The sequence below is a fragment of the Cervus canadensis genome, chromosome 3 (assembly GCF_019320065.1).
Source record: "Cervus canadensis isolate Bull #8, Minnesota chromosome 3, ASM1932006v1, whole genome shotgun sequence".
Lineage (NCBI taxonomy): Eukaryota > Metazoa > Chordata > Mammalia > Artiodactyla > Cervidae > Cervus > Cervus canadensis.
This window is the reverse complement of record NC_057388.1, coordinates 38,953,620-39,025,708: the sequence shown is the minus strand read 5'-3', so window position 1 is coordinate 39,025,708 and position 72,089 is coordinate 38,953,620.

The following is a 72,089-nucleotide window of genomic DNA, read 5'->3' as shown; positions in this document are numbered from 1 at the left end:
TGAAATTAATACGTTTTAAAATGACAAGTCATGTGTCATAAAAATCCTCTTGAGTTTAACAAATAAAATTTTTTCCTGTTAATAAACTCATGTAATTGTATTTAAAAGGTTAATGGGGAAAATAATCTTACTCTGGGGAGAGAATTGTTAGACTCTTAGAAACCTTTCCTTGGAGCAATAGTGAGTGACCTTTTACTGAAGGTTCTACCAAGATTATTAAAAATGAACCAATTAAAGAAAATGATTATCTTTTGAATTAACCACTGATTATCAGCTAGTTACAGACAATGTCAATTTCAGGAAAATAAATATATAGTAATTTGTTTCAGTGTCTCCTACATTTTTAGAAATGGCCAGAGGCTGTTAATCTATGCAGTGTAGAATGTCTTACATATTCTACTAACTAATTCCTCAAGAGATTGTACTCATTTGAAATAAGGTCACTTCTGAAATGTCATCTCTGAACAAGTAGCCATGGTCAACTCTTACAATTATGATTGCTGAATTTTTTGCCATTTTAGTCATCTGGCAGAAACAAAATTTAAATATTAAAAATCAAAGTAGTTGATGATAGAAATGGAAACAGTATAAAGTAATATAACAACAGTTAGAGTAGTAAGCAATAGTTATACATACAAGTAGTAAAGCAGTATAATATTAATTACAACATGTTTAGTGCCGTCTAGTGACCAGGTTCTTTCATACATAATCTCTTGTTCTCACAATTATCTTGCAAAATAAATAAGATTATCCTAATTATTACAGTAGAAATTGTAAGCTCAAGAGATTTAATAACTTGCCTTTTGTCCCACACTTAGTATGTGACAGAGCTGGAATTTTGACTCAGGTCTCTCTCAACTCTAAATATTTTATTTTTAAAGATTAAAGAGTTTAATGACTATCTGTAAAATTTTAGTATTAATATATGCCTCCTAGAATATTTATAATAATGAGATAAGACAGATACATATAAAGTACTGAGCACAGTGTCTTCCCATAGATAATGTTGAGTAAACATTAGTTACCTTCAGTAGTACTATAATTATGATAATTTTTGATATTTTATTTTGAAGCAATCACCTCCTCAGTTTCCAAATCTATCTCAGTTTATCTTTTGGGCTGCTTATATGGAGGGACATATTACTGATTTTGTGTGAAAATGAAAATTGATAAATAGAAAAAGAATATTGGTAAGTTAATGTTATATGTGTACACTGTTTCATGAGAAGCTTTTATTTTCATGAAATTTATTGAATGTTAATATATCCTTATTGGGTTTCTGTTAAATATGGTTTATAGAGGTTACTTTTTTACCATAAGAGCACATGACATTCAGTCACAGGATGGAAGAGAAAAGAGAAACTACAAAGAGATAGCTCTCATCATTCTAAACTATTATTTTCACATTAGCTTTTGGTTGTTACTGATAATATCTCTTCCACACTTCTTTTTCTCTTAAATTTTCCCCATTTTCTCTCCTTGTTGTGAATTTATCAAATTAACATGTTAAGTGAAGCATAAGATACTTGATGATTCTTGATTCAGCAATAGGGCACAAGAGAAAGTGAAATAAAACTTATTACTTGCAAGTCTTTGAGGAAGTATCAAGCATGCCTTGAAAGATCACACGGGGATATCAAGAAAGAATGTGTACAGAGAGAGAGAGAGAGAGAGAGGAAGAGAGACAGGGCGTCTGTACATGCTTTATTTTAGGGTTGGTGAGTAGAGTGCTTCAGGGTTTCCAGCTAAAGTTGGATTGGTCAATTCAAACTAACAAAGGGGGTTTTGGTAAACACCGTAGAGGTCTTCTCTAAAGTTTTGATAAACCCCTTAGGGGATTTAACTAGGGGGAGCATAAGGGAAAGGTTATGGGAGAAAGGAGAGACTGTTGGTCACAGGCACTGTTGGAATGGTCATATAAGGAACTTACATTTGTTCGTGAATCTTGTTGTTCAGTTGCTAAATTGTGTCCAACTCTGCAATACCACGGCCTGCAGCATTAGGCTTCCCTGCCCTTCACCATCTCCTGGAGTTTGCTCAAACTTGTATCCACTGAGTCGATGATGCCATCTAACCACCTCATCCTCTGTTGCCCCCTTTCTCCTTCTGCCTTCAGTCTTTCTCAGATTTAGAATCTTTTCCAATGAGTTGTTTCTTTGCATCAGTCCTTCTAAGGAATATTCAAGGTTGACTTCCTTTACCATTGACTGGTTTGATCCCCTTGCAGTCCAAAGGACTCTCAAGGGTCCTCTCCAAAACCACAGTTTGAAAGCATCAATTCTTCAGCACTCAGTTTCCTTTATGGTCCAACTCTCACACGACTACTGGAAAAAACATAGCTTTGACTATGGATCTTTGTCAGCAAAGTGATATCTCTGCTTTTTAATACACTACGTTTGTCTTAGCTTTTCTTCCAAGCAGCAAACGTCTTTTAATTTCTTGGCTGCAGTAACCATCACCAGTGATTTTGGAGTCCAAGAAAATAAAGTGTGTCACTGTTTCCATTTTCCCCCATCTATTTATCATAAAGTGATGGGACTAAATACCATGATCTTAGTTTTTTGAATGCTGAGTTTTAAGCCAGTTTTTTCATTCGCTTTTTCACTTTCATCAGGAGACTCTTTAGTTCCTCTTTGCTTTCATTAGGTGGTATTATCTGCTTGTGACTCTACAAACTGCTACTAGGATATGCACTGAGTGAGTGAGTAGTGTCAATTTAATGTCATCACAGGCTTTTTAGCCAAATAAAATGGACAGTGAGGCAACAGAAATACCATGGTAGCAATGTCATGGAGCAGTTTAGTTAAATTCTCCACACTCATACATTACCTATGTTTTTCTACTGGTGCTTTTGTAAATTTACATAAATGGTCTTTGCTTATATAAAATAAATTAAAGTTCTTTAAATAGAGAAGTAAGTGGAAAACTTTGAAATATTCACTAAGATTAATTCACAAAGATTTAAGATCTTTTGAAATCTGTGAGCTCCACAAGTTCATTTAAATGATAATTTAACTTATAATACCTTAATTAACATGAGTCATCAAAGTGAAGCATAATTATGAAAGCAAAATGGAAAAATAAAAGTAAAAATTGTTTAATTGATTTTCTAAGGAAGTCCAGGCTATCTTGTATAACACAAATAGCATCATAATTGTGCTCAAGTTACTTATTATAACACTAACTCTGTTACAATTAACTGCCTCTAACTTAAAGAAAATCATTTAACTTCAACCTCTCATCTGAACCATGAAGTACTTAAATATGCAGTCTCAAAAGTATAAAGAAGTCAAAATATGCAATTCAGAATTATCCAGACACCTGCTATAAGTGCTGAATGAACTGAGATTTTTTTTTATTTCCAAGCATTCCTGTCAAATTACAACAAAGGTCTGCTTTCTTCTGATCTATTGAGGATCCCAGAACTTTTTCACTTGTTAAAAAAAACAAACAAAACAAAACAGTTATCATTACCATCTTTCTAAATTCCATGTATATGTGTTAGTATACTGTATTGTTGGTCTTTATCTTTCTGGCTTACTTCATTCTGTATAATGGGCTCCAGTTTCATCCATCTCATTAGAACTGATTCAAATGAATTCTTTTTAATGGCACCCTATATGCAAAACAGAAAAAGAGACACAGATGTACAGAACAGACTTTTGGACTCTGTGGGAGAGGGCGAGGGTGGGATGTTTCGAGAGAACAGCATCGAAACATGTATATTATCAAGGGTGAAACAGATCACCAGCCCAAGTTGGGTGCATGAGACAAGTGCTTGGGCCTGGTGCACTGGGAAGACCCAGAGGGATCGGGTGGAAAGGGAGGTGGAAGGCGGGGATCGGGATGGGGAATACATGTAAATCCATGGCTGATTCAGGTCAATGTATGGCTAAAACCACTACAATATTGTAAAGTAATTAGCCTCCAACTAATTAAAATAAATGGAAAAAAAACAAAAGAGGTATTACTTGTAATATTTGAAAAACAACTTGATTTCTCAGGTCATTTCTGACACTGAGTTTCTAGAATTTTCTTTTCTCCCAAGTTGAGAGATTAATATTAAAGTACATATTAACTTTGAGAAAGTGTTTTTGGCTTTCAGAATATTAATTTGTTAGGAAAACTAACTTTATGCAGCTGTTTTTGCAAACTAGTTGTGAATATGTGAGGGTCTGAGGGCCGGAAAAAGTTGTGCTATTTAACAATTTTCCTTCATTCATGTAGTCTGTTTTTTCTTGTTTTCTGCTCCTACTATTTGCCAATCAACGCATCAACTCATTCTGACTTACATTTAGGTCACCAGTATCTGGCAGTTGAAAGTAACAGACAAAGAAAAAGTTACATTGAGATATTAACTTTAAAAGGAACAGAAATATATTGCAGTGTTATTGTATGAAATTATGAAATTAATTATAACATTTCATTAATATTTCTTTGGAGTGTGGTTTGATAAGACACTTTTGGATATCCTGAATCATTAATGAAAATTTTTATATCATGTTTAATTGTAAGGTACAATATTGCTAAGGAGGGGAAAATTATGTACTTAATATTTCATAATTTACTGAGTGAATTTAAGAATGTCACTTAAGCATAAAGGGGATTGTAAATTAGATCTCATCATACCCTAACTCTTAAATGTATCATTTCTGGAATAGCTCAGGTTCTGTACAATCCACATGATCTTTTATAACTATATGTGTGTGTGCTAAGTCACTTCGGTTGTGTCTGACTCTTTGCGACCTTATGGACTGTAGAATGTAAAAGGAAGACTACATAATAAAATTAATAAAGTTGTATATCACAATAGTACATTTAATAATTTGGAACTACTATGTATATACTGAATCAAACAAATAGATAATGGATGGTGAGAGCCAGTTTTTTCATTGATGGAGTAGGAGGTCACAGATAAGAAAGAGGAAGTTAGATGTATCCATAATCCATATGGTAATAGATTAATGTTGAAGAGATCAGCATGAACTACTATTTAGATTAATATAGATACAGATGGCTAAATTGGGAAATATTCATAGATATATGTGTATATACATATACAAACACACACACATATTTCCTTGCTTTATCAACTAGGAGAAACTAAAGCAATGATATACTAGTTACAACAATTAGATGTGTTGTTGTTGCTGTTCAGTAGCTAAGTCGTGTCCAGTGCTTTGTGACCCCACGAATTGCAGCACTCCAGGCTACCCTGTCCACTATCTCCTGGAGTTTGCTCAAATCCATGTCCATTGAGTCAGTGATGCTATCTAACCATCTCATCCTCTGCCACCCCCTTCTCCTCCTGCCCTCAATCTTTCTCAGCATCAAGGTCTTTCCCAGTAAGTAATTTTCTTTACATCAGATGGCCAAAGTACTGGAGCTTCAGCTTCAGCATTAGTCCTTCCAATGAGTATTCAGGGTTGATTTCCTTTAGGATTGACTGGTTTGATCTGCTTGCAGTCCAAGGGACTGTCAAGAGTCTTCTCCAGCACCACAATTCAAAAACATCAGTTCTTCAGTGCTCAGTCTTCTTTATGGTCCAACTCTCACATCCATACATGACTGCTGGAAAAACCATAGCTTTGACTATACAGAGCTTTGTTGGTAAAGTGATGTCTCTGCTTTTTAATATGCTGTCTAGGTGTGTCATAGCTTTCCTGCCAAGGAGCAAATATCTTTTATTTCATGGCTCCAGTCACCATACACAGTGTTTTGGAGACTAAGAAAATAAAACTTGTCACTGTTCCCACATTTTTGCCTTTTATTTCCCTTGAACTGAGGGGACCAGATGCCATGATCTTAGTTTTTTGAATGATGAATTTTAAGCCAGCTTTTCACTCTCCTCTTTCACCCTCATCTTTAGTTCCTCTTCAGCACTCAGATATCAGTTTTAATATCATTCTCTAATATAAAGAACAAGGGACCCTTGAAAAATGGCTAATTCTAAGAAGTGGGCCGAGAATATGCATGATGAGCTTCCAGTGTTTTGTAATGTAGTGCCAGAAAGTAAGGTAATTCTCATTTCTCTCCATCTCCACACCACACACACACACACATATACACACACAAATAGAATATATCAAAGGGATTCAAGAGCAAACTGAAAGTTGAAATATCCAAAGTTGAAATAATTTGAGCAACAAAAAAGAAGGTAGTGGTGGGTTAGAGCCTAAAGTGTAAAATAAATATCCATGAGTCCATACTGACACAAATGATTGAAAAAATAATTAAATGATGAGAACAGAAATATCCTCCATGCAGAAGAATTCCAAATAATCTATGTAGCTATTCTGCCCTTAAGAAGTCTGGAGCAAAATTCCCTACTCCTCAAGTTGTGCTGAACAGAATGACTTCTTTCTAAAGATTACTGTATGGAAAGGGGAAAAAGCACAGCTTTACAGTGAAGAAGCTTGACAAAGACTGTCTCAACCAAGAGATCAATCAACATCAACAATGACAAGTCATACTGATAATATATAACTTTGATATGATGTGATGACAGTGTAGTGTCTATAGATTTTATCTCTGTGGTCTTTTACCCCAAATTCCATTCCTTTACTATGCTCAATTAAACATCAGACAAATACCAACTGAGGCACATTCTATAAAACTACCTGACTGATATCCCTTGAAACTCTAAAAGTCATCAAAAACAACAAAAATCTGAGAAACTGCCACATCAAGAGGGACCTAAAGAGATAAGACTACTATTTATGTAGTATTCTGGATGGGATCCAGGAATAGAAAATAGAAAAAAGAAAGATTTCTATTTTCTATTCCAAACCTGGTGGTTCAGACAGTGAAGAATCTGCTGCAAAGTAGGAGAACCAGGTTCTATCTCTGGGTTGGGAAGTTCCCCTGGAGAAGGAAGTGGCTACCCATTCCAGTATTCTTGCCTGGAAAATTCCATGGACTGAGGAGCCTGGCAGGCTACAGTCCATGGGGTGGCAAAGAATTGAACACAACGGAGTGACTAACACACTGGATGGGTCCTGGATTAGAAAATAGAAAATGAAGATTAGGTTAAAAATGAAGGAAATCTGAATAAAATATGGGTTATAATAGGTAATAAAGTCTTACTATTTATGCCTCTGTGTTTTTGTGTGAAGCTATGAACCGTAGACTAAGTATAAAATCCAATGCTATGCTAATAATGAGAAATATGGTGTATATGAGAGGGCGAGAGAGGAAAGGAGAGAGGAAAGAGGGTCTCCTTAATTCTTGTATGCTCGCCAAGGTAGGTTTTTTTTTTCCTTTCGAATTAGATTAGTACCCTGTAAAAGATTCATGGTCTTCCCCAATGACTCAGTGGTAAAGAATCCACCTGCAATACAGGAGATGTGGGTTCAATCCCTGGGTCAGGAAGATTCCCTGGAGGAGGAAATGCAACCCACTCCACTATCCTTGCCTGTAAAATTCCATGGACAGAGGAGCCTGGTAGGCCATAGTCCATGGGGTCCCAAAAGAGTCAGACATGCTGAGCAACTAAACAACAAAGAAGCATACAACTCATGCATTTCAAAATCATAGTAAAATAATGTCTACTCATTATTTGAATTCTTGACTCAATTCCAGTGTTTGGAGGAAGGTGGTGTCCCCATACCACCAACCAATGCTCTGGACACTAGCTGGGTGTCCTACAATAAAACTCAATTCTGACACTATCTACCCAGTGATGGCATCAAATGCCCTAGGTAAATGGCTCAGTCCCGTGAGACTGCCCTCCACTTCAGAGGAAAATTGCAAACACAGGTTGCTTCCTATTCTTCTAATTGACTAGGTATAAATTAGAGGTTCCCATGATCTCCTCCTCGCTGCTGCTAAGTCGCTTCAGTCGTGTCTGACTCTGTGTGACCCCAGAGACGGAAGCCCACCAGGCTCCCCTGTCCCTGGGATTCTCCAGGCAAGAACACTGGAGTGGGTTGCCATTTCCTTCTCCAATGCAGGAAAGTGAAAAGTGAAAGTGAAGTCGCTCAGTTGTGCCTGACTTGTAGCGACCCCATGGACCGCAGCCCACCAGGCTCCTCTGTCCATGGAATTTTCCCGGCAAGAGTACTGGAGTGGGGTGCCATTGCCTTCTCCGGATCTCCTCCTTGGGTTTGATTAATTTGTTAAAGTGACTCACAGAATTCAGGAAACTCATTTACTCACCATATTACTGGTTTAGTACAAAGACTTTTAAAGCATAGAAATAAAGGAAAATTCAAATACTGGATTATTCTTGGGCTTCCCTTTGGGTTAGCTGGTAAAGAAACTGCCTGCCATTCAGGAGATCTGGGTTTGATCCCTGGGTTGGGAAGATCCCCTGGAGAAGGGAAAGGCTGCCCATTCCAGTATTCTGGCCTGGAGAATTTCAGGAGCTGTATAGTCCATGGGGTTGCAAAGAGTTGGACACAACTGAGTGACTTTCAGTTTCACTTCATATACTATATTATCTTTTAGTCTTTCATTTCCAACAGTTATTTATTTTGTGTTTAAATAGTGTAGCCAGTTAGTAGCCTAATTATTTCATTTATTTATTTACTTGCCTATTTACTTTGGTTTTTAAAACTTTTTTTTCTATTATTGCTCATTTATAGAGCAATGCTGTGTGTGTTTGGATATGCATGCACATGCAAAATAGTGCACTGAAATTTCACAGGACCAAAGACATCATTTGAAAAGATATAAATGTCCTATTGCCACTAATTTCCATCTAATCCCTTTCTCTGCCAGCCCTTGCACTGTATATGCTTATGTGCTTAGTCACTCAGCTGTATCTGACTTTTTGCAACCCCATGACTGTAGCATGCCAGGCCCCTCTGTCCATAGGGATTCTCCAGGCAAGATACTGTAGTGAGTTGCCATGCCCTCCTCTAGGGAATCTTCCTAACCCGGGATAAAACACGCCTTGCAAGTGAATTCTTTATTGTCTGAGCCACCTGGGAAACCCCTTGCACTATATATTTTGGGAAATTACTACATTATTTTTAGATTTTAATTACATTGATTCTGCTGTTTCTGCTTGATTTGATGGAGATAATGGTGACAGTGTAATGTTTTAATCTCCTTGAATTTCCACATAAAACAGTTAGGATTGTAAATCCAAAATCCTAGGGAAAGTGTGTACAACAAAACTGAGTGACTGAAAGTTTGAGCAAATAGAAGTAAAGCACCAACATCTGTAAGATGCATGTGGTCGATATATGCATCCAAGTGGAGATCCCGAGAACAGAAGAATCCCAAAATCGTCATCAGGAATTTGGTGACATGAGAACAGATTATAGCGAGAATGGCAGGGAAACTGGTAAGGGGTTTGTAGACTCAAGTTTTCAGGTTGGTTCAAGAGGATTATCAAAAAGTCTAAAACTTCTGGAAGTATTTAAGACTTCTAACTCTTGAACACACCAAAGCTCTGTTCTAGTAGAAAGTTCCATATTATGAAAAAGTGTTGACAGTAGAGTAAGAACCATTCAGAATAAACGGGATAACAGCAGCAATGAAAGAGAATATATAAAGATGAGAGAAGGAAAGTGAAGAGACAGAACTCAGAAAGTAACAAGACATATTTTTATTGCTTCAGTGAAGATTATGGAATCATAGAGCGTTAAAACTATAGAATTATTCAGATGTGCCTCTCTTTCCTAAAAACATAGAAAAAGTTACATAAGAAAATGAAATGGGAAAATATCCTGGTCAAATTTCATACAAATATACAAATTATTTTAAAAGAAAAAGAAAAAAGAGTAACATCTTAGCAGGAAAAGTATAGACGAAAATCTCAAAGATGTAGTGAAGATATTAAGAAAAGAGTAAGTCTATGAAAAGAAGTATAAATTAGAAATTTTTAAGTTACAAGCTAGATTAATAGAAAAACAAACATTTAAACGAAAGGTGACAAGATGAACATAAAATCATTTCAAAGATTAGAAGATGAGACACAAGAATATAGAATCAATATAAATAAAATTTTGAGAAAATTGAAGGAAGAATAAGTATTTTAAAATTCAAAAAGAAAGGATTTGATTGAAAAGATGTGGAAAACATTTAAATATGTAGAATTTATGAAAAGAAGATACTATGCATGAACAATACATACCTGTGGAAGAAAACTAAAGGAATGGAACAGAGCAAGTTTTAAAAACTATAATTCAAGAATATCTTTGATTTTAAAAGAGAGCTTAAGCTTCATATGAAATGGTAAACATATCTATATATCTGGGAAAATCAAGTCAGAGTTTCCAACATAAGATATATAGTCTTTTTATTTATATATTTATTTGTTAGCTATACTGGGTCTTCCTTGCTGCACAGAGAATTTTCTCTATTTGCAGAGGCAGGGGAGGGCAGGGCAGTTGGATAAGTTTGTTCTTCTTAAGGCTCACAGGCTCTAGAGAGCAAGCTCAGTAGTTGTGGCACATGGACTTAGTTGCTCTGCAATATGTGTGTACGATACGCCCAGACCAGGGATCAAACCAGTGTTCCCTCAATCAGCAGGAAATTCTTAACTATTGGACCACCAGAGAAGTCCAAGATATTGGACTTGGGGTGGGGGGTAGGAAGGAGGAAAATCATTTGGCCGTTTAGACAAGAAGACTAATTACAAAGTTAAAAATCAGATTATCATCAACCCCTTTTAAAGCAATACTTTTTGTTAGACAAAATAGAATATAGTAAGAAATTGAGAAAAATAAAATATGTCAAAGATTATAAATTCAACCCAACTAACCTTCAAATATAAAGGCCATAGATGATCTTCTATGACCATGAAATAATTTAGCAAGTATTGTTCCTGAGGCATCTATTAGATTATGAGTTCAAACAACCTAAATGATTGAAAAGCCAACATAAGGACTAGTGCGGATATTGAATATATTAATATTTACCTGAAGATCTCTGATTCAATGATGGTTATAAGAAAATAAGTATTGTATGTAGTGGCTATACATTCTAACAAGGGACATCATACAATTGTTAAGTATTAGGGCAGAAAAAGAAATTATGTGAAAAGTATAATGTTCATTGACTGTCCTTCAGATATTAATTTGGAGTATTATGATATCACTTTAAATCAGATAATGAGAATAGGAAGGCTAAGGAAGTAAAACCAAATGGTTCAGGAGTTCATAAATATTGACACTGGATAATGGATATAACTGTACTATAAATAGTATAGCTTTACTATACTATTATTCCTACATTTGTGTATGTTTGGTGCCTTCTATAGGAACATTTTAAAGCATATTCTGCTTGAGAACATTTCAGTTACTTTATTATAGATATTTCCATTCCATAGGGAGGAGCAATGACTGATCCATTTATGCTTCAATAAGTAGACCTGCTCCATGTAATTTTATTATGTCTTAGATGGCATTTCTTTTTCGTTCAGCCAAGTTACATTGCCCCTTTTGCTTTCACTGTTAATTCATGCATATGACCATAAAGAGATTTTAGATGGCTGTCATTAAAATCCTTTTTTGCTATCACCTCTGCTAAATCCCCACCCATGCACATAAACTTATATTTTTTTAACAAATGACAATTAGATTATCAATTTAGCTGTGGATATCTACCTATCTGTCTATCTATCTATCTATATGTATATTTTAGAAGCAGCTTTAATACTCTAACATGACTCCTGGTAGACTGTTAGACTCTGCTGCATTATTTTCAGGCACTTGGAATTACTATGTAGTATACCTTTCACTTTACTACTGAAAACATGATATTTAGTTTTATTATGGTTCTGTACTAGACTGTGATGATCCCAATTGTGCAGTTGCTAAATCAGTCCTCTGTCAGTTCAGAAATCTTTGTAATTGAAACCACTTTGCCTTTATTTTTTAACATTGCTTCAGTTCTTTTTCATTTTGAAACTGCTCTATTGTATACCACTGTCTAATAGATGACCAGATGGTGCTATTCAAATGCTTCAATTTGTCCTCAAGTCAAACTCCAATGAAAAGAACTTCTGGAAAAAAACATAACTACTGAAAGTTATGTTTTAAAAACTTGCTGTTGGTTACATTTACTTTAAAATATTAATTCTATTTATTTTAAAAGAAATTAGGGGAATGCCTCTTCACTGAATTCATTTTTTTCCTTTAAATTTAAGGTAATATGTAATAATATATCCTTAATCATTAAAGAAAATGATTTGTCATTAATTGTTAATCAAGTTATTTTTGGATTTCATGCTATGCGACTTGTAAATTAAAACATTCATTATAGAATTTAACTTTTTAAATATATCTTCACTGAGTTGAGAAAATTCTACACCCCAAAAATTAGATATAAGAAAGCTGACACCCATGTCAGTCACCATAGTTATGGTGGTAATTTATCCCAGCTCACATCTATGGGCTTATATTCCCTCTATGACTGGGTGACACAAGAGGAAAAATGCTGAATTCGGTTCATGGGTGGGTCAAATGGCAAAAAAAAAAAAAAAAAAAACGAGTCTGCCCCTTTGCTTCAATTCATGATAGAGGATTTCTTGGGGCTGGCTTCAAAATTACATTACCATGGGCTCTGTTGAGGCCTATTTTTTAACTGTAGCACAGTTCAACTTCTTTTCCTACTCACATATCTTTCCCTTAATTCCTTGTGGGTATATTTTTTCTGGAATCATTCTTCAATAAAACAACTTGTATATAGATCTTCAACTTGGAGTCTGTTTCCAGGAAACTACATTATGTATTAATATAATTATGATGTATCAGTTTAAAACAATGTTATTACTACTAGTCCTAGTTTTACACAGGGGACTTCATAGTATACAAGAAGATACTATGATAGTATTCTCCAATTTGTCAAACATTGACCATTGACAGTTTTCACGGTGTATCATGGTAATATTTCATAGTAATGTATATTTAAGTTTGTCTTACCAAATTAGTGTCATATGCTCAGTAGTTCAACTAAGAAATTAAGGGAAACTGCAGAAGATGTTTCTGTGAACTCCAGAGGATAGTATATTTTTTTCATCAGAATAACACCAGAAAACACTGAAGATAATTGCAAAGAACCAAATGGCCATAAATCAGCTGTAAAAATAACATGATATGAAAAAATTGCTTTCTTTGCAGTGGGTTCCCCAAATGTCAAAGAAAATTTGTTTTGTATGCCATTGCATTGACTGCAATTATCTAATATCCAGTCCTTAAGATACTTGACTTTTAACTTTTAAAAAATGATTATATATCCTTCTGTTATCATCGATTAATTCATCTGACACTATAACATGGTAAAATATTCTTCATGATTTAAAGCATTAAGTAGCATAGTAATCTCCAAAATGTAAGTCTTTCTTTAAAATATACTAGACATTGTAGCTAAAAGTGTACTCTGTGCACTAGCATTTTCAGCATCATCTAGTAACTTGCAGAAATGCTGAATCCTATCACCCCCAGGCATTTGACAGTGGAGTCTGAATTTTAGCAAGACTTTCCCAGATGATGATACACATATTAAAATTTGATGAGTATTATACTAGAAAATAATTATTCTAGAGTTCTATCAGTATAAATTTTACAGTTTCATTTGAATGTAATTAGAGATTTCATGATGAGACTCCAAGCTGATCCAATTTGAGTCATCTGGAAAAGCTGCTTATTTCTTGAAAACTTAGTAGAAATAATACCTCAACTCAAAAGTTTTAACTTTTCCCTAAATAAAAAAATAATGTTCTTTTTTTTTCTGCTTTGTACGGTGTACCTCAGATGCTCAGTTGCTCAGTCATATCTGACTAGTTGTGACCCCCATGGACAGCAGCCCTCCAGCCTCCTCTGTCCAAGGAATTTTCCAGGCAAAAGTACTGGAGTGAGTTACCACTTCCTACTCCAGGGGATCTTCCCAACTGAGGAACTGAACCTGTATCTCTGTGTCTCTTGCCTCTTCTGCATTGGCAGGTGGATTCTTTACCACTGAACCACAGTGGGAAGCCCATCTACTTCTGAAAAGTGAAAGTGTTAGTCATTCAGCCATGTCTGACTCTTTGCAACCCCATGTACTATAGCCCACCAGGCTCCCCTGTCCATAGAATTAATTCTCCAGGAAGGAACACTGGAGTGGGTGGCCGTTTCCTACTCCAGGGGATATTCCTGACCCAGGGATTGAACACATGTCTCTTACATATCATGCATTGCAGGCAGTTTCTTTACCATCTGAGCCACCAGGGAAGACTCTATGTTTTTCTTATCACAAAACACAACACAGTTTGAAATTGCTGTCTATCTTCCCTGAGTAGTGGACACCCATTGAATAGTGTCCCATGACTCTTGTCTGGTAACTTCTTTGCATTTTCATCTGCATTTTTGCAGCAGTCACTGCAGATTTATGCCCCTTTCTTTGGCCATAGAGAGTTTGTCCAGTGGTAAGCATCTCATTCAAACAGACTGGAGAGTCTCCTCTCTGGAAATTTTGGAACTTACAGAGAATGTAGATACCTAGACTATCACATACAAGCTGGGGAACTGCTTATGTATACATTTTTCTGCTATGAGATCCTGGAAACATCAGTCAGTTTGCAATAGAAAACTGCAAATGCAATAGATACAAGGAAAAGCAGGATTGAAAAAAATGGAGAAGGATTTTCCATTTCATAATACTAATCTAGGCTTTTGTTGCATTCTAAAGTTGCTACATCCTTGTCCTACAGCCTGTGGAGAATCCCACTTTGTTGACAAAGTTCTCTCTCTCTTTCTTTTTTAATCTTGAGCTAGTTCTAACTGAATTTATATTATTTGCAATCAAAGCAGTGTTTACATACTCTAAAACACTGTAGACTTTACATACTCTAAAACACTGAAAGGAGAATTCTTTTGTGTCTTGCTTGGTGCCCTAATCATAAAAGTTAAAACAGTTTCTGGTGAAAAATAACTCTTAAAAAGTACCTATTAACTATCTGTTTAATGAATACATAATATCTGTCTTATTTACTTTTAATGGTTTTATGTGTGATTTATTTTAATTCTTCCAGTTAATTTTTATACCCTGGAATGACCCTCGATATTATACCTTGTTTTATGTCTCTAACACTTCTATTGTAGTGCACATCCATTGACTGGGCAGTCTAACACCGTTTTTCTATTTTGGTTAATAGGCCTCTGATTCCCCACAGGAAATTCATTTTATCCAGTCTGTGTTGTAATGACCTTGCTCTCTCCCTGTAAATTGGCACTGGACACATTACTCAAGTCTTAGATAATTGGAGTATGCATTCCATGTCGGACATAGCAATAAGTTCAAAAATGAGTTCAGATCTGTGGTTCGGCCCATTAAGTCCTCCCTGATAATTTTGTTGCAGGAACTAGGGGTAAGATTATATTTTTTTTCAGAAAATACAAGTTAAAGGCTGATGCATAGATAATTTTGGTCCAAAATTTGGAGTGATAGAATGCTATGATATCACTAAAGGCCCTGGTTCCTGGTGTGACTCAGACCGGTGTCAGAGTTAATTGTGCCAATTAGTTCCCCTTGGGTCTTAGGATAGATTGCACACAGCTTTGTTATCTAAGGAGTTCTGAAAATTACATGCATACCACACACACACACACACACACACACACACACACACACACATTTCCATCACTAGTTCAACACATATGGCAATATTTCTCAGAGAATAGACATAATATTTTATTAATAAAACTGCTTGGGAAGAGATTAGGTTATAAAAATGTAGCTTTTAGAGCATGATTATGTTTGTATAAAATGACAGGAAGATAACAACTGTTTGAAATTAAGAATTTATTATTTTAAGGAGCATACCTACAGAGGCAGGGATAAGAATGCAATTGTATAAAGGGAAATGAGAGAGTATGAGGCCAGGAAAAGGGGGATACACTCAGCAAAATGGCAAAAGCCTATGAATCTATGAACCTGGGAGAGGAAATCTTCAGTAAGAAATTCCCAGGGCAGTTATGACTTAGGGATTTTAAGAACAATAGCTAAATTTAAATTTTATATTGTATAATAGAAGAAGTTGCACCATGAACTGTTATTATTTCTCCCAACCATCTAAAAGTTACTTGTAAGCAAATAGCAAGGAAAAATTATTGAAAACAATACAGTTTAAAAATAATATATCAAAAATAATAATTTCAGTTCAGTTCAGTTCATTCAGTCATGTCCGACTCTTTGTGACCCCACGGACTGCAGCACACCAGGCTTCCCTGTCCGTTACCAATTCCCAGAGCTTGCTCAAACTCATGTCCATTGAGTTGGTGATGCCATTCAACCATTTCATCCTCTGTCATCCCCAGATCCTCATGCCTTCAATCGTTCCCAGCATCAGGGTCTTTTCAAATGAGTCAGTTCTTTGCATCAGGTGGCCAAAGTATTGGAGCTTCAGCTTCAGCATCAGTCCTTCCAATGAATATTCAGGGCTGATTTCCTTTAGGATTGACTGGTATGATCTCCTTGCAGCCAAAGGGAGTCTCAAGAGTCTTCTCCAACACCACAGTTCAAAAGCATCAATTCTTTGGCACTCAACTTTTTTTATGGTCCAACTCTCATAGCCATACACGACTACTGGGAAAACCATAGCTTTGACTAGATGGACCTTTGTGGGCAAAGGAATGTCTCTGTTTTTTAATATGCTATTTAAGTCTGTCATAGCTTTTCTTCCAAGGAGCAAGTGTCTTTTAATTTCATGACTACAGTCACCATCTGCAGTGATTTCTGAGCCTAAGAAAATAGTCTGTCACTGTTTCCACTGTTTCCCCATCTATTTGCCATGAAGTGATGGGACCAGATGCCATGATCTTAGTTTTCTGAATGTTCAGTTTTAAGCCAGCTTAAATATTGGCAAATTTTAAAAGAAAATATTTATGATTTTAAGATGGAGATGGTCATCTTATGTTCCAAAATAAGCAAGAGATAGGAAACAATATATTTTAAAATTGACATTTGAAAGTAAATTTCTGTAAGATAAATGACATCATAAACAAATTTAAGGAAAAATAGAGCCATGTGGGAAGCCCAACATGTTACAAATAAAACTTGTGGCTCAGTGGGTAAAGAATCTGCCTGCAATGCAGGAGATACGGAAGACCTGGGTTCAATCCCTGGCCTGGGGAGATCCCCTGCAGGAATGCATGGAAATCCACTCCAGTGTTCTTGCCTGAAGAATTCTATGGACAGAGGAGCCTAGTGGGCTACAGTCCATTTACAAAGACTTGGACATGACTGAAGTGACTGAGCATACACAGCACATAGTAAACAAAGGAATTAGACCAGAATGTGCAAATTTTCCTATAGATTAAGTTTTAGAAAAGGCATAGTATTCAAATTGGCAAAGGATGTGAAGAGAAAAATCACAAAGTTTTTTTTTTTTTTTTTAACTAAAGGAAAATGAAAAACAGACTACATTTCCAACAATGGGAAAAGAACAATGGTGGAAGTTAATTCATTCAAGGCCATTATGAAAAGTTTCCTTACTGCCTGGCCAAATTGCCAAAAGTCAATGTACAGAATAATCAATTTGCCAAATTTAATTTTTTTGATTCTAAAGTTTGCAGCAATATGTACTATATGAGACTTTTCAAGCAATTGGATAGTTAACAATTTGTTTTTTCTTGGCAGCATTTTAAGAAATGTCCAATTGTGCTTCATCAACTTGCAACTGCAGCAGCAGGAGTTAGAACACAGTGAGAGAGGATGCTGCCAAGGACCAAAAAAAGTCAGCAAACAAAACAGCCCAGACTGATGATACCAGTGGTCTGGTGAGTAAAGGGCAGAGAGAATAAGTTTGAAGGACACATTTTCAGAATATTACTCAGCTTCTGAAAAATAGAACATTTTTGGATTTTAAGTGTGTCAACTTGAATTTTGCAGAAATCTTTAAAAGATAATAAAAGTAAAAAGTAAATATTGCAAATATTTTATTTGACAAATCAATCAGTTGGTAAAAAGTTTTCAAAGAATTGGCTTTTGGTGGATTCGTTTAACAAAGTATGCCATATAAGAATAATGCATTATGGTTTAAAAGAATGAGGTAGATCACAGTGTGGTATGATGAGTTATTTATTAAGTAAAACTCACATTGAACAAAGTGATACATTTCTGCAGCTAAAAAGAGTTGGGATGTATTTTGTAATCATCATCATCATCATCATCATCATCTGGAGGTCCCTGGCAGAGAGGAGAGACTTTAGTCCCAGGTCTTAAAAGTAAAACTTGTTAATATATTACTCAGATAATTAAAGATGAATTCATTTTTTATTTATACACAACAATAAATTCAATTTATATTTTCTAATCTTCGGGAGTTTTGGCTATGGTGAGGACATAGCCAATGTCTGAGGATTTTGGCTGAGGATGACTGATAAGGTCCCAAACATCCTAAAGCAAGATGTTTGAAATGGGTTAAAGAGAGCATATTACTCAATACTTTATAAAGGCTTGTATCCATGCTAAGTTGCTTCAGCCATGTCCGACTCTGCAACTACAGACCCCTGGACTATAGTCGGCCAGGCTTCTCTGTCCATGGAATTTTCCAGGCAAGAATCCCAGAGTGGATTGCCAAGTTTACTGCCAAGGGATCTTCCTGACCCAGGGACTGAACTTGCATCTCTTATATCTCCTGCATTGAGTGGACTTGTGTGTATGTATAACTGATTCACTTTGCTATATACCTGAAACTAACACAACATTGTAAATCAACTACACTCCAATAAAAATTAAAAAATGAGAGAGAGACAGCATAACAGGGTTTGTGGCCTTTGTCCCATACCCAATACAAGCATAGAGGGTTGAAAAAATTCAAGAGGTATTTAGCAAGACAATGTCTATAAATAAATTTTTTGTCCAAAATGGGAGTGCTATGCACTCTCGCACTCTAGGGAATGAGCAATGGCTTCCTCTACACATAAAATAATACAAGTGAGGGGGCTTTTTGGAACAATCTACTGCCTTGGGAGTGTGATTCTTGATCAAAAAACCTATGAAAGTTTCCCAAGGAGGCTACTGTGATTGGCAGAAAAATGCTCCCTTTCCCAAAAGATGACTATGTGCTAAACTCTGGAAGCTTTTGTGACAAAAGGAACTTTACAAGTAGTTTAAGGATCTTGAATGGAGAGATTATCCTGGAGAAATCACAAGGGTCCTTCTAAAAGAGAGCTGAGAGTGTCAGAGTGAGAGAAGGAGATGTGACAGCAGAAAGAGAGGTAGGAGTGACGTGCTTTAAAAATGGAGGGAGGGGCCACAAGACAAGAAATGCAAGTAGCCCCTAGAGATTAGAAAAGGCAAGGAAATGGATTCTAACATTAGAACCTCCAGAAGATATGCAGCCCTGTTGACTTTTTAATTCAGGAGGCTGGCAACCTGAAGAGAAAGGGAACTCTTGTCCAAAAACCAACTCCCAAAATTCTATTCAGTTTTAAACGGAGAATCATTCGGGAAGGGTTCAGAGTCTTTGTTATCATCTACTGTGTGCAGACTGTCTTCTAATTGGTTGGTGGTGAGGTTTAGGGCAATGTTCCAAGAATTTGGTGTTCAGCCTGAAGTTACCATCCTCCACCTGAATGAGGAGTTTTGTTCCTTCAGAAGAGCTCAAAGGTATTCCTTGAGGAGGAACCAGGACCCTGCTTTATTGCTTCATTATTGTTTCTTGTTGCTCTTTTTTTTTTTTTTTTTTTTAATTTTTTTATTAGTTGGAGGCTAATTACTTCACAACATTTCAGTGGGTTTTGTCATACATTGATATGAATCAGCCATAGATTTACACTTATTCCCCATCCCGATCCCCCCTCCCATCTCCCTCTCCACCCGATTCCTCTGGGTCTTCCCAGTGCACCAGGCCGGAGCACTTGTCTCATGCATCCCACCTGGGCTGGTGATCTGTTTCACCATAGATAGTATACATGGTGTTCTTTTGAAACATCCCACCCTCACCTTCTCCCACAGAGTTCAAATCCCTTGCATTCCTATATACTAACAATGAAAAAACAGAAAGAGAAATTAAGGAAACAATACCATTCACCATTGCAACAAAAAGAATAAAATACTTAGGAGTATATCTACCTAAAGAAACAAAAGACCTATACATAGAAAACTATAAAACACTGATGAAAGAAATCAAAGAGGACACAAACAGATGGAGAAACATACCGTGTTCATGGATTGGAAGAATCAATATTGTCAAAATGGCTATTCTACCCAAAGCAATCTATAGATTCAATGCAATCCCTATCAAGCTACCAACGGTATTTTTCACAGAACTAGACCAAAAAATTTCACAATTTGTATGGAAATACAAAAAACCTCGAATAGCCAAAGTAATCTTGAGAAAGAAGAATGGAACTGGAGGAATCAACCTGCCTGACTTCAGACTCTACTACAAAGCCACAGTCATCAAGACAGTGTGGTACTGGCACAAAGACAGAAATATAGACCAATGGAACAGAATAGAAAGCCCAGAGATAAATCCACGAACCTATGGACACCTTATCTTTGACAAAGGAGGCAAGGATATACAATGGAAACAAGACAACCTCTTTAACAAGTGGTGCTGGGAAAACTGGTCAACCACTTGCAAAAGAATGAAACTAGAACACTTTCTAACACCATTATTGTTTCTTGACTGATCCTCTTTTGTTTCTGCATTCCTTCCCTTCTCTGGTTAGCAATTGTTTGAATCTGTTCTTTGGAATGCAGAGAAGATTAAGGAGGCTGAATGAAGCCCAGTTCTCAGAAACAAACAACAGAGTGCATGGAAAGGATTTGTACCTGGAAGGGGCCCCGCAGAATCCTGCTGAGTTTCAGTCTGAATGTTTGTGTTCCCACCACAAATTCACATGTTAAAAGCTAGTCCCCAAAGTGGTGGTATTTGGAAGTGGGACCTTTAAAGGCACTAAAGTCCTAAATGAGATTAATGCCCTTATAAGAGTATCCCAAGAAAGGTCCCTTGTTCCTCCTGTGGGAGGATACTACAAGTCATCTACAACCCAGAAGAAATTACTCAACTGACCATGCTGGCACTTTGATCTTGGATTTCTAGCATCTTGGACTGTGAGAAATCAATTTCTATTGTTTATAAGCTACCTATTCTATGATACTTTTCTTATAGCCCAAACTGAAAGGAACGAAAAGAAAAAAACAACAACAACAACAACAAGGAGGTGGAGGGAGATCACACTCATTTCCCCACTGCAGGTCCTCTAGTCTGTTTCAGTCTTGATTTTACTGAACTCAGATTTGGCCACCTGCCACTCAAAAGATGCTAACTGAGAGACAAGTATCAGCAGAAAGGAAAGATGCTTTAATCAGGAAAGCCAGTAATCTGCATAGAAGGTGTCCTGAGAGTAGCTCCAAAGATTCTACTCAGCAGTGGTAGTTTTTAAGGTGTTGACTAAAAACATGCACAATGTGAGCATTTCTAGTTAAGTTTTCTTTGGGGCAAAACGAAGATGGCAGCCCAGAAGACAGTGCCTCTGATAGTTCTGAGAGACTGCTCCAAAAAGGTAGTGGGGAGAGGTCAACATATAAGATTTTGATGAAGGGGGAGTTTAATGCAATCAAGCACTTACTTTACAAAAGGTTTTCTGTTAGTCACATGGAGCTGATGTCCCCATGAAGGAATTTAATGCTTTTCTAGATATGAAGAGATGTAAATATTGGGATCATGAAATCAGTTCCTGAAAATATCTAACTATCTAAAGACCTGTTCCCTGGAGCATAGAGTGCCTCACTTGTGTGTGTGTTAGTTGTTCAGTGATGTCTGACTCTTTGTGACCCCATGGACTCTATCTCACCAGGCTCCTCTGTCCATGGAATTTTCCAGGCAAGACTACTAGAGAGGGTTGCCATTCCCTTCTCCAGGAGATCTTCCTGACCCAGGGATTGGACTCAGGTCTCCCGCACTGTGGGCAAATTCTTTACCATCTGAGCCAGCAGGGAAGGCCCTGTGTGCCTCACTGTCCACCATGACTTTCCCTCAGGGGGTGTTAAAGCTCAGCAGCTGCAGCAGGACAGGGTTCAGTCTCCACAGAGACAGATGGCAAACGTGTTGTTGTTTAGTCCCTGGCAAATTCTCTTGGCAAGTGACAATTCACAGTTGTCAGGCAAGTGCCAATCTATAGTTGACAGACAAGTGCCAATTTGTAGATAACAAAAGCAAATAAAAGGAGAGGGAGTGGAAAATCTCAGTGAATCGTCAAGACAGGAAGTTGGGTTCTGCAACATTCTCCATTATGCGCAGACTGACTGACTTTTCTTCAAATGTTATCTTGCCTGCAGGTATGCCTGCAAGATTGTTAATGGGGTTTTGGGGGCTAGAGAGTTAGTTATTCTTTAACTACTTAATTCTTCATTCTTGCTTCTTTTTTGTCAAGGAAAATAATCACCAGGTTAGGCAATACATGGTGTACCTTCAGGAAAGCCTAAATCAAGAGTTAGTTTAAATTACCAAATGATCTCTTTAAAGAGATTCTTTCAAGGTTAAAGTGGGATACAAATGGGTAAGCAGGAAAGAGGAAAAAGAGCTGCTTTCATTGAGTTGAGGAAAAGCAGAAAATTTTAGTTTTTCTGGCTATAATGTCTAGTTCATTCAATATAATGTTACGTATACACACATACAGTTTGTTGGAGAATGAATTAGGAGGTAAGGGATAAAAGATTTTCACATTTTACTTTATAGAAGTAATTATTTTCAAATTAATTTAAATCTATATTCTATTTTTAAATTATAGTATTTAAAGAATTATCTATTTAGATGTAGATACTGGTGACATGAAAAAAAAAGTGCTCTGTTTTTCATTTCAGTCACCATGGAGCAGATAAACCCACATGCCTTTATGAGGTGAGATATGACAGAGATCAATAATTAGTGTAAGCAGGAAATGAGTTATTTGTTTTTTTTAAATGGTTGAATTCCTAATATTCCATAGTAATTGTCAGGCGAGTGTATACTCCTCGGTTTTGTCTTGTCTTAACAAAGATTTGGAGTGACAGTAATGAAGTAGAAATTTCTAGGCAGTCAGAGTAGAACTCTGAGACTTTGGTCTTTTTTTTTTTTTTCTTTCAATAAACATTTCATTCCATTAAAGCTATATCCTTTGTTCCAGTTTCGTGACTTTCAGAGGAATGCATCTTTGGTCTGGTAGATCATAAAACACCCAGATGAGGACATGAAAACCATTAACTCATGGCCCTCTTATCTAAAAGAAAAACAACAGGTAGACCATCAACTTTTGGCCCATATCTCATCCGTTGTGAAATGGCCAGTGGTCATAATATAGGGTTATTGGGTAGTGACTCAATGTCTGGGGAGACTTAGAAACTGGGGATCAAAAGCAGCCATAAAGATGCCAAGTTAAACTTTGTAACCTTTAAACTGATTGGTTAGAAATGACATATGTTAAGGACAAGAGCCAACCAAAAACGTACAGATCAAACACTAGTATGGATATAAACTGCTATAAATCCTGCCTTTTGGGCACTTGACCACCTCTTAGTGTCTATGCTGAGAGCATTGTACTTTTTTTCTCACTAAAATAAATCCTATTTACTTGCTACTGTGAGTGTTTGCATGTTTGTGAAGTTCATTCTTTGGCTCCTCAAACAAGAACTTGGATTTTCATTTTAGTAATATTGATCTAGGTATGAATGAAAATATTTTATCACCACTGAGGGAAGAGTGATTTGAGTGATTTCATTCAGATGTCTTTGGACAAGATGTTCACAAAAACAGCAAAACTTGTTCAAAAATTTTAGTTCAAATTCCAAATGGAAATGTGTGTGTGTGTGTGTGTGTGTGCATAAGTCCGTGCATGCAGGCACGTGTGTGTTTAAATACATTTCACTCTCTTCATATGACATTCCTTAGATGTCAGGATGTTCCAGATGTCCATAGATCATTCATTATCTAAATGCTTAAGTTATGTCCCAGAAACTAGCAGAGAATAAGGCTGTTTAGAATAAATTATTATGGGATTAATAATTTATTCCCATGGTTAATAGTAATTAGAGGATTCCCAGATGGCTCAGTAGTAAAGAATCTGCCTGTCAATGTGGGAGACACAGGAGACACAGGTTCAATCTCTGGGTCAGGAAGATCACCTGGAGGAGGAAATGGCAACCCACTCCAGTACTCTTGCCCAGAGAATCCCGTGGACAGAGGAACCTGGTGGACTATTGGCCATGGTGTCCCAGCAGTCTGACTGGACGCCAGACTCAGTCACAACTGAGCACATGAGCATATAATGGTAACTGTGAAAGGAAGGGACCCTGAAGGTCTGCACAGACTAAGCATATGGAGGAGACTTCAGCAGAGAGAGGGAACTTCCCTGGTGGCTTCAACAGTAAAGAATCTGCCTGCAATGACAGGAGACTTGGGTTCAATCCTTGGGTCAGGAAGATCCCCTGGAGAAAGGAATGGCTTCTCACTCCAGTATTCTTGCCTGGAGAATTCCACAGACAGAGGTGGGCTGTGGGCTACCCGGTGGGTTACAGTCCTTGGGGTTGGTAAGAGTTGGACACGACTAAGAAACTAACACTTTCACTTTCACAATTTTGGCAGAGAGAGAAGAATAGTACAAGCCAAGACCTAAGGGTAAAATAATACAGGTGAAAATGTGGTGTGTGCTTATCATAAGGTGAAGAGAGCAGGTCAGCTAACTCCTTAATGACATCACCCTCCTCCACCAACACCCCCACATAAATGTCCTCTTCCAGATCAGTCACTGAGTGAAAAGAATAAAGACTTTTTCTTTGTCATTCACATTCACGTTGACACTCATGGGTTTCAAGTCTGGTTTGCTTGTTTTTATAGAACAGAAATTCCTCTTGCTTGAAAAATCTTAAATTCCTAAACCTGGGACACTCCTGGCTGTTGTTCAGTAGCTAAGTTGTGTGTGGCTCTTTGCAATCCCATGGACTGTAGCATTCCAGGCTTCCCTATCCTTAACTGTCTCCTGGAGTTTGCTCAAATCCATGTCCACTGAGTCAGTGATGTCATCAAACCATCTCATCCTCTGCCACCCCTTTCTCCTCCTGCCCTCAGTCTTTCCCAGCATCGTGGGCTTTTCCAGTGTGTTGGCTTTTCTCATCAGGTGGCCAAAGGATTCGAGTTTCAGTATCAACATCAGTCCTTCTAATGAATATTCAGGGTTGATTTCCTTTGGGAGTGACTAGCTTGATCTCCTTGCAGTCCGAGGAACTCTCAGGAGTCTTCTCTAGCACCAGGAACCAGAAGTATCAATTCTTCAGTGCTCAGCCTTCTTTATGGTTTAACTCTCATATCTATACAGGACTATTGGAAAAATCACAGCTTTGACTAAACAGACCCTTGTCAGTAAAGGAATGTTTCTTCATTTAATACATTATCTAGCTTTGTCATAGCTTTCCTTCTAAGGAGCAAATGTCTTTTAATTTCATGGCTGCAGTCACCATCCAGAGTGATTTTGGAGCCTAAGAAAATAAAATCCATCACCACTTTCACTTTTCCCCTTCTATTTCCCATGAAGTGATGGGACCAGATGCCATAATCATAGTTTACTGAATGTTGAGTTTAAGCCATTTTTTTTTTCACTTTCCTCTTTCACCCTCATTAAGAGGTTCCTTAGTTCCTCTTCACTTTCTGCCATTAGAGTGGTATCATCTGCATGTCTGAGGTTGTTGATATTTCTCCTAGCAATCTTGATTCCAGTTTGTGGTTCATCTAGCCTGGCATTTTGCATGATTTAATCTGCATATAAGTTAAATAAACAGAGTGACAATATATAGCCTTGATGTACTCCTTTCCCAATTTTGAACAAGTTTAGTGTTTCATATCTGGTTCTCACTCTTGCATCTTGACTCACATACAGGATTCTCAGGAGACAGGTAAGGTGGTCTGGTATTCCCGTCCCTTTAAGAGTTTTCCACAGTTTGTTATGATGCACACCATCAAAGGCTTTAGCATAGTCAGTGAAGCAGAAATAGATTTTTTTTTTTTCTGGAATTCCCTTGCTTTCTCTATGATACAACAAATGTTGGCAATTTGATCTCTGGTTCCTCTTCCTGGATCTAGAAGACCCAGCTGGTACATCTGTAAGTTCTTCGTTCAGGTATTGCTGAAGTGTAGCTTGAAAGATTTTGAACATTACCTTAACTAGCATGTGAAATAAGTACAATTTTACAGTAGTATGAACATTCTTTGGCCTTACCCTTCTTTGGGATTGGAATGAAAACTGACCTTTTTCAGTCCTGTGGCCACTGATGAGTTTTCCAAATTTGCTGACATATTGAGGGCAGCACTTTAACAGCATCATCTTTTAGAATTTTAAATAGCTCATCTGGAATTCCATCACTTCCACTAGGAGGTTTGTTTGTAGTAATGCTTCCTAAGGCCCGCTTGACTTCACACTCTAGGATGTCTGGCTCTATGTGAATGACCATACCACTGTGGTTATACCAGTCATTAAGACATTTTTTGTTTCTTTCTGTGTATTCTTGCCACCTCTTCTTAATCTCTTGAAGATATCTCTTGCAATATTAATTTTCTACAAGCCATTATCTGTGGCCATAAGCTGGTTTCTTTATTTTCTGGTTATTACAAAGAGGCTGAAATTTCAACAGGCATTTTGTAAGAATTGGTTTGTCATGCTTGAGTTAAATTGGTTCCTTGGGAGGCTTAGCTCAATGTGTACATGCTGAGGTAAAATGTGTTGCTTCTTGGACACGTCTAGTATCTGCAAGCTAAGGAACAGAAGACCTTCAGGAAAGGAGAGCTCCTGAAAGTGAGGTGAGAAGACTTGTGCATGAAGACAGTGGGCTGCCGTTCATCATGTGGGTGGGTGAGATTTCTCTTTGTATTATTATAGAATATAGCAACAGTAAATATAGAACAAGTTGTCATCTTCCAAAATGAGGTATTGCAGCAGTTTTCCCCAAAGTTTTATGTCATTTGAAGGACTTGCTTGACTTATTTCTTTAGTAGCTACTTTGGCTACGTAGTGTCTCCTAGTCTCCATTTCAGCCCCAGTATTATGATCTCCTCCACTTTTAGGTATTCCATTTTCCCAATTTAGTTGTAAGTCTATCAAAGATAATGGACTAAACTGCTCAGCAGTTACTTTGTATTAATTTTGAGGGGTGCATTTCAGTTTTCAATGATGTTAGTGAAGACTTTTAGTTTTAGGGTTGAATATTCTTTCAAACATAAAGATTATTCAATCCTTTGCCAAAACAATAATCTTTTGCAAAAAAACAGAAAGCATTTTGAAAGAGACCCAGTGTCTGAAATCTTTTTAATTGAAGTTCTCTTAAGAGTAACTCATAGTTTAATGGGGTACTATTGGGCAACTTTCTTCCAAGAAAATGCCCATTCCTAAATATCATGACATTAAAGCATGAAATAAAGAACTTTCTATGACACCTCTACAATATATTTGAGTACACAAATTGAGGTAATGATAGCTAGGTATTTTGTACTAATGGGTTCATTATATTGATGTACATTGTGGTGAAACTTAGATTCCAGCTTTTCTCTTGCTCAGTGTTAGAAATTACCATTATGGTAATTACAAATGGATGCATTGAAATGAAAGTTGGTGAGACACTGTGTACTTTCTATGGCAATATTTTTATTAAAAGAAACTCAAATGTTGCACTGAAATTCAATATCAGAATAGATGTTTTGCAATTGTAAATATGAGAAAATCAGAATTCAAACTCTGGCTTTTCCTCATGAACTTTACGTCTCTCAATTTTTTTTTTACTGACCCAAATGACAATTACAGTACGTATCTCTCTATATTACTATGAAAAGTAAATAAGTATTACAAGGACTTAGTATATTGTTTAATATTGAGTCAGTATGCAGTGGTGATTTTCAATATTATTATCATTATTATTATTAACATCCCAGTGGGTCCAGATGTTCCTGTAGACTTCTTGTATGTTATTTTTCATCTGAAGTTTGTTCCTCTAACTGTTTGTTATAGCTACATTGCTATTGCTTTGCCAAAGTGGATACAGGGACAAAATTATTTAACTCAGAATTGGACACATAAATTCCAAGAGCCAGTTAAATTATTTAATTGAATAGCTAAAGATATTTAGTAGGGAAACTAAATATACCTGGAGCTTACCTGTTCAGTCGTGTCCGACTCTGTGCAACCCCATAGACGGCAGCCCACCAGGCTCCCCCGTCCCTGGGATTCTCCAAACAAGACTACTGGTAAGGGGTGCCATTGCCTTCTCCAATGCATGAAAGTGAAAAGTGAAAGTGAAGTCGCTCAGTTGTGTCCGACTCTTTGTGACCCTGTGGACTGCAGCCTACCAGGCTCCTCCGTCCATGGGATTTTCCAGGCAAGAGTACTGGAGTGGGGTGCCATTGCTTTCTCCACTAGATATACTTAAGTGAACCCAAATACACAAGTAGTCTGGACTGGACTTTTGTATTTGAGAGGGCGCAGTACTGATCCTTTCAGACTGTCACACCAAGAGGTAGATCAACTATTTATCTTTTGAGTTTAGTTGTCCAACTTATGACTGATGCTCAATAAATGTTTATTCTTGTATTTTGTTATGACTGTCTCTCTTCCTATGATAAGACGTTAGGTAGAGAAGCCAGGCAAACAAATTCCATTGTGAGCCTGTCCTTTTAAAATCCCACCCTATACTGAAGTTTGCTTTTATCAAGGATTTTGAGGCCTATGCCATGGCTGATTTGTGCAAGCATTCATGAGGCCAAATAAGGATTACTGAATTCAGTTTATGTGTGTTATTAAAGTCATAAACACTTTCTAGCAAATAACTTGGAATCTAAAGAACAAAATCTTGGGATGAATATTATTAAAAATGATTTTGTGTGATGTAAAGAGAACAACAGATTGGTTCCAAATCGGGAAAGGAATATGTCAAGGCTGTATATTGTCACCCTGCTTATTTAACTTATATGCAGAGTACATCATGAGAAATGCTGGGCTGGATGAAGCACAATCTGGAACCAAGATTGCCAGGATAAATATCAATAACCTCAGATATACAGATGACACCACTCTTATGGCAGAAAGTGAAGAAGAACTAAAGAGCCTCTTGATGAAAGTGAAAGAGGAGAGTGGAAAAGTTGGCCTAAAACTCAACGTTCAGAAAACTAAGATCATGGCATCTGGTCCCATCACTTCATGGGAAATAGATGGGGAAACAATGCAAACAGTGACAGACTTTATTTTTGGAGGCTCCAAAATCACTGCAGATGGTGACTGCAGCCATGAAATTAAAAGATGCTTGCTCCTTGGAAGAAAAGTTATGACCAACCTGGACAGCATATTAAAAAAGCAGAGTTTACTTTGCCAACAAAGGTCTGTCTCATCAAAGCTTTGATTTTTCCAGGAGTCATGTATGGATGTGAGAGTTGGACTATAAAGAAAGCTGAGCACCGAAGAATTGATGCTTTTGAATTGTGGTTCTCGATAAGACTCTTGAGAGTCCCTTGGACAGCAGGGAGATTCAACCAGTCCATCTTAAAGGAGATCAGTCCTGAATATTCACTGGAAGGACTGATGCTGAAGCTGAATCTCCAAACTTTGGCCACCTGATGCGAAGAACTGATTCATTTGAAAAGACACTGATGCTGGGAAAGACTGAGGGCAGAAGGAGAAGGGGACGACAGAGGATGAGATGGTTGGATGGCATCACCCACTCAATGGACATGAGTTTGAGTAAACTCCGGGAGTTGGTGATGGACAGGGAAGCCTGGCATTGTGCAGTCCATGGGGTCGCAAAGAGTCGGGTGCAACTGAGCAACTGAGCAACTGAACTGAAAGAGAACAAATCAATGCTGATTAATTCTATCAGTGAAATGTGACTGATATAATGTTTGTATATGATGCCTATGGTTACAATCTTGATAACACTTATAACTGCTAGGATTTTACAGAAAAAAAGCCTCTTCAGAGCTGAATGTCTTATCCTACTATATTCTTCTTATTCCAGTCACAGCCACAGCCCTTTGTTTGTGCACAATAGTATAATATAACATCCTAGGGATATTCAGTAAAACCTGCAAAATTTCAATATTACAAAGGAATCTAAGACACCTGCATATTACAGTGATATGAAAGCATGACTCCCCAACTCTAACTGCATCTTAATAAAAGAAAGTGTCAATGAGTTAAATTTTTAGAACTAATTAATCAACATTATTTTAAAGCACATATGCTATGCCTTTTATATTTCTTAGAATGCTGATAATTGAGATATATGCTTTTCCCTGAAGAAACTGACAGTGTGGGTAAGTAAGCAAAGTGAATTAAATAGAGAACTGTTCCCAACAAAATATGTGATATTAGGTAGGTAAGTTAAGCATGTCTGGAATTATTAGACAGGGACAAATTTTTTTTGATTGGCTGTGCTGGGTCTTCATTGCTGCACAGGCTTTTTTTTTTTTTTTTTTTTTTTTACTTGCAGCAAGAGGGGACCATTTTCTAGTTGTGGTGCACTGGCTTCTCATTGCAGTGGCTTCTCATTTCAGAGCACAGGCTCTAGGGTGCATGGGCTTCAGTCACTGTGATGCATGGACTTAGTTGGCCGTGGCATGTGGGATCCTCCCGGACCAGGGATGGAGCCTGTCTCCTGCACTGGCAGGCAGATTCTTTACCTCTGAGCCATCAGGGAATCCCTTGATGGGAATGTTTTAACTTGTTATCTGGGGTTGAAATGAGAATAGAGAACATCAGAAAAGCGAAAGGCTAACTTTTCCTCTTTTAGCTATTTATTCTATAAAAGCAAAGGAACCAGAACGAAGAGTGTTGTGGTGAGGAGATGGTCTGTGAAGACTCTGCTAACAAAATAATTATAAAAATGCCCTTTGAGATATATAATAGCATTGTGTTAAATAAATTAATAAACTAGAAAATGTGACAGTAATTTATATTTTGTCACATTTTTGATACTAGTCGTTTTTCTTTTCCAGAGAGTCAGTTTAAGGTTGAGGTTGGATATGTGACAGGCACTATGCTAGGTGAGAGGACATGAGAAAGGAGACAAAAATAGACCCTTTTCTCAAAGAATTCCTTTCCAAGGCCATTTCCTTATTTTGGGCCACTATCATCTTTCATTTGGTTTTCTAAACTAACTTCCCTAGTCTCTCTCCCCATTCAATCAATCATCCACATGCTGTCAAGAATAGTTTTCTAAGCTACAAATCTAATTGAGTTATTGTTCTGCTTAAAATTCTTCAATGATTTCTCATTGCAAGTTGGATAAAATCTAAGTTCTTTAAAATGACAAGAAGTTTCTTAACAGTTTGATTTTTTTTTTCTTGGCCATGAATTACTTACTGTTAACCAAATATACTTTATTGTTGCATGACTCTGGGTCAAGGAGACTGTTTTAAATATATTTCACTGTAATATAAATGTTTTTTAATAAATTGGACTCACCTCCTAATTTATTCTTCCTTCTTTGGAGGTGATGCATAAGTTGAGGCATTGTAGTGTCAGATTTCACACTGTGGTAATTGATAGTATGGATGTCAGGGTGATGTGTGTGATAGTGTAGGAAGTTACCTGTCAGGCTGAGCATTTAAACTTTAGTTTGCCAGTAATGTGAAGCTGATGAAGATTGGATTTTTATTCTACTATGTTAATTTCTAGTAATTTACTTGGAAAATTATTTCAGGGTTGAATTTTCAATTGAACCAATGTTAAAATGAAGATAGAGGAACAATTTGGAGCATATTGCAATAATCCAGTAACAAGTGATTATATCCTGTATTGTGGTGGGCTTATAAAAATTAACAACATATCTTATGGTCATTTATCTGGGAGTCTAAATATAGGAAGCATGCAAGTAATACAATTATTCATAATATTGTACTATAACTGACCATAACGGTTTTCAAAAATATTGTAATAAGTGATTTGTCAATACAATGGTGCAATCTGATAGCTTCTACACAAAACCCAAAAAGTTAGTCCAAGCTATTGATCCATATAGTATAGATGGGAGGACCAAAACTTAATAAACAGATTAAAAAATATCTCTCAGATTATTTCTTGATGTGAAAAATCTAACAAATTTAATGAAACAAAGCTGTTTACTACTGAACAGGAGATATTTTAGTATCTCCATTCTACAAGAAAATGAAAAAAGTTTAAAAAGGAAAGATATCTAAAGAAAATTGAATTTATGCAAATATTGTTTTATTAATTAATAATCAAATAGTTAACTGTGACAGAACATGAAAAAAAATATTTATGTTGTATCATTCTGATTATTCTGCTGTAGTTTCTTTAGCCAATAATTGGGATGACTACATGAGACAGAAGTAGAAAAATGGAAATATTTTCCTGTAATTGTCAAAAATTGTGGCTTCATTATAGTTGATTAAGTAAAAAAATTAAAGAAGATTAAGTAAGATTCAATAAAATAAGAATGCGGCAGTTTTCACTTTTCTAGGATAGTATCATAGCTACTTGCAACTTAACTTTGCAGGTAAGTCAATCACTTTATGTTCCTAAACTTCTGGTTCCTATTTCCCTGTTTTTTCAGTATTTTTCAAATACATAACCTTGTACTCAATTTAGGACTAAGTCCTTTTATATTTGTGAGTCCCTGGGAGGTAGTAACTTGGCTTTGTGGTTTGGTGTTTATGACGCAGAAGCATCAAGTGAGGAAAGAAGCTGACAATACAGGAAAAAAAATTGAGACTAAAGGGTAAAGATGTGAAGAAATGGTAGATATGAGGAACTATTTGGTGAAGAAATATTTCATACATGAAATGTCAAGGGAGCTATGACATTATATTTACCTGTGGATAGCTTTGAGACATCTCTTGACATTTTTTTTTTTTTTTAATAACCTGTACTGCCTTGGGAAAATGTCCTATTATTGTATTATAGAGTTTTGGTATCACTTCATATAAATGATGAACAGACCACATGAAATGAACTTTTCTAGGAAAAACAACTCAATATTCTATCAATCTTTATTAATAAAGTGTCCATTATTTGAAGGGATAGTAATGTCAAAGCTGACCTTGTTAGCACAAATTTGTTATAGTGCCAGCCACTCTGTAGATCATAGGCTCAGGGTCATCAAATGAAGGCTTATGTTCTTAGACTGGAGAGTTGTGTAGTCATTCTATTTATCATGAAGGTCCATTTATTATTTCACTTTCAAAAAATGAAATAATAATCCACAAATCTGATTTTTCCACCCATGCAACCCATCTTCCATTCAAGTACTAACCTTGCCAGACCTTGCTTATCTTCTGAAATCAGATGAGATTGGGCTCATTCAGGATGGAATGCCTGTAGACTCATGCAACTCATCTCTAAAGAATAAAAAGAGCTGTTATTAATACAGATGTCTCAACTATTAAGAAGTTTTTAAATCATTGTTCTAATAAAATATGTAAGTTCTATTTAATTTAACTTACATTTATATTTTAATACACAGAAGAGAGTGGCTTACCTGCAACCATATCCTGTTCTATTAAATGTGTATTTTATTAGATACTTGGAGAAGGAAATAGCAACCCACTCCAGTACTCTTGCCTGGAAAATTCCATGGACAGAAGAACTTAGTAGGCTACAGTCCATGTGATCACAAAAAGTCAGACACGACTGAGGAACTTCACTCATTAGATATTAAGTAAAATAATTGTTAATTAACAATTACTATGTGCTGCTCTGTGAAAAAATTAGCTATCATAATAGGATTCTCTTTTATGATTTAAGTATGGATAGATTCCTATTTCAAATACTCATAGGTGAAGAGATGGCATGCAATAGATTTCACAGCTTATCAAAAATCAATAAATTGGCCAGTCATATGATACTTTTGTATTGACATTTTAGATTATCAAATGTTTGGCAGACTAGGTGTAGATTTCTATTTTCTGTTTGGGGGTAACTCACTGCTTATGGGGGTATGCTGTACTGTGCTCAGTTGCTCAGTTATGCCTGACTCTTTGTGACCCCATGGACTGTAGTCCACTATGCTCCTCTGTCCATGGGATTTCTCTGGCAAGCACACTCAAGTGGGTTGCCATTTCCTCCTCCAAGGGATCTTCCTGACCTAGGGATGAAACCTGTGTCTCTTGCATCTCCTGTATTGGCAGAAGAATTCTTTACCACTGTGCCACCTGGGAAAACTTTCATGTGGGAGTATGAAATTTGAAACTGATAATTTGAATTCTATTACAGAATTCAGATAATAACATAAATTTGTAGAGAAACTCTCTGCTTTTTTTACAGGGGCTATTTATGTTGGCAAATGAACTTGTTTAAAGAATCCCCCTTTGTCCCTTTTCTTTAAAATGAAGTAAACAGCCCAACAGAAGTACATAATTCCACATTATTATTTTCCTTTGGCTCCCCAAATAGTTCCTAGTGGCTTTTTGAAGTCCCAAGGAATCAAGCAAAAGACGCTGTTCTAAATGAGAGAGGAAGTATTATAAATTCTAAGTTTCTCTTTAAACAATTTCTACCCTGATGTCCCAGAAGTAGGGATAAGAAAGTTTCTACCTGATCCATGATATATCTGTACTTTCGATTCTCAATACAGCAAGTCACTTCTTGAGGAAGTTAGAGACAATAGGAAATATAGATGCCAGGCCAAAGACAAGGTTGCTGAATGATACCCATAAGAAACATCTTAGAATAAAGTATTTTAAAAGTTCTGCAATTATACTTGCACAAAGCCTGCTTTTAATTTTACCCTTTTAAAATAATGGAATTCAAGTCTTTCCTTCAATATGTTACTAAGATTTCTTTGAAAACAATAACTTGAACTAAATTGAAGGGTGCATTTCAAAATACATTTCCAAAAAACTAAAATACTATATTCTGTTTCATGTAACTTTCCACTTTTAAACTTGTTTCTGATACACAGAAGCAGAGTCTTGGTGTTATTTGTTCATTTCACATCAATAATATTGTTTTATTGTGAGAAAGAGATCAAGGGGAGAGAAAGGGCATTCATCAAGTTCCTAAATTCTGTCAAATCCTGTGTCTAACCATTTATAAGTAGTTTTTTAAATCTCTGTTTATAAACGTAATTTGGAAAATCCCATGGATAGAGGAACCTGGCAGGCTATGGTTCATAGGGTTGCAAAGAGTCGGACATGACTGAAGTGACTTAGCATGATCGCATGCCACATATATTGATTTTCCCAGTGGAAAGGGGAAGAAACTGATATTAATTTTATGTGGTAGAAAAAATAATTTAATCCCATATTTCTCTTAAAGTGTGTGGTATTTATATTATATAATCATGTCTTATCTTTATATTAATCCTCCTTGAATGGGTTTTTTAACCTGTCCTCCTTTTTGTCTACTAAAACCATTCTTACCTGAGTGTTTATAACTTTTGGCATAGATGATTCCAAAAGTCTCCTAACTGTATTAACTGCTTCCAGAACGTATTCCCTTACACCCATTGATTAACTATTCTGGTGTATACTGTACATTGTACAGATAAAATGTACACCTTGATTTATCACAAAGACACATGTAACCAACACCCAGGTCTAGAAATAGGACATTATTACCCACTCCTCCCAAAATCCCACCTTTTGGTGACTCTCCTACCTTGCACAAAAGATGAATACTTTTAGGCTTTTCTCGTTAGTCTAACCACCCAAGCATAAATCCATAAACACCATAGTTCAAATTATTTTTGAACTTAATATTATTTGAATGAAATGCATATATTTTTCCATGCACTTTAACATTATAATGTAATATTTGTCTCTTGTTGCATAGCTGCAGTAGTCCACTATATCTATATACCAAAATATATGAATCCATTCTACTGTTAATGCATAGTTCAGTTGTTTTTCATTTATGCCTTTAAAAATGCTACCTGGACACACTTGTAAATTTCTTTGGGTGCATTTCTGTTTGGTATATACCTGAAAGTTGGATTATAAGGTCATCTGACATTAATATAATAACTGTATGATATATTGCCGTAAAGTTTCTCCAACCATGCAAATTTTGTAGTCAGTACTTTTAATTTTAGCCATTTTGGTAAATGTATAGTGATATTTCATTTTAGGTTTAACTTACATTCCTTCATTACAAACTAGAATGAAAGCCTTTTTTTGTTTGTTTGTTTATTGGCTGTTTGGTTATCCTCTTTTTGGATTGCTTGCTAAGGTCCTCTGGTAATTTTTTTTCTATTATTATCTTTTCCCTCATTCATTCAAACACTTTAAAAAAGTTGACAACAAATGACATATGCTACAAATTTACTGACTTAGTCCAGGACTTATCTGTTAATGGTGTCTTGATGAACAGAAATTTTAATTTTATATATTTCCCTTTATAATTGTTGCTGTTGTTAGTTGCCCAGCTGGGTTCAACTCTTTACAACCCCAAGGACTGAAGAATGCCAGGCTTCCCTGTCCTTCACTATCTCCTGGAGTTTGCTTAAATTCATGTCCATTGAGTAGAAGATGCCATCCAACCTCTGTCACCCCCTCTTCTCCTCCCCTCAATCTTTCCCAGAATCAGAGTCTTTCCCGATTAGTTGGCTCTTTGCATCAGTTGGCCAAAGTATTGGAGCTTCAGCTTCAGCATCAGTTCTTCTAATGAATATTCAGGCTTGATTTCCTTTAGGATTGACTGGTTTGATCTCCCTGCTGTCCAACGGACTCTCAAGAGTCTTCTCCAACACCACAGTTCAAATACATCAATTCTTCAATGCTCAGCCTTCTTTATGGTCCAACTCTGGAAAAAACTATTGGAAAAAACATACCTTTGAGCATACAAATCTTCACTGGCAAAGGGAAGTCTCTGCTTTTTAATATGTTGTCTGGGTTTTTCATAGCTTTTCTTCCAAATAGCAAGCGTCTTTTCATTTCATGACTGCAGTCACCATCTGCAGTGATTTTGGAGTCCAAGAAAATAAAGTCTGTCACTGTTTCCATTGTTTCCCCATCTATTTGCCATGAAGTGAAGGGACCAGATGCCATGATATTCAGTTTTTGAATGTTGAGTTTTAAGCCAGATTTTCCACTTTCCTCTTTCACTCTCTTCAAGAGGCTCTTTAGTTCCTCTTCCCTTTCAGGCATAAGGGTGGTATCACCTGTATATCTGAGGTTATTGATTTTTCTCCGTGAATCTTGATTCCAGCTTGTGCTTCATGCAGCCCGGCATTTATCATGATGTACTCTGCAGAGAAGTTAAATAAGCAGGGTGACAATATACAGCCTTGATGTACTCCTTTCCCAATTTGGAACCAGTCTGTTGTTCCATGTCTGGTTCTAACTGTTGCTTCTTGACCTGCATACAGGTTTCTCAGGAGATAGGTAAGGGATCTGGTATTCCCACCTCTTTAAGAATTCTCCACAGTTTGTTTTTCTATCCACACAGTCAAAGACTTTAACATAGTCAATGAAGCAGAATTAGATGTATTTCTGGAATCCCATTGCTTTTTTTATGATCCGATGGATGTTGACAATATGATATTTGGTTCCTCTCCTATTTCTAAATCCAGCTTGTACATCTGGAAGTTCCTTTAGAAGAGATAAACTCCTTAGAGGAAATGGAATAGTCCTAATAGACAACAAAAGATTGCACTTGGGTGCAATCTCAAAAACGACAGAATGCCCTTGGTTCATTTCCAAGGCAAACCATTCAACATCTCAGTAATCCTAGTCTATGGCCCAACCACTAACACTAAAGAAGGTGAAATTCAATGGTTCTATGAAGACCTACAACACCTTCTAAAACTAACACCAAAAACAGATGTTCTTTTCATTAGAGAGGGCTGGAATGTTAAAGTAGGAATTCAAGAGATACCTGGAGTAACAGGCAAGTTTGGCCTTGGAGTACAAAAGCAGGGCAAAGACTAATAGAGTTTACCAAGAACACTTGGTCATAGAGTTTGGTAATAGAGTTTACCAGAGAACATTCTGGTCATAGAAAACACTCTCTTCCAACAACACAAGAGATGATTCTACACATGGACATCGCCAGATGGTTAATACCAAGATCAGATTGATTATATTCTTTGCAGTCAAAGATGAAGAAGCTCTATACAGTCAGGTAAAACAAGACCAGAAGCTGACTGTGGATCAGATCATGAACTCCTTATTGCAAAATTCAGACTTAAATTGAAGAAAGTAGGGAAAACCTCTAGGCCATTCAGGTATGACCTAAATCAAATTCCTTATGATTATACAGTGGAAGTGACAAACAGATTCAAGAGACTAGATCTGATAGACAGAGTGCTTGAAGAACTATGTACGGAGTTTTGTAACATTGTACAGGAGATGGTGACCAGAACCATCCTCAGGAAAAAGAAATGCAGCAAGGCATAATGCTTAGTGCATCTAATATCTTTATTTAAGAAGTCTGATCATAAGTTAATAAAGAGAACCTCTATATTCTAGTCATTTTATTTATTGCCAATCATAGTTAAATGAATAATTCAACTAAGTATTAATTTTTGTATGTATGACATAAAATAGCATTCAAATTTTACTTTCTTTCCCATATGGTTAGCCAATGAACCTTAGCACCAGTTATTTAAAAAGATGCTACACTTTCTCTGTTGCTCTGCAGTGTTACTGTTGTTAAAACTCAGTGTTTGTGCTTTTTTTTTTTAATTGACATATAACTGACATATAATACTGCATTAATCTTAAGTGTACAACATAATGATTTGATATATATTTATACTGCAAAATGATTACCAGAATAAATTTAGTTAGTATCTATCACCACACATAGTTACAATTATTTTTCTTGTCATGAAAGTTTTAAAATCTAATCTCTTAGCAACTTTTAAATGTACAATACAGTATTATTAACTATAGTTACTGCACTGTACATTGCATCCCCAGGATTGTTTGTGTATTTAATTTCTCCTTTACTTACTATAGATATATGTAGCTATCTCACAGGACAAGATCTCCTGTTATTCTTACTCCTGACTATTCTTGGTCTTATGAATTGCCATATAAATTTAGAAAGAACTTTTCACTTTTGACAAAATCCTGTATTTTTCATGGAATTCCATGAATCTGTGGATCAGTATAGGAAGATCTGACATTTTTTCAATTGATGAATTTTCCAGTCCGTTAAACTGTTATAGCCTTCCTTTAGGAGCACTCCATTTAATATGCCTCAATTATGTTTTCTAGTTTTCTTCTTCATGTTCTTGTACATATTTTGTTAGGTTTACTCCTAAATATTGGATTTTGTGGGTTTTATAAAAGATATTTTATTTAAATTTTCATTTCCTAATTCTTTTAGCTAGTATATAGAAATGCAGATTTTTAACATTGAGTTCATGCTTTGTTAGTTTAATAATTTTATCTGCAGACACTTTTGGATTTTTCTTCTTAGATAATAGTATAACATATAACTCTTAGATTTGTGGCTCAGATAGTAAAGAATCTGCCTGCAATGCAGGTGATCCAGGTTTGATCCCTGGGGAAGATCCCTTGGAGAAGGAAATGACAACTCACTCCAGTATTCTTGCCTGAAGAATTCCATGGACTGAGGACCCTGGTGGGTTATAGTCCATGGGGTTGCAAAGAGTTGGACACAACTGAGTGACTGACACTTCCTCTTTTTTCCAATCATTGCATTTCATTTTTTCCCTACCTTTTGTCATTTTTAGGACTTCGAAGTACAAAGTTGCATAAAGAGATAATAAGAGTATCCATCTTTTGTTCCTATTGTCAAAGACAAAACTTTCAACATGTCACCAATGTGTATGATGATATTTATCTTTATTTTATTGAATTATACTTTTATAGTAGATTATAAAAATCACCTTGCAAAACTATTAATAGCTGCTAAAAATTGTTTTATTAAGAATGAATGGGGGGAGGAGCTAAGATGGCAGAGGAATAGGATGGGGAGACCACTTTCTCCCCTACAAATTCATCAAAAGAACATTTGAATGCTGAGCAAACTCCACAAAACAACTTCTGATCGCTAGCAGAGGACATCAGGTGCCCAGAAAAGCAGCCCATTGTCTTCAAAAGGAGGTAGAACAAAATATAAAAGATAAAAAGAGAGACAAAAGAGTTAGGGATGGAGACCCGTAATGGGAAGGGAGTCATAATAGAGGAAGTTTCCAAACACCAGGAAACCCTCTCACTGGCGGGTCTGGGGAAAGTTTTCGAATCTCAGAGGGCAACCTAACTGGGAGGAAAAATAAATAAAACCCACAGATTACATACCTAAGAGCAACTCCCAGCAGAAAAGTACCCCAGATGCTCGCATCCACCACCAGCAAGTGGGGGCTGAACGGAGAGGAGCGAGTGGCATTGCTTAGGAACAAAGGAAGGACTGAGCAATTCCCAGAGAAGAGCTAGCTGGCGCCGGACCCGCCCATCCCCCCGCCAGAGGCGGGAGGCAGGGGGGAGGGGAAATGGGCAAACGCGGCTCCAGAGATGGCATTCCTACCAAACTGCAAACAGGCTTCCAGTTTCTAACCAAAGACTTCTTGAGATTCTGGATGGTTGACATCCGCCAGGAGGGTCGCAGCTAGAGACTAGCTCCCCAGAACAGACACAAGGCACACCCAACCACGCGGAAACTGAGGCTGGGACCGCTGAGGGGAGAAGACGCACCGCACCTGGGGAGAGTGCGCTCGTCAAGCTCCTGGCTGCCTGAGCTGCTCGGCCGGGGAAGGCACAAAATGCAGGCCCAGCTGAGTCTGCGCTTTTGTGGAGTACCCGAAAACTGGAACCACACACAACTCAGGGCCCGCTCCCTCTAGAGCTGCCTGGAGCCTGAGCAGTGTAGACGGGGAAAACACACACGTCCGCCGTGAGTGGGGGCAGACCCAGTGTGGCCGGAACACTGCGAGTGCTCCCCACACAGGCCAGCTATATCTGTCTGCAGCGCCCCTCCCTCCCCACAGCATGACTGAACAAGCGAACCTAAAGAAGAGACCACCTCTGCCCGCTTGTGTCAGGGTGGAAATTAGACACTGACGAGACCTGCAAACAGAAGCCAAATAATCAAAGGGAACCGCTTCAGAAATGACAAGGGCAACAGACTAAAATCCCTGTAGTTAACACCGACTACACCGGAAGGGGCCTATAGATATCAAGAAGTGTAAGCTGGAACAAGGAACTATCTGAAACTGAACCGAACCCACACTGCCTGCAATAGCTCCAGAGAAATTCCTAGATATATTTTTACTATTCTTTTTAATTAAAAGAAATTTTTTTTTGCTTTTTCTTCTGTTTTTTTTAAATTATATTTTTTCTTTTATTTTCTTTTAAAATTCCCTATTACTCCTTAATTTTCATTTTCTTTTATTTTCTTTTAAAGTCCTCTATAACTCCTCTGCTGCTGCTGCTAAGTCACTTCAGTCGTGTCCGACCCTGTGCGACCCCATAGACGGCAGCCCACCAGGTTCCCCCATCCCTGGGATTCTCAAGGGAAGGACACTGGAGTGGGTTGCCATTTCCTTCTCCAATGTGTGAAAGTGAAAAGTGAAAGTGAAGTCGCTCAGTCATGTCTGACTCTTCGAGACCCCATGGACTGCAGCCCACCAGGCTCCTCCATCCACGGGATTTTCCAGGCAAGAGTACTGGAGTAGGGTTATTACTCCTCTACTACTCCTTAATTTTCATTTTCATATATTTTTACTATTTTTTTAATTAAAATTTTTTTTCTTTATTTTTTCTCTTTTATTTTCTTTTAAAGCCCTCTATTACTCCTCTATTACTCCTTAACTTTCATTTTTATTTCACTATAACTTGCAAAAAAGAGACCCTATTTTTAAAGCAAACTTCATATATATTTCTTAATTTGTTTGTGTTTTTGTTTTTAATATTGTATTTTTAAGAGTGTAACCTCTACTCTAGATTTTTAATTCTTTGTTTTTCAGCATTTGATGTCAATTTTGGACATTTAAGAATTCAATATTCAGTACCCATTTTTACTCAGGAGTGTGATGATTACTGTCTCCCCCTTTTGACTCTCCTTTTTCTCCCCCAGATAACCTCTATTTCCCCCCTCCCCCTTCTCTTCTCAATCCAATTCTGTAGATCTCTGTGGGTGTTCTTGGCTACGGAGAACACTTAGGGAACAGAGTACTGTGTACATCTGTCTCTCTCCTCTTGTGTCCCCCTTTTTCTCCTCCTGCTCATCTCTATCTCCTTCCTCCCTTTCCTCTTCTTCATGTAATTCTGTGAACCTCTCTGGGTGTGCCTCACTGTGGAGAATCTTTTCATCATTAGCCTAGAAGTTTTATTATCAGTGTTGTGTAGTTGGAGAAGTCTTGAGGCTACTGGAAGAATAAGACTGAAACCCAGAGGCAGACTTAAGCCCAAAACCTGAGAACACCAGAGAACTCCTGACTACAGGGAACATTAAGTAATAAGAGACCATCCAAAAGCCTCCATACCTACACTGAAACCAACCACCACCCAAGAGCCAATAAGTTCCAGAGCAAGACATACCACGCAAATTCTCCAGCAACGCAGGAACATAGCCCTGAGTGTCAACATACAGGCTGCCCAAAATCACACCAAACACATAGACCCATCTCAAAACTCACTACTGGACACTCCATTGCACTCCAGAGAGAAGAAATCCAGTTCCACGCACCAGAACACCAACGCAAGCTTCCCTGACCAGGAAACCTTGACAAGCCAATCATCCAAACCCACCCATTGGGAGAAACCTCCATAATAAAAAGGAACCACAGACCACTAGAATACAGAAAGGCCACTCCAAACACAGCAATCTAAACAAGATAAAAAGACAGAGAAACACCCAGCAGGTAAAGGAACATGAAAAATGCCCACCAAGCCAAACAAAAGAGGAGGAGATAGGGGATCTACATGAAAAAGAATTTAGAATAATGATAATGAAATGATCCAAAATCTTGAAAACAAAATGGAGTTACAGGTAAGTAGCCTGGAGACAAGGATTGAGAAGATGCAAGAAATGTTTAACAATGACCTAGAAGAAATAAAAAAGAGTCAATTAAAAGTGAATAATGCAATAAATGAGATCAAAAACACTCTGGAGGGAACCAAGAGTAGAATAACGGAGACAGAAGATAGGATAAGTGAGGTAGAAGATAAAATGGTGGAAATAAATGAAGCAGAGAGGAAAAAAGAAAAAACAATCAAAAGAAATGAGGACAACCTCAGGGACCTCTGGGACAATGTGAAATGCCCCAACATTCGAATTATAGGCGTCCCAGAAGAAGAAGACAAAAAGAAAGGCCATGAGAAAATACTCGAGGAGATAACAGCTGAAAATTTTCCTAAAATGGGGAAGGAAATAGTTACACAAGTCCAAGAAACCCAGAGAGTCCCAAACAGGATAAACCCAAGGCGAAACACCCCAAGACACATATTAATCAAATTAACAAAGATCAAACACAAAGAACAAATATTAAAAGCAGCAAGGGAGAAACAACAAATAACACACAAGGGGATTCCCATAAGGATAACAGCTGATCTATCAATAAAAACTCTTCAGGCCAGAAGGGAATAGCAGGACATATTTAAAGTAATGAAAGAGAATAACCTACAACCCAGATTGCTGAAGCCAGCAAGGATCTCATTCAGATATGAAGGAGAATTCAAAAGCTTTACAGACAAGCAAAAGCTGAGAGAATTCAGCACCACCAAACCAGCTCTTCAACAAATGCTAAAGGATTTTCTCTAGACAGGAAACACAGAAAGGTTGTATAAACGCAAACCAAAAACAACAAAGTAAATGGCAATGGGACCATACCTATCAGTAATTACGTTAAATGTAAATGTGTTGAATGCCCCAACCAAAAGACAAAGACTGGCTGAATGGATACAAAAACAAGACCCCTATATATGCTGTCTACAAGAGACCCACCTCAAAACAAGGGACACATACAGACTAAAAGTGAAGGGCTGGAAAAAAATATTTCACGCAAACGGAGACCAAAAGAAAGCAGGAGTCTCAATACTCATATCAGGTAAAATAGACTTTCAAATAAAGGATGTGAAAAGAGACAAAGAAGGACACTACACAATGATCAAAGCATCAATCCAAGAAGAAGATATAACAATTATAAATATATATGCACCCAACATAGGAGCACTGCAATATGTAAGGCAAATGCTAACGAGTATGAAAGGGGAAATTAACAATAACAAAATAATAGCAGGAGACTTTAATACCCCACTCACACCTATGGATAGATCAACTAAACAGAAAATTAACAAGGAAACACAAACTTTAAATGACACAATGGACCAGCTAAACCTAATTGATATCTATAGGTCATTTCACCCCAAAACAATCAATTTCACCTTTTTCTCAAGTGCACACAGAACCTTCTCCAGAATAGATCACATCCTGGGCCATAAATCTAGTCTTGGTAAATTCAAAAAAATTAAAATCATTCCAGTCATCTTTTCTGACCACAATGCAGTAAGAGTAGATCTCAATTGCAGGAAAAAACTGTTAAAAATTCAAACATATGGAGGCTAAATAACACACTTCTGAATAACCAAAAAATCATAGAAGAAATCAAAAAAGAAATCAAAATATGCATAGAAATGAATGAAAATGAAAACACAACAACCCAAAACCTATGGGACACTGTAAAAGCAGTGCTAAGGGGAAGGTTCATAGCATTACAGGCTTACCTCAAGAAACAAGAAAAAAGTCAAATAAATAACCTAACTCTACACCTAAAGCAACTAGAGAAGGACGAAATGAAGAACTCCAGGGTTAGTAGAAGAAAAGAAATCTTAAAAATTGGGGCAGAAATAAATGCAAAAGAAACAAAAGAGACCATAGCAAAAATCAACAAATCTAAAAGCTGGGTTTTTTTAAAAGATAAACAAAATTGACAAACCGTTAGCAAGACTCATTAAGAAACAAAGGGAGAAGAACCCAATCAACAAAATTAGAAATGAAAATGGAGAGATCACAACAGACAACACTGAAATACAAAGGATCATAAGAGACTACTACCAGCAGTTCTATGCCAATAAAATGGACAACTTGGATGAAATGGACAAATTCTTAGAAAAGTATAACTTTCCAAAACTGAACCAGGAAGAAATAGAAAATCTTAACAGACCCATCACAAGCAAGGAAATCGAAACTATAATCAGAAATCTTCCAGCAAACAAAAGCTCAGGACCAGATGGCTTCACAGCTGAATTCTACCAAAAATTTAGAGAAGAGTTAACACCTTTCCTACTCAAACTCTTCCAGAAAATTGCAGAAGAAGGTAAACTTCCAAACTCATTCTATGAGGCCACCATCACTCTAATTCCAAAATCAGACAGATGCCACAAAAAAAGAAAACTACAGGCCAATATCACTGATGAACATAGATGCAAAAATCCTTAACAAAATTCTAGCAAACAGAATCCAACAACATATTAAAAAGGTCATACATCATGACCAAGAGGGCTTTATCCCAGGAATGCAAGGATTCTTTAATATCTGCAAATCAATCAATGTAATACATCACATTAACAAATTGAAAGATAAAAACCATATGGTTTCTCAATAGATGCAGAGAATGCCTTTGACAAAATTCAACATCCATTCATGATTAAAACTCTCCAGAAAGCAGGAATAGAAGGAACATACCTCAACATAATAAAAGCTATACATGACAAACCCACAGCAAACATTATCCTCAATGGTGAAAAATTGAAACCATTTCCTCTAAAATCAGGAACAAGACAAGGGTGTCCACTCTCACCACTACTATTCAACATAGTTTTGGTCACAGCAATCAGAGCAGAAAAAGAAACAAAAGGAATCCAGATAGGAAAAGAAGAAGTGAAACTCTCTCTGTTCGCAGATGACAGGATCCTCTACATAGAAAACCCTAAAGACTCTACCAGAAAATTACTAGAGCTAATCAACGAATATAGTAAAGTTGCAGGACATAAAATTAACACACAAAAATCCCTAGAACAAATAATTTCACAATTTATATGGAAATACAAAAAGCCTCGAATAGCCAAAGTAATCTTGAGAAAGAAGAATGGAACTGGAGGAATCAACCTGCCTGACTTCAGACTATACTACAAAGCCACAGTCATCAAGACAGTATGGTACTGGCACAAAGACAGAAATATAGATCAATGGAACACAATAGAAAGCCCAGAGATAAATCCACGTACCTATTGACATCTTATCTTCGACAAAAGAGGCAAGAATATACAATGGAAAAAAGACAACCTCTTTAACAAGTGGTGCTGGGAAAACTGGTCAACCACTTGTAAAAGAATAAAACTAGAACACTTTCTAACACCATACACAAAAATAAACTCAAAATGGATTAAAGATCTAAATGTAAGACCGGAAACTATAAAACTCCTAGAGGAGAACACAGGCAAAACACTCTCCAACATAAATCACAGCAGGATCCTCTATGACCCACCTCCCAGAATATCAGAAATAAAAGCAAAAATAAACAAATGGGACCTAATGAAACTTAAAAGTTTTTGCACAACAAAGGAAACTATAAGCAAGGTGAAAAGACAGCCTTCAGAATGGGAGAAAATAATAGCAAATGAAGCAACAGACAAAGGATTAATCTCAAAAATATACAAGCAACTCCTGCTGCTCAATTTCAGAAAAATAAATGACCCAATCAAAAAATGGGCCAAGGATCTAAGCAGACATTTCTCCAAAGAAGACATACAGATGGCTAACAAACACATGAAAAGATGCTCCACATCACTCATTATCAGAGAAATGCAAATCAAAACCACAATGAGGTACCATTACACGCCAGTCAGGATGGCTGCTCTCCAAAAGTCTACAAGCAATAAATGCTGGAGAGGGTGTGGAGTAAAGGGAACCCTCTTACACTGTTGGTGGGAATGCAAACTAGTACAGCCACTATGGAAAACAGTGTGGAGATTCCTTTAAAAATTGGAAATAGAACTGCCATATGACCCAGCAATCCCACTGCTGGGCATACACACTGAGGAAACCAGATCTGAAAGAGACACATGTACCTCAGTGTTCATCACAGCACTGTTTATAATAGCCAGGACATGGAAGCAACCTAGATGCCCACCAGCAGACGAGTGGATAAAGAAGCTGTGGTACATATACACAATGGAATATTACTCGGCTATTAAAAAGAATTCATTTGAATCAGTTCTAATGAGATGGCTGAAACTGGAGCCCATTATACAGAGTGAAGTAAGCCAGAAAGATAAACACCAATACAGTATACTAACACATATATATGGAATTTAAAAAGATGGTAACACTAACTCTATATGCAAAACAGAAAAATAGACACAGATGTACAGAACAGACTCTGGGACTCTGTGGGAGAAGGCGAGGGTGGGATGTTCTGAGAGAATAGCATTGAAACAAGTATACTACCAAGGGTGAAACAGATCACCAGCCCAAGTGGGATGCATGAGACAAGTGCTCAGGGCTGGTGCAATGGGAAGACCCAGAGGGATGGGATGGGGAGGCAGGGGGGAGGGGGGATTGGGATGGGGAACACATGTAAATCCATGGCTGATTCATGTCAATGTATGGCAAAAACCACTACAATATTGTAAAGTAATTAGCCTCCAACTAATAAAAATAAATGAAAAAAAATGAATAGGGAGTTTTATTAAATGTATTTTATTTTGCATCAGTTGCGAGGACCAACCTGTGTTAATGTAATAATTGTATTGATATTTAAATCCTTAATCAATCTTGTATCCCTAAGATAAAACCAGTCTGGTTATATTTTTTGTTAGTATTCTTTTTAGTACTTTTAAAAATATAGGATCTTGAATGAGAGTTGCATGTATTTTTCTATTTTCATATTGAAACAGAATTTTATATCAATGGCAGTATTTGCTATCTGCCCTGGAGAAGAAAATGGCTACCCACTCCAGTAGTCTTGCCTAGAGAATCCCATGCTCTGAGGAGCTTAGTGGGCTACAGTCCATGGGGTCATAAAGAATCGGACAGGATTGAGCAACTAAGACTTTCACTTTCAAGACTTGTGCAGTGTGGTGATGTTTTTCTTTCATTTGGAAGGTATTGCTATGATTAGAATTCTTTTTAAAAGTTTTCCATAATTCATGGATGATGTCATTACATTTTGGAGTTTCTTTTTCTAAGAAAAAAGCACTGTATTTTCTTTTTACTTATTTTTTTGGCCACATTGTTCAGTGTGTAAGATCTCAGCTCCTGCACCAAAGACTGAAACCCAGCCACTGCAGTGAAAAGTCCAGAATCGTAATCATTAGGCCACCAGGGAACTCCTTATAATTTCTCTAAATTTACGTTTTTATTCATGTTTTCCTTTTTGTTATTGTTTGCCAGTTCACCAATTTTTAATTTTTTCTTCTGGGTTTAGGGACGGAAAGAAGGCAATGGATGAAATTGATGAGGAACATATCAATATTTACAGTAATATAAATAATGTAATGTCCTATTTTTGATATTGGGTGGTGAATTTTACATATAGAAAACACCTTTTTGTACACCAAAATATGACATATTTTAGAAATTTTTAAAAATCATGTGGTAATAAATCTATCATTCAAATTCAAGGAAAATACTGCTCATGCTTTCTGTTTTGTCCTTCTGCATTTAGATGTGTTTAACATAAAAATTCTACTTGCTGACACTTTAGGTTACTCTATTGAGATTTTTTTTTTTTTTGATAGTACAGCTCCTTTCCTTCTACTTCCTTTTTTATTTTGTCTGGTTCTGCTTGAAATGAACTGCTGGAATATAAATTGATGGCGAATGTGCTGCACTCTACAATGGCAGAGGCTATCAGTCTTCATTATATCAAATAGCCTCTGCTATCCTGTCATCTGTCTTTTTCAAGGGGACATCAGTTACCCAAGACACAGAGATACTGTAAGGCCATTGATAATGTTTGTCATCAATTTGATTTATGGTTTTAAATAGATTAAGTATACCTTGAAAACTAGGCATTGATTTAAATAAATCAGATCTGCCTGTGAGCTTATAAAAACACAGTAAAAATCTACACATTAAACTCTGTGTGACTAGGCCATTACAGTGCTGTCTGGATGTACTATTCCTCTAAATTAAATGACTAAGCTCACACTCTTCAGCTTCCTGAATTCATTTTCAAAGCTATTTCATTTTTTGTTCAAATACCTAAAAATGGAAATATCTATCTGCTTGAACTAAACTTAATATTTAAACAGATTTAGCTTGAGTAATATCCATGTGTAACTAGGGATTTAACTCTTTAATCAGTCCAGGTTTGCAAGTAGAATTTTGGGGAGATACTGTGTTTATACAAAGTTGTTTTCTTCTGTATTAAAAAAAAATGATCAGTTCAGTGTGTTCAGTAGCAAGGAAAAGTGAGTAAGTTATGATAGCTTAATGAAGATTCAAATCCTGATAGAAATACAAAGAATTCCCTCAGTGAAATGTTGGAAAATACGCCATATCTTAACTCTAAGAGGGCAGGAAGTTCAAATGAATTGTTTGAGCTTGAATAGTTATTATGCAAAGATAAGGATCATAAAAGTCTTAAAGATTTCTCCTTATAATTATATCCATATATAGCATTCCCTTTTTATTATAATGAAATATTTTCAGCATGCTAAAAAATCATACTAAATAGATTCCCAAGTGCCCACCTTCTAGCTTAAATAATAATGCAACTATAATTAAAACTTCCTTTATCAGTTCAGACCTGTTCAGTTGCTCAGTCGTGTCCGACAATTTGCGACTCCATGGACTGCAGCACACCAGGCCTCCCTGTCCATCACCAACTCCTGGAGTTTACCCAGACACGTCTATTGAGTCAGTGATGCCATCCAACCATCTCAACCTCTGTTGTCCCCTTCTCCTCCTGCCCTCAATTTTCCCCAGCATCAAGGTCTTTTCAAATGAGTCAGCTCTTCGCATCAGGTGGCCAAAGTATTGAAGTTTCAGCTTCAGCATCAGTCCTTCCAATGAACACCCAGGACTGATCTCCTTTAGGATGGACTGGTTGGATCTCCTTGTAATCCAAGGGACTCTCAAGAGTCTTCTCCAACACCACAGTTCAAAAGCATCAATTCTTCAGTGCTCAACCTCCTTTATACTATTTCTTGATTCCATTATCCTTTTTCCTATAGTTTCTGGAGGTATATAAATTTAAAGTTCATCACTATCCCAAATTTAAAGTTTATCATTCCCATGAATATTTTGGGTTTTTGGTAAGTTTTGAACTTTTCTATAAAAGTAACATTCTGCAGTTAAATTATATCAATATACTTTTTATTTATTTATTTATTTTAATTGGAGGATAATTACAGTATTGTGATGTATTTTGCCATACATCGACATGAATCAGCCACAGGTATACCTGTGTCCTCCACCATCCTGAAACTCCCTCCCATCTCCCTCTCCACCCTATCCCTATGGGTTGCCCCATAGCACCGGCTTTGGATGCCCTTTTACATGCATCGAACTTGCACTGCTCATCTATTTTACATTTGGTAATGCACATGTTTCAATTATTACATTTTTGAATTTTATTTATGTTGATGCTATTTTCCGTACTTCATTAATTTCGTTGTACATCTATTATTCTCTTGATAAATTGCTAAGTATTTCACTTTCTCATTACAAAAACTCAGCAATATATATGCTTGTACATGCCCCCTTGGTCTTAAAAAGTTGAAGTACAAAAGAATAGACAGAAGTGGCAAGGAAGAAGAGAATAAAAGAAAATATCCAAATGTATCACAAATGCAAGTATATTGTTTCAAGTAACTTTTATTTTTCCTCTAAAAACTTTGTGTACACAAGATTGTAATACAGAAATTATTTTTTACTGTGGATGATGGTAACATAGTTTTTAAAGTACTGCTCTAATATATGTGAATATATATTCATATATATGTTTATTTATATATATTATATAATTTATAATATATTAACATATTTCATATATTCATATATATATAAAAATATAAATATCACAAATCTAATATATGTGAATACATACTGAATTCTTGGATAGTAGGCACTGGCATCTTTAATGTAATGGATGTTCCAAATTCCACTCCAGAATGGTAGAGTCTGTTAATTCCTCCAGCAATGAGGTTTTGTTGCTCCATATTCTCTGATGCTTATCAGGCTTTTGATAGTTTCTTATTTTAATCTGGATTGTTCTTACAGATGATGAGGCCAGATTATCTGTTGAAATTCCTATTAATTTTATTTTCCTTTTCAGTGGCCTTCCCATCCATAGTTTTTGCTACCTGTCTCTATTTTTCTTAACTATTTGCAATTTGTTTTCTCATTATTATATGTGGGAGTTCTTTATATATCCTTGATCCTTGTTCTTCTGATGTCACTGGGATTTCCCAGGCAAGAATACTGGAGTGAGTGGCCATTTTCTTCTCCAGGGGACCTTCCCAAACCACGGATCCAAACTGACATCTCCTGCATTGGAGTTGGGTTCTTTACTACTAAATCACCAGAGAATGAATAGATATTGATACATTATCATCTACTGTAACCCATCTTTTATTCAGATTTCCTTCATTTTTACCTAATCTCATTTTTCTGTTCCATGATCCCATCAAAAATTGTAGATTACATTCAGTAGCCATATCTCCTTAGGTTCCTCCTCAGATTCTCATATTTTTCTTATTTTTGATAACCTTGAGAGTTTTGAGGGGTACTGGTGAAGTATTTTGTAGACTCTCTAATGAAAGACTGACAGTAATGGTGAATGACATTATGCTTTTGTCAAAATCCATATAATTTTACATCACAAAGTATATTTTAATACATATAAAAAATCTAAAAAGCATTTAAGAGGTTGAGAGAACCCACGATGAGTGTAGAATGTGACAAGAGAATCTAACTATATTACAAGTGTATGAAGCAACCTAACAGAAGAGGATGGGGAGAAGATATTGAACTAAGTAGTTTTTGAAAATGAGAATTGTCTGTAAAAATAAATATAAAAGGAAGTCTGTGCAAAGACACTAGTTAATAAAGTTGTATATCACAATGGTACATTTAGTAATTTGGAACTACTATGTATATATTGAATCAAACAAATAAATAATGGATGGTGAGAGCCAGTTTTTTCATTGATGGAGTAGGAGGTTACAGATAAGAAAGAGGAAGTTAGATGTGTCCATAATCCGTATGGTAATAGATTAATGTTGGAGGGATCAGCACGAACTACTATTTAGATTAATATAGATCGGAGAAGGCATAATATAGATACAGATGGCTAAATTGGGAAATATTCATAGATATATGTGTATATACATATACAAACACACACACATATTTCCTTGCTCTATCAACTAGGAGAACGTAGAAGCAATGATATACTAGTTACAACAATTAGATGTGTTGTTGTTGCTGTTCAGTAGCTAAGTCATGTCCAATTCTTTGCAACCCCGTGGAATGCAGCATGCCAGGCTACCCTGTCCCCTATCTCCTGGAGTTTGCTCAAATCCATGTCCATTGAGTCAGTGATGCTATTCAACCATCTCATCCTCTGTTACCCCTTCTGCCCTCAATCTTTCCCAGCATCAGGGTCTTTTCCAATGAGCAATTTTCCTTACATCAGATGGCCAAAGTACTGGAGCTTCAGCTTCAGCATCAGTCCCTCCAATGGATATTCAGGGTTGATTTCCTTTAGGATCAACTGGGTTGATCTGCTTGCAGTCCAAGGGACTGTCAAGAGTCTTCTCCAGCACCACAATTCAAAAGCATCAGTTCTTCAGTGCTCAGTCTTCTTTATGGTCCAACTCTCACATCCATACATGACTGCTGGAAAAACCATAGCTTTGACTATACAGAGCTTTGTTGGTAAAGTGATGTTTCTGCTTTAATATGCTGTCTAGGTGTGTTATACCTCTCCTGCCAAGGAGCAAACATCTTATATTTCATGGTTCCAGTCACCATACACAGTGATTTTGGAGACTAAGAAAATAAAATTTGTCACTGTTCCCATATTTTTGCCTTCTATTTCCCTTGAAGAGAGGGGGGGTCAGATGCCATGATCTTAGTTTTTTGAATGATGAATTTTAAGCCAGCTTTTCACTCTCCTCTTTCACCCTCATCTTTAGTTCCTCTTCAGCACTCAGATATCAGTTTTAATATCATTCTCTAATATAAAGAACAAGGGACCCTTGAAAAATGGCTAATTCTAAGAAGTGGGCCAAGAATATGCATGATGAGCTTCCAGTGTTTTGTAATGTAGTGCCAGAAAGTAAGGTAATTCTCATTTCTCTCCATCTCCACACCACACACACACACACACAAATAGAATGTTTCAAAGGGATTCAAGAGCAAACTGAAAGTTGAAATATCCAAAGTTGAAATAATTTGAGCAACAAAAAAGAAGGTAGTAGTGGGTTAGAGCCTAAAGTGTAAAATAAAGATCCATGAGTCCATACTGACATAAATGATTGAAAAAAATAACTAAGTGATGAGAACAGAAATATCCTCCATGCAGAAGAATTCCAAATAATCTATGTAGCTATTCTGCCCTTAAGAAGTCTGGAGCAAAATTCCCTACTCCTCAAGTTGTGCTGAACAGAATGACTTCTTTCTAAAGATTACTGTATGGAAAGGGGAAAAAGCACAACTTTACAGTGAAGAAACTTGACAAAGACTCTCAACCAAGAGATCAATCAACATCAACAATGACAAGTCATGCTGCTAATATATAACTTTGATATGATGTGATGACAGTGTAGTGTCTATAGATTTGATCTCTGTGGTCTTCTACCCCAAATTCCATTCCTTTACTATGCTCAATTAAATATAAGACAAATGCCAACTGAGGCATTATTCTATAAAACTACCTGACTGGTATCCCTCGAAACTCTAAAAGTCATCAAAAACAACAAAAATCTGAGAAACTGACACATCAAGAGGGACCTAAAGAGATAAGACTACTATTTATGTAGTATTCAGGATGGGATCCAGGAATAGAAAATAGAAAAAAGAAAGATTTCTATTTTCTATTCCAAACCTGGTGGTTCAGACAGTGAAGAATCTGCTGCAATGTAGGAGAACCAGGTTCTATCTCTGGGTTGGGAAGTTCTCCTGGAGAAGGAAACTGCTACCTACTCCAGTATTCTTGCCTGGAAAATTCCATGGACTGAGGAGCCTAGCAGACTACAGTCCACGGGGTCGCAAAGAATCGGACACAACGGAGTGACTAACACACTGGATGGGTCCTGGATTAGAAAATAGAAAATGAAGATTAGGTTAAAAATGAAGGAAATCTGAATAAAATATGGGTTACAATAGGTAATAAAGTCTTACTATTTATGCCTCTGTGTTTTTGTGTGAAGCTATGAACCATAGACTAAGTATAAAATCCAATGCTATGCTAATAATGAGAAATATGGTGTATATGAGAGGGCGAGAGAGGAAAGGAGAGAGGAAAGAGGGTCTCCTTAATTCTTGTATGCTCGCCAAGGTAGTTTTTTTTTTTCCTTTCGAATTAGATTAGTACCCTGTAAAAGATTCATGGTCTTCCCCAATGACTCAGTGGTAAAGAATCCACCTGCAATACAGGAGATGTGGGTTCAATCCCTGGGTCAGGAAGATTCCCTGGAGGAGGAAATGCAACCCACTCCACTATCCTTGCCTGTAAAATTCCATGGACAGAGGAGCCTGGTGGGCCACAGTCCATGGGGTCCCAAAAAAGTCAGACATGCTGAGCAACTAAGCAACAACAAAGAAGCATACAACTCATGCATTTCAAAATCATAGTAAAATAATGTCTACTCATTATTTGAATTCTTGACTCAATTCCAGTGTTTGGAGGAAGGTGGTGTCCCCATACCACCAACCAATGCTCTGGACACTTAGCTGGGTGTCCTACAATAAAACTCAATTCTGACACTATCTACCCAGTGATGGCATCAAATGCCCTAGGTAAATGGCTCAGTCCCGTGAGACTGCCCTCCACTTCAGAGGAAAATTGCAAACACAGGTTGCTTCCTATTCTTCTAATTGACTAGGTATAAATTAGAGGTTCCCATGTTCTCCTCCTTGGGTTTGATTAATTTGTTAACGTGACTCACAGAACTCAGGAAACTCATTTACTCACCATATTACTGGTTTAGTACAAAGACTTTTAAAGGATAGAAATAAAGGGCCATTCAAATGCTGGAGTATTCTTGGGCTTCCCTGTGGGTCAGCTTGTAAAGAATCTGCTCTGCCATTCAAGAGACCTGGGTTTGATCCCTGGGTTGGGAAGATCCCCTGGAGAAGGGAAAGGCTGCCCATTCCAGTTTTCTGGCCTGGAGAATTCCACGAACTGTATAGTGCATGGGGTTGCGAAGAGTCATATACAACTTCACTTCACTTCAAATAAAATTTATCTTTGATAATAACTCTTATTCTGAGAAAGACCAATTTGAATCCTGATGAAAAGATACATAGGATAAAGTCCCAAATAGAGGAGTTTCTGCCCTCATTGAATTTAAGGCCAGGCACAGAAGAAATCATTTGTTCTATGATGAATTTTCTATTATGCTTTCATTTGTATTTCATCAAACTGACTTCTCCTACAGCTGTCTAGCAGCACTATCAGCATGTGAGACTATTGATTTATGGCAAATTACTGAACATGGTCACCTACTAGAAAACTGAAGGTTAATGTAAAAGCTCAGTGAAAAGCATGTTTTAATTTTAATTTATTTTATATATCACAGGATTCAGCTCCTGAGGTAAAAGAGAGTTTTATTACTCTTATTATAATGCCTAGTTAAAAGATAAAAACTAAAAGCCGATGATGCTTGCTAATATTTCTACTTTTTTAATACACGTAAAGGCTTCCCTGATAGTTCAGCTGGTAAAGAAGTCACCTGCAATGCAGGAGACCCCAGTTCCATTTCTGGGTTGGGAAGATCTGCTGAAGAAGGGATAGGCTACCCACTCCAGTATTCTTGGGCTTTCCTGTGTCTCAGCTGGTAAAGAATCCATCTGCAATGCAGGAGGCCTGGGTTTGATGGCTGCGTTGGGAAGATCCCCTGAAGAAGGGAAAGGCTACCCACTTCAGTATTCTTGCCTGGAGAATTCCATGGACTGTATAGTTCATGGGGTCCCAAAGAGTCGGACACGACTTTCACTTTCACTTTCAAAGGTTGATTCTAAACTACACGTAATAATGTTATTAGTATGTTGTCCGTTGGAATAGAGTTATATACATGACTTTCAGATTACTTTAGTAATATAGATGGTGACTTTAAACTGGCTTATTCCTAGTCTCATGATTAATGTACTTTGTGGCCAGCAGATCATGGTTATGAATAGTGAATTGAGATTTTGGTGATGCCTATGACCATTGCAAGAGAAAAGTCAGAAGTTACAGATGGGAATTGATACCAAGATATGATTTTAATAACACCAAATTACAACAAATGAAACAAGTTAGTCATAGATACAGAGGTAAAATTATGACACAATGATTCTCATTATTCCCAGTGGACATTTAAAAATAATAACTATAGCAATTGGTTTCTTCTTCTTTTTTGATAAATGTTGTTAATAATACTTTATATTTTCAGTTTGTAAATGTTTTCAAGTGTAATTCAAGGATTGACTCTGATACTTTTAAATGTAGGAATATCTGAGGCACAAATTAAAGTAAAATAATGGGAATAATTTTATGAAAGAGAGATATCCAATTCACTAATTTTGACTATCTAAACTGGATTACTGCAGTGTAATACATGAGAGATTTTTGTGAGCATAGTAAATTAAAAAGACTAAATCACTACATTATCAAAGTCTTATTGAACAAAAGTGTTAAAAGATAAAACTTCAATTTCAACTTATTTTCAGTGGAATAAAATAAATTGCTCAAAATTTTAAAAAGAAATTGGAATGATAATCGCAACTTAAAAGATAAGAGAACATGTTGGTAACTTAAAAGTCTTAAGGTAGTTGAAAAAGTAGAAGTTTAAATCTGGCAAAATGGAAGATTTAAATGGAGGTTTTGAAATGAAAGACATACTTCCCTTTTCATTAGAGTACAATTATTTTTCTTACTTTATCGTGACCAACCAAACTTAGTACAAATGGTGCAAGACTTTTTCCCAAAACTTAATACAAGTGATGCAAATGCAAGATTTATTTTTTCCTTTAGCATGTGTGTGACTATTACTGATTGAAGAGTTTTATTTGTTCTCTTTGTTTTAACAGCATAGTGGTGCTTTACCTTACTTGAAGAAACCTCAATCTGATTCTTCAAAAAAGCTCAGTAAGCGATAATACCTACACTAAATTTTAATTCACTTTTGAGAACTTTCCTTAGATATCTTCACTTTTGATTTTCCTTAGATATTTCTGGTAATTTGAAAAGGATGCACCACAAATCAATTCTTAAAATAATGCTCTTTAGTGTCTCTTATTTGTGAATCTCAACATTTCTATGATAGACTGTGTTATCACAGATTCATAACATGACTGTAATTTAGCAAGTCACAGGCAAGAAACTTGTAGCACATTTTTATTTAATATATTAAGTTATATTTTAATTTGTTAAAATTGGACACGATTATAACATGAATTCTTAGTGGTTACATAGGCTTGCCAATGTGATTTCTTTTGTGATTACTAGTGTACTGATTTTTTTCATCCTATGAGAAAGAGAATTGCTGATATGAACTAGGAGGTTTGGTTGAATGATATTTTCATAGTTTTGACTTCATATTGAGCTGTTTAAGGGTCATCTTGAATTAGTAAATAGTACCTTATTCCAGGATTAAAGCCCTCTTTCTTTAAGATAACATTGTAGATGTATCACCTTTTTGTCACACTAATACTGATTTGCAAATAGCACAGGAGTGCAGTAACTCTAGGTATCTATATGTTTACTGACTCGTTGGACACGAGTTTGAGCGAGTTCCGGGAGTTGGTGATGGACAGGAGAGCCTGGTGTGCTGCAGTCCACGGTGTTGCAGTCAAACATGACTGAGCAACTGAACTGAACTGAACTGATATGTTTCCATAGACATAGAGACCAGAAACATTATCCATAGGGAGCTAAACAGACTCCTTTCCAGTGGTCCTAAGAGTGCTGGTTGTACTGAGCCTCTCTGGTATAGGACTGGTGAGATAGTCTGTCCCTCAGTGCTCATTCAGGCAGCTATTTATTGACAAATTGACTTCCACTAGACCTTGAACCTCAGAATACACTCACTTTAACACATCTGCAAACTAAATGGCACACACACAGACACCATGACAGTTTCAAGGCTGACCATAAGGGTCAAAAAGTGGGTGATGGCCCAATTCCTGGAAATCTGCCCCACCTTTCCCAGATAGCTGGACTACCCCTCCCACTCATAGCCTGTGAAATTACTCACCTCTATAAAAACTGACAACCCCACACCCTGTGTGCCACTCTTGCCTTCTGAGATGGCCCACACTCTGTCTGTGGAGTGTGTTTCTCTCTAAGTAAATATATTCCTTACCTGTCACTTTGTCTTTGACTGAATTCTTTCTGTGATGAGACATCAAGAACCTGAACTTCATTAAGTTCTGAGACTAGGTGTCTGATCTTAGTTAGACTGTGGGTTCAAGTCCCAATCTGAGTTACATGATTTCAGTTCTGCTAATAATATAGTACACATTACAATAATACTGAATATTTTTTATTAAATGCACTTTTCATAGGATAATACAGTGTTATGTATTTTTAAAGAATCGTCTTCCTTAATCATCATAGCAATCCCAGGATGTGGGTACTATTAAAATGTTTTACATTGAACGGTTTCAGAACAAACTTCCCCCAAATTATTTTGAGATAAAGGTAAGCAAGACCCTGTGGATTCAAGAGAAACATTTGCCCCTCCCTTAACTACTTGTTCACGGTTCATGTATTGCTGAAGCCTGGCTTGGAGAATTTTGAGCATTACTTTACTAGCATGTGAGATGAGTGCAATTGTGCAGTAGTTTGATGTTCAAACTGGTTTTAGAAAAAGCAGAGGAACCAGAGATCAAATTACCAACATTTGCTGGATCAGCGAAAAAGCAAGAGAGTTCCAGAAAAACATCCATTTCTGCTTTATTGACTATGCCAAAGCCTTTGACTGTGTGGATCACAATAAACTGTGGAAAATTCTGAAAGAGATGGGAATACCTGACCTGCCTCTTGAGAAACCTATATGCAGGTCAGGAAGCAACAGTTAGAACTGGACTTGGAACAACAAACTTTTCCAAATAGGAAAAGGAGCACATCAAGGCTGTATATTGTCACCCTGCTTGTTTAACTTATATGCAGAGTACATCATGAGAAATGCTGGGCTGGAAGAAGCACAAGCTGGAATCAAGATTGCTGGGAGAAATATCAATAACCTCACATATGCAGATGATACCACCCTTATGGCAGAAAGTGAAGAGGAACTAAAAAGCTTCTTGATGAAAGCGAAAGAGGAGAGTGAAAAAATTGGATTAAAGCTCAACATTCAGAAAACGAAGATCATGGCATCTGGTCCCATCACTTCATGGCAAATAGAGGGGAAAACAGTGGAAACAGTGTCAGACTTTATTTTTGGGGCTCCAAAATTACTGCAGATGGTGACTGCAGCCATGAAATTAAAAGACGCTTACTCCTTGGAAGGAAAGTTATGACCAACCTAGACAGCATATTAAAAAACAGAGACATTACTTCGCCAACAAAGGTCTGTCTAGTCAAGGCTATGGTTTTTCCGTGGTCATGTATGGATGTGAGAGTTGGACTCTGAAAAAAGCTGAACGCCCAAAAATTGATGCTTTTGAACTGTGGTGTTGGAGAAGACTCTTGAGAGTCCCTTGGACTGCAAGAAGATCCAACCAGTCCATCCTAAAGGAAATAAGTCCAGTTCGTTGGAAGGACTGATGTTGAAGCTGAAACTCCAGTACTTTGGCCACCTCATGTGAAGAGTTGACTTATTGAAAAAGACCCTGATGCTGGGAGGGATTGGGGGTGGGAAGAGAAGGGGATGATAGAAGATGAGATGGCTTGATGGCACCACTGACTCGATGGACATGAGTTTGAGTAAACTCCGGAAGTTGGTGATGGACAGGGAGGCCTGGTGTGCTGCAATTCATGGGGTCGCAAAGAGTCAGACATGTTGAAAGACTGAACTGAACTAACTACTTGTTGTTTTTGTTTAGTTGCTAAGTCATCTCTGACTCATTTAAATTGGACTTTCCCAGGGTAGTAGTTATTACCAGAGATAAATTTTATCTGCATTGTCCATGTGTATGGCAAAGAAAACATCTAGATACCCAACATCTGCTATTCTTCTTATTGTACTATAAATTACCCTCCTGTCCTTGGAAGCCTCAGGCCTCTATCTGATTTCTTAACTCAAGATGTCATATATATGTCATTTTACTTTTCTGTCTTTGAACTTTTCATGAAAGTGGAGTCTCTGACTCTCTCATATATGTAGAGTTCCCATATATACAAAATAAAATTTTACTTTTCCCATTAATCTGTTTTGTGTCAATTTAATTCTTAGACCATCCAGAAGAAACAGAGGGTGAAGGAATGAAAGGGTTTTTTTTTTCCCCCCCTCCCACAACATATGAAAACCTGCAACACAGAAAGCTTAAGTAAATTGCCACAAGTCATCCAGCAAGAGGAAGTGTCATGCATAGAACTTGAATTTTGTGTCTTTGTTGTATGTAATATTGTGATCTATAATAAGAAATATGAGTTTGGTCTCTGTTTCATTTATAACCCTGAGCTTCTAAAACACGTGGAGCTTCCTAAGAGGTGAGAGAGATGAAGTAGTATTTTTAATATAATGAGGTGACTTTTGAAATGACCTCAGGTCACCTAAGGATGAGTGCAGGTAGCCCGAGGAACCAACGCTGTGATTGAAGTGTTGGAACTTTCAGTCCTTCCCCTCAACCTCTGAGGAGGAATAGGGGCTAAAGGTTGAATTGATCACCACTGGACAATGACTTCATCAATCATGCTGTGTAATGAAGCCTTTGTGTTGTGTTCAGCTGCTCGGTTGTGTCCAATTCTTTCAGAACCCATGGACCAGGATCCTCTATCCATGGGATTTTCCAGGCAAGAATACTGGAGTGAATTGCCGTTTCCTCCTCCAGGGCATCTTCCCAACGCAGGGATCAAACCCTTATCTATTGCATTGCAGGCAGATTCTTTTACTGCTGAGGCATCAAGGAAGCCCCATTCCTGATTAAATCCTTTATAATATACTGGCAATATAGTGGGTAAATAAGTTTCCTATGTTCTCTGAGCTGCTCATAAACAAAAAGAACAAAGAATTTTGTTCATTGTCCAGTTATAAGAAAGGTTAAAATGCAGCTCACTGCTGAGCTCACCGACAGAGAACCCTGAGAAGAGTTTCAAGAGTCGATTCTTGAAACTTCCCATGCATAGATAAGCACTAAAATAATTAATTTGAGGTATCTGAATTCTGTGATTAGCAGTAATCTTTTACAAGAGTGTGCTTGACTACATGTATTTCCCTGCAAAAAATAAATAAATAAATAAAATAAAACAAACAAACGTATTTTATAAACACACACACTGGCTCTTGGCACTTACCCTACCTCTTTGGAGCAGTGTAGCAATTCCTCAGAGCTATCTGAGAGGCTCTCTCCTGGGCTATAGCCCTAGTAAGATTCTGAATAAAAATAAACTGGTTTTTTTTTTCCAATATAAATTCTCTAACAAATTAATCAAATCCAAAGAGGGGTCATGGAAATCTGATTTACAGATAATTGGCCAGAGTACAGGTAACAATTTGCATTTGAGACTGGCATCCTGTGTGAAAGTGGATTGTTGGAAACTCCAGTTTGTAGCACATGGGAAAAAGCACAGGTCACAAATGGGGTTTTCTTGACCTGAAATTAATAAACTGCCTGATGTTTCTATAGCAAAGATGGGTTTATTATTCAGGATCAGTGGAAACTGCAATTTAGGATCTGCAACTATGGTCTGCAACCACTGTGAGCAACCTGCAAGTCATCATAGGGCAAGGGAAGGAAAGCACTTTCATAGAGAGGAAAAGAAATTAAGAGGGCTACTGTAAACAAAGAGTCCATGGGTTTTTGTTGGCCAACTCCTTGCCAGGAAAGAAGAGGCATCTTTCTCCATCCTCTTGGGCTCTCCTATCCTCACCGTCAAGCAGAGACATCACTTTGCCAACAAAGGTCCATCTGGTCAAGGCTCTGGTTTTTCCAGTGGTCATGTAGGATGTGAGAGTTGCACTGTGAAGAAAGCTGAGCACCAAAGAATTGATGCTTTTGAACTATGGTGTTGGAGAAGACTCTTGAGAGTCCCTTGGACTGCAAGGAGATCCAACCAGTTCAGCCTAAAGGATCAGTCCTGGGTGTTCATTGGAAGGACTGATGCTAAAGCTGACACTTCAGTACTTTGGCCACCTCATGCGAAGAGTTGACTCATTGGAAAAGACCCTGATGCTGGGAGAGGTTGGGGGCAGGAGGAGAAGGGGAGGACAGAAGATGAGATGGCTGGATGGTATCACCGACTCAATGGTCATGAGTTTGAGTAAACTCCGGGAGTTGGTGATGGACAGAGAGGCCTGGCATGCTGTGATTCATGGGGTCACAAAGAGTTGGACACGACTGAGTGACTGAACTGAAATCTCCCTGCCATCAGTGGACTGTAGTGAAAAGTAATGTGATTTCAAAGGCAGTGAGGACAAATACTATGGTCAGCACACAGAGTTACAATGTGCGCTTGCTTTTTCCTTCTGCTTCTTTAAAAAGCATTTTTTTATACCAAATATTACAGAGACCATGAAGTCAATATTGCAAGCACATGATTGCACTCATCTCACATGCTAGCAAAAAAATGCTCAAAATTCTCCAAGTGAGGCTTCAACAGTACATGAACCGTGAACTTCCAAATGTTCAAGCTGGAATTAGAAAAGGCAGAGGAACCAGAGATCAAATTGCCAATATCCTCTGGACCATAGAAAAAGCAAGAGAATTATAGAAAAACATCTACTTCTGTTTTATTTATTACACCAAAGCCTTTGACTGTGTAGATCACAGCAAACTGTGGAAAATATTCCAAGAAATGGGAATATCAGACCACCTTACCTGCCTTCTGAGAAATCTGTATGCAGGTCAAGAAGCAACAATTAGAACCAGACATGGAACAATGGACTGGTTCCAAACTGGAAAAGGAGTACGTCAAGGCTGTATATTGTCACCCTGCTTATTTAACTTATATGCAGAGAACATCATGTGAAATGCCATGCTGGATGAAGCACAAGCTGGAATCAAGATTGCTGGGAGAAACATCAATAACCTCAGATATGCAGATGACACCACCGTTATGGCAAAACGTGAAGAGGAACTGTTAGGTAGTAAGAATAGGAAAGGAGTCCAAAATAGAGGTAGCTAAAAGACAAATAAAGGAAAAAGCCCATGAAAATACAGCAAAGGAACGTGAGAACCTCAGGTGAAGCAAACAGCCCTCCTGGCTAGTCCAATTTATAAAGGGCACACTCAAGGGGAGGAGAAAAAACATTTAAAAAGAGGAGCCAGAATTGAGCCCAGTGATTCTTTGGGGTCGGCCCACCCTCATGTCTTGAAGATGTATTTTCCTTTGCTTGCCAAATAAAACTGAGCTGTAACACTGGTCTGCCACTTCAAATTTTTGCTGCAGTGAGACAGAACTGAAGAAACTACACACTCCCCAAATAAAACTAAAGGGCCTCTTGATGAAAGTGAAAGAGGAGAGTAAAAAGTTGGCTTAAAGCTCAACATTCAGAAAACTAAGATCATGGCATCTGGTCCCATCACTTCATGGCAAATAGAGGGGAAAACAGTGGAAACAGTGACAGATTTTATTTTGGGGGGCTCCAAAATCACTGCAGATGGTGATGCAGCCATGAATTTAAAAGATGCTTGCTCCTTGGAAGAAAAGCTATGACTAACTTAGACAGCATATTAAAAAGCAGAGACATTACTTTGCCAACAAAGGTCTGTCTAGTCAAGGCTATGGTTTTTCCAGTGGTCATGTATGGATGTGAGAGTTGGACTATAAAGAAATCTGAGCACTGAAGAATTGGTGCTTTTGAACTGTGGTGTTGGAGAAGACTCTTGAGAGTCCCTTGGACTGCAAGGAGATCCAACCAGTCTATCCTCAAGGAGACCAGTCCTGGGTGTTCATTGGAAGGACTGATGTTGAAGCTGAAACTCCAGTACTTTGGCCACCTCATACAAAGAGTTGACTCATTTGAAAAGACCCTGATGCTGGGAGGGATTGGGGGCAGGAGGAGAAGGGGACGACAGAAGATGAGATGGTTGGATGGCATCACCGACTTTATGAACATGAGTTTGTGCAAGCTCTGGGAGTTGGTGATGGATAAGGGAAGCCAGATGTGCTGCAGTCTATGGGGTCACAGAGAGTCAGACACGACTGAGTAATGAGCTGAACTGAAGTCAAGATATGAAGACAAGTTGACTTATTTGAAGATTTGTGTTGAATAAAAATTGAAATTGATAAGACAGTTGTTGAAATATGTAATCTGTGATTCATCTGTCTTTCTCTAAATTCTAGAATTACTTTTTACACTCATTTTATCAGCATTCAGATGTCTCAAAGAACTCCAAACTTAACCTAAGACATTAAAAATGTCACAGATGAAATACAAGGACACATATACATTTTTTCCTCATCAGTGATTTCCAGACAATAGTAGTATAGGTAAATTTTTCCAATTATTGGCTGAAAAGTAGAGAATTAGAACTGCATTTCTCTCTTTTCTCATCCATTTCCTTTTTTATGCTTTTTTCTTTTTTTCAAGTGTTGTTCTTCACTTCTCTTCTTGTCTTCTTTTCCCTCGCCTCTGGTACTTAGAATGCAGATATTGAGAAATGTATTTTCATGAGTTTGAGAGATATCCAAGTATAACTGAAATATTTCTAGCTTGTGTTTTTGTTTTATGTTAAGTTTGCATAAGTGGAGATAAAAGTGTGTTTTAATAGTTTTGAAAGTTTTTTTATGGTTCTCTGAACTTCAGAAAGACCTATCTGGTTTATAGACTAGAAAGAATTAGTATAATGTCTTACTTAAGGACACAAATATTGGAGTAAGATCAGATTTTTAAATCTGGATGTTCCATTTCCTACCCATGTGAATTTGTTATAGAGTCAATTGCCTCAGCTGTAATAATGGAGACAGTGCTACTCCAAAGGATTTTATAATTATTGAACTGAGTGATGTGTACCAATTGTCTCATTTCATGCTTCTGAAAGAATATATTATTTCTGTTTTCCTTACCTAATGCAAATCCAGTGAGTATGGGGCTCAAATTCAAGTAGGCTTAGTTATTTATATTTTTTTCTTTTGTGATAAAAATTTTTTTCTATATATCTTGAAAAGTCAACTGAAATATGTTAATGATTAGGGTAATGCATCACTGATCAATTTTTATTGTTTTTGTTTTACAAGAGAGTCTGGTCAGAGGAGTTTTAAAGCTTAGTTTCATTTAAAAATGAAGCAGTTTCAACAACTGGATGAACCCCTTGCAATCCTGTGGATTAAGTTATATTCATTTTTTCTTATCAGCAGAGATTTTTCCTCCAGACTAGTGCATGGTTCTTTGCCCAGTGTATGGATTGACTGATTGTAGTTTTGCCCCCTGTGGAGCTGGAAATTGGGAGACTAGTTGTAGTATATAATTAGTGTGGCTCAAGCAAGCATCCTCTGTGTTGTTCATGAGTTTAATTTCCATATCTGAAATATATCCCTCTGAGCTAAAAATCACTTTACTTTTAAACATTCTACAAATGTGACTGAAATGTTTTTCATATTGCATGTTTTTCTGACTTCTTAAACAGAAGATTCAGAGATACAGAATTGTTGGGGTCCTTTAATGGACCGGAACCTTGTGGTGCGGAGTCGACGATAAGAAAATGAAAGAGAGAAAGAGAGAGAGAGAAAGAGAGAGAGAGAGAGACAAAAAAGACCCGGGGACCTAAGCCCTGATGGAGCAAAGGTGCTTTAATGATTTTTCTATGAGTATATATAGGCTGCAGTACAAGAAACTTCTTTCGGGAATGATAGAGATCAGAAAACCAAATGTACAGCAAACGTTACCAAGGAAACATGGGCTAAAAGTAGTCACAAGGTCAGAAGACAATCTCTATCTCAAGAAAGGGGAAGGAGACTAAGCTGTTTTGTCCTAAGGAGAATGTTTACTAAAGGAGACTCATGCTTGCCTCACACAATGACCTCAGTCCCTGGGAGCAGCGTGCTGTTCCGCTTGAAGAGGGACAAAGGACTCATGAGAGACAGCACGTAGGAATCCTCCCGTTAAACATTCCCTGACACAGAATTAAGTTTTTGAATAATTCTAGCCATATAGTATTATGACATCCAGTAGCTACTGAAGAATGTTACATAGTTTTGTTAGACTTCTTCTATAAACTTCTTTTTAATTTTTTGTTGGAGGATAATTGCTTTACAATATCGTGCTTGTTTTTGTCATATATCAACATGAATGAGTCACAGGTATACACATGTCCCCTCCCTCTTGAAATTCCATCCCATCTCCCACCCCATCCCATCCCTCTAGGTTGTCAGAGAGAACTAGGTTGAACTCCCTGTGTCATAGAGCAAATTCCCAGTGAGTATCTATTTTATATATGTTAGTGTATATGTGTCCATGCTATTCTTTCTATTCTTCCCACCCTCTCCTTCCCCCACTATATCCATAAGTCTGTTCTCTATGTCTAAGTCTCCATTGTTGTGCCGATTCACTAAGTTGGGTCCAACTCTTTGCAACCCCATGGACTGTAGCCCACCAGGCTCCTCTGTCCATAGGGATTCTACAGGCAAGAATACTGGAGTGGGTTGCCATGTCCTGCTCCAAGGGATCTTCCTAACCCAGGGATTGAACCCATATTGTAGGTGGATTCTTTACCATCTGATCCATGAGGGTTGCCATTTGCTACCCTGAAAATAGATTCATCAGTGCCATCTTTCTAGATTCCATACACATATGTTAATATACAGTATTTGTCTTTCTCTTCCTGCCTTTCTTCACTCTGTACAATAGGCTGTAGGTTCACCCATCTCTTTAGGACTGACTCAAATGAGTTCTTCTTTATAGCTGAGTAATATTCTATTATATCTATGTATCACAACTTCTGTTTCCATTCATCTATTGATGAATGTCTCTGTGTCAAATTTCCCTTTTTCATAAGGACAGAAGTCATATTGGACAGTGCCCATCTTAATGACTAATTTAACATGATTACCCCTTAAAGATCTTATTTTTAAATAAGATCACATTTTGAAGTGTTGTGAGCTAGACCTCAACATATTTTGGGAGACACTATTCAACCTGTAATACTTCATGATATGACAGAGGAAAATGAAAACTATTTATATATCCTTAACCATAAAATTAAGGTGATCTGAAAAGAAAGATAATTTGATCATGTGTGGTTTTGATTTCAATAGATAATACTCCTACACCCTCATAAAGAAGCACCCTCACATGCTAATAATATATGAGGAGAAAAAATGAACTGTAGTTGAGGCAAAACAGCATGCTATGGGATGATATGAAGAAGTTTAAGAATATTTAAGTCAAAGACCCAGGATAAAGCTAGGAGGAAAAGAATTTTGCAAGTCCAAAATTATTAACAGCTTATGGGGTAAGATGTTCCAGCCAATTGCTGTCCTAGTATTTTTCTCTGTGATGTTGATAAGTGAATCAGTCAGAATTTTCTAGTTTTAGCTGTCAATATTGTTTCCTGGAGATAGAAAAGTGGCCTAAATTCATTCTTCTGATGCCTAAGTGGTCTTGGGATCTTAACAGTTGTACAGTTTTGGCTTGGATTGTTCTCCCTGGCCTTTCATGGTTAATCAGGTTTGCCTGACCTGTCAAGCATTAAGGGTATTCAATATAACTTCAGTTCAGTAGAACAGAGATTCAGTAGAATATCTGTTGGTGAACCAGATAAAAATAAATTACAACTCAGAAACAAATACTTTTAACATTCTATGTAAAATAATATATTATATTTTAACATCAGATGCACTGATTCTATTTATTAAGATTACAAAATACGTAAGGATCATAAAAGTATCTGGCAAATGATTGAATGCCACAGGTAAAAAGGCACAAATAAATCAGTAGAAAGTGTATCTTCTTATAAATTTGATTTACTCTTTTGTAGAAGACTTAAGTTCTAGTTTCCAATGTATTGGTCTATATTGTTAGAAACTAAAGAAATTGGTAGCCAGTCATACTAAAAAAGAGAGAGAGAGCTACTCTTTGTAGCTATTCATTTGGTTTGTTTTTCAATCAGTGACTTGATTTTTAACATCAAATGTACAAAATTCCCCAAAGTAGCCACTTTAGTTCAGAGGAAACTGACCCAACTGTAGCTTCAAAGCTAAATTTTATTGGTCAAGAGTAATTGCTCACACTTGCCATAATGCTTAGTCCAATAATTCAGGTTTAAGTCATTCATCCTAAAATATTACTCTTAGCCAAAGTGTGGGATAGAAATTGAGCATATTTACTAATTTGGGGACAATAGACATAGTGACTTACTATAAGAGTCTGGGCATGAAGTTTCTTCTCTCTTAAAAGCAATCCACAAAAGAGATACATTTTTTTTTTCTTTCTTTTGGACATTCTGGTATGGGAGTGAGTTACCTGAAAAAAATACCACAGTATTTCTATTTTTTCACCATGAGAAATATGGAGTGAAGCAAAGATATCATATATGAGTCAATTATAGAAAAATAGTGAAAGAACTCCTGGATCAAGCTAATTCTGAAGTTTGCTTACACTCTGGCCTTCTAGGCTGTAAGTCAGTAACTTTCCTTATCATTTAAACAAGTTTAATTTTTATTTTGTTATTTGTACTTGAAAATATCATAGATGATATTTGAATATATGTGTCTAGAGTCTGGTTTTAATGAGGATGTTTTTACATTTGTTTTGGTAAGTTTCTGGTACAATCATTGACAGTGTTAAGTAATTTTTTTCTACTCCTAGCCTGATAAGGAATGTTATTAGCTACACAGTTTGACTTTTACAAATATTTTTCATAATCTAAATGACCAGGTGGATATTCTCCTTTATTATGCTAATTCAATGAATTGCTTTAAAAGATGGCCAATGTTGAGAATATCTTGAATTTCTCAAGTAAAGTTTACTCGATCATGATACTATTCTTTAATCTGATTTGTTCATGATATATTATACTTTTCATATATTTAGACACATTATTTAAGAAGAAGTTTTGAAAGATCAAAGACCAGGATAAAATTCAAAATCTGCTAAAGGGAAAGATGAAATCACTCTCAAAGAAACAAAACTCAGATTGATGCCAAACTTCTTAACGTCAGCCCTGGAAGCGTTCAAGCTTCCCGGGTGGCTCAGTAGTACAGAATCCATCTGCCAATGTGGGAGACGCAGGAAACATGAGTTCAACTCCTGGGTTAGGAAGATCCTCTGAAGGAGGAAATGGCAACCCACTCCAGTATTCTTGTCTGGAAAATCCCATGGAGAGAGGAGCCTGGTGGGCTACAGTCAATGAAGTCACAAAGAGTCAGACACAGCTGAATATGCACATGGTAGTGTTCCTGGTGAAGAAATAAAATGAATATTGTAAAAAAAAAAAAAGAAAAAAGCCAAAATATCATATCCTTTCATAACATAAATGAGCTCAAAACTCAACAGTTTAAAAAGATTCTAAAGAACTGAAAAACATATTTACTAATACTTTATTAGAATACAAAAGTTGTTTTAGAAGCTTAAAGAACATGGGTAATTATTTTCCAAAGTAGCCATGGTATATTGTCTGGCTCTTTTTTTGGTAGTATATTGTATCACATTCACTTTTTAATATATACATATCTGTTTACCAATATAAAATAAACAATATGAAAAGTGTTTTTATTTTGAGAAGGACATATGTTTACCTGTGTACTTTTTGAATTAAACTGGTAGTCTTTTCCTACACTTTCATAGTCATTTCATGTTCAATGACAAAAAAGGGGTAAATAAAACACTTAACCATCTTGTGGTGGTGGAGTTGCTAAATTATGTCCAACTCTTGTGACCTCATGGGCGGTAGCCTGCCAGGCTCCTCTGTCCACGGGATTCTCCAGTCAAGAATACTCGAGTGGGTTGCCATTTCCTTCTCCAGGGGATCTTCCTGACCCAGGAATCAAACCCAGATTTCCTGCGTTGCAGACAGACTCTTTACCTACTGAGATGAGAGAAGCCCCTTTAAACATCTTAAAGTACTTTTTAGGAAAGAAGAATTCTTTTTTAATACATCGATCTTTATCTTCCTGTCAAACATTTTGTTATGAGTTCTCTGTCCTTAGATATACATGCAATGTGTTAAAATAAAAACTGTTCACCAACCTTTGTTATAGATTATATTATAGTTTAAATAGGTTATAGGTTTAGTACTTTATTTATATAAGATATGTGTTTTATACACATATAATGTACATACACATATAATTTCTATTACATGACTAACTATAAAGAGAGATGTATTAACACTTTTATTTAAGAATCCAGATAGGCTGGCTTGTGAATGTCTTTCTTGAGTAGGCGACATTTGAACAGATAATTTAATAAATTGAGGGCATGAGCAATACCATGTGTATTTATGATATGAGCAATACTGTCATATATATACATATGTATGTATGTTTATATATATATATATATATATATATATATATATACTGAACTTGATGCTAAGTCTCTTTTACTAGAGTTTCAGTTCCATGAGGGCAGATTTTACTTGTTGTTTTCACTATTGTATACCCACTCTCTAACAAAGTACATAGTTAAAGGTACTCGGTAAATAGCTGTTGAATAAGAAAATAAATTAGTGAAATAAATACTGTCTAACTCAATCCTCAGGATAATAACAATATTATAGTTGGACAGAAGGTATAGACTTTCTAATACAAAAATCAAGTGTTGTAATGAACACTGATGTTAAAAATTCAAATGTGGTTTACTGGAAAAATTATGAAGAAGTAATAATGCTTTCAGATGCAGCTATACACCAAATAATCTCTTCCTTGACATTTTTTTTTCGTTGTTGCACTGAGTCTTCTTTGCTGTGTGCATGCTTTCTCTAGTTGCAGCAGGTGGGGGCTAGTCTTAGTTGAGGTGCACAGGGCTTCTCACTGGGGTGGTTTCTCTTCTTGCCCAGCACAGGCTCCAGAGCACAGGTGTCAGTAGTTGTGGTGCATGGGCTTAGTTGCTCTTCAGCATGTGGAATCTTCCCGGACCAGGGATGGAACGCATCTCCCCTGCATTGGCAGGGGGATTCCTATCCACTGTACCATTAGGGAAGTCCTCTTCCTTGACTCTTGATGTAATGCCACTGATTTTTCCTCTCTGTGTCCTCCTTCACACCCTGTGGACTTGGAAGCCCCTGTTGTGGCATGAATATAACTGGTCTAATGATGCTTAGGATCAGTCTAACTCTGAAAACAATAAACAAGAAACAATAAACTTTGCTGTCTGCCTGCCATATCCCAGAGGGGCACGTGTATTGAGAGTGAGAAAAGGGAATAATCATCAGCTATACAAAGTTAGGCTTCTTTAGTTTTGAGAGACATTTTTAATCCTTTATTAATAGATTTCCAGTAGAAGAATCACACTGCTAGTTCCCAGATTCTGCTTTTCTAAGGGGGCTAATGGCTACAAGAGCCACAGGAAGAACAAAGCGTTTGGAAATTAACTCTTTAGACCTTCCCCAAAGTTGATTGTTTGTGTAGAACACAAGCGACAAACAAAGGCAGCTTTTGCTTTAGTATCCAAATAACAATGACCCTACTCCACCTCCACCCATCATAAATGCTAGAATTCAGTTCCTTTTCCAATCTCTAAAGTTTAGTTATAAGTTTCACAAATGATTCCTGGTAGGGGTTCCTCACCCTCTATTCCAATTCATACCTCTGGACTTCCACTTAACAGAATTTACTAAAGTTTAAGGATAATATAAGTGAATCCCAATGCCAAAAAGGAAAGAAGTAAATATTAGATGTTTCTGATTCCAGTATCTATTGGCCACATCTGTTCTTATGTAGAGTTTTCCCTACTGGTTTTTTTGCTTTGCTCCCATATTACTGCATCTCACTTTTATTACTGGACCTCACCAAATGAGAATCCTTTTCCTTATGCTATCTAGCCAGTGATTTGGTGACACAAATTC